The sequence below is a fragment of the Xenopus tropicalis genome, chromosome 6, assembly GCF_000004195.4.
Source record: "Xenopus tropicalis strain Nigerian chromosome 6, UCB_Xtro_10.0, whole genome shotgun sequence".
In the NCBI taxonomy this organism is placed as follows: Eukaryota; Metazoa; Chordata; class Amphibia; order Anura; family Pipidae; genus Xenopus; species Xenopus tropicalis.
In genome coordinates this window covers 78,047,839-78,119,927 of record NC_030682.2, presented here as the reverse complement: position 1 = coordinate 78,119,927, position 72,089 = coordinate 78,047,839, and the positions used below count along the sequence as shown (strand labels likewise).

Below are 72,089 nucleotides of genomic sequence, written 5' to 3'. Positions count from 1 at the left end.
TTGGATAGTGGATCATTCTCCCCAGATCCAGTTATTATTGCTGACCATGAAGAATTCAAGGTTGAATCTATAGTGGATTCAAGGCGCAGAGGAGGTCAGGTTCAGTATCTGATCAAATGGAAGGGGTTTGGTCCAGAAGAAAATTCTTGGGAACCTGCTGTTAATATCCACGCTCCTTAACTTTTATGGACCTTTTAATTAGGAAATCCTGGTAAACCAATTCATATTCGCGTCCAGAGGCCACGCCTAAGGGGGGGGGTAATGTCAGGATTGCATACTTACCAATCATGGTCCCGGTGACGTCATGCCCCACGTTGTGCTCCGACGTGCATGACGTGGAGTTGCACCACGTGTGTCATTACGAGCACTATGCTAACACAGATATCATGACGTTACATACGTCCTGGTGTTGCGTGGCGTGAACCTTACGCTGGGGGCACTATTTTAGTACATTTCTAAGGGCGAATTGTTGCTAAGACATCGTCTCAGCTCCATAGTGTTGCTTGCTTATTCCTATCTACTGTTGTGATTACTGACCTTGACTTGTTCCCTGACTTCACTTCTGGATTCTCCCTTGTACTTAGCTGGATTTCTCTTGCCTACTGGTTAACACATCACCTGTCCTGACTACGCCGATTTCCACGTCCCTTGGCCTGTCTGACCTTTCTACTTGTCTCAACGCTGAGCCACATACCTACTAATAGCAACTTACCGTGGCTCTCATACCTTTCTTTACTAGTCACCTCTCTGTTCATAATTGAGGGTGTGCTGTGTGGGGAACTGTAAGAGCGGCCTTCCACCAGCAATTGGTTCCAAGATTCCGGTGAGTCTTATAGAACCTCTATTAGAAACAATGTCCATAGGAAATCCATGAAAAAAAAGAGTTCAACTGCTGTTGAGAGTTTGCATAGAGAAAGTCCATAGCCAGGTGGGTCCAGGGTCAAGAATAAACAGGTAGAGGTTGTAGGAGACCACAAGGTATGGAGTGACTAGACTTAGAAGAAGCACAAACAGTGCAAGACATGTTTTTGCATAGATGGCTGCCATACAAGATGGTTTAGAAGTTACAAGCTCTCTTAATCCTGGGTGGCTGAATCTGTAAAGTGAATTATGGAAGCAGAGAAGCAATAATTCTGAAAAGAAAAATAATTGAATTATTGTCCTCACTGTCACGATCCTCAAGAATAAAGGCACCTTTTTGTTCTTGGAACATGGACGATAAGTAATAACAAAATGAAACTGTGTAAAGAAGAGTGCACACAAGCCTGTCAAGGATTAAGTCTCCTTAGAGCCTGGAAATATTCCAGATTCTAGAAGATTTTGCCACTCTTCTAATGCTAACTTGATAGAGAGTTATTCTCTGTGACCAATGTTGTAGTTCTGCTCAGAAGAGAAACATTTCTCAGAAAACTAGGCACGTGTATGTTACTTCCCATCTAAAGCTTGCCTCGGGACAGAATAGCTCCTGCTCCAATATTGGATGCATAAACTTCAATAAAGAAGGTTTGAAGAAAGTCAGGATGCTTGAGGGTTGGAGCCCAAAGCAAAAGTCTCTTTCAAGGCTTGCAGGGACCAAACATTAGGTTTCCCACCTTTTTGGATGCGAGCTATGATAGGTGCGATGCAAACGAAAAAAGCCTTAATAGTTGGCAAAGCCAATAAATCTCTATAAGGCCTTGGTACTGGTAGGAAGGAGTCAATCCTGGATTACAAAAACTTGGCAGAGTCCATTTCAAACCCTTCTTTAGAGGTGATATAGCCAAGGAAAGGAATCTTGGGGACTTCAAAAATATTTTTTTTTCAATTTAGCATAAAGAGAAATTTCCCTCAATCAAGAAAGCACTTCTGGCACCTGGGGCTGATAAAGTCCTTAGAAAAATTTAGGATTTTGTCTAAGTAGATGACCATGGATTGTCTCAGAAGATCTCATTTACAAATTCTTGGAAAACAACAAGTGTATTACAGAGTCCAAAGGGCATAACTGGATACGTATAATGCCCATATGGTGTTAAATGCTGTCTTCCACTCTTGTATCTGGATCAAGGTGTAGGCCCCCATGGAGGCCAAGCTTAATAAGCAACCGTCAACTGGTCAAATAGCTCTGAGATAAGAACTAATAGTGGTTTTTAATAGTAATCTTGTGCAGACAATTCTTAGAACTGTAGTAACTACAAAGATCCAGTCTATGGTAGGGTTATGCAAACAAAGCCAGGGTAAACCCAGAACCATGAAGCAGAATTAATAATAAGGAAGGAAAAATGTCTCTTTGTACAATGGCCCACTGTAAGATGTTTTAAGATCTCTACAATAAAGACAAGTTTTAGTGGACCAAGGAGTGCGTGCCATTTCTCTTCAAACTGATGTTCGCTAAATACCTCAAGCTATGGGTTCAGGGCGCTGCACCTGGACCACCACTTGTCTTTGGTGAGTGCATTTCCCAATAACTTTGCCAGGACTGTTTTAAAGTCGTGTGTTGGAGGTGGAGGGTCCGGGGTTTATACACCCGGACCACATAATTTATGGGGTGAGCTTGTTATCACTTCATTTGCATTTAGCTTTGAAAGATAGCCTGGGGGTTGTACTGAGGCTTGTATACATATATTCCCCCTCCTGTTGCCGTAAAGCTGAGCCACTTAGTATTATTGTTAGGATAGGCCAACAGTTTTTCTTATTCGTAAAGAAGAACCCTTCTGATCTGCATAGATTCCTCATCGTTAGTGGAAGGTGACTGAGGAGCAGAGCTCTGGAGAATAGGTCTTTGAACCGTGGTGCCAGGATAGGCTGGAACTTCTTGCTATGTTCCTTGTACACTTGGTATTCTATAAGGCGGGTATCAATTTTAATACTGGGAGCAATCACATCCTCAAGTTGTCCATCTTTTAACTCATCAGACAGCCCCTGCCAATAGGCTACCACGTATGCCTCATTATTCCAGGCAGTCTCTGCAGCCAGAGTACAGAATTCTATACCATAGAAGCTAGCACTGCATATTCCTAGCAACTTTGCAATTGGTTTTCCTAGTTAATTTTGTATAGTTTTTGAATAATTGCCTTTCGCTTCTGCCTCTTTCCAGCTTTCAAATGAGGGTCACTGACCAAAAAGTATTGCTCTGTGAAGCTACAGTTTTATTTTTCCATGCAGGCCCCTTAACTATTCATATTCCCATCTCTTGTTTAAACCACTACCTGGTAAATAAGACCCTAGCAACCAGATAGCTGCTGAAATACCAAATGAAGAGGTGCTGAACAATAAGCTAAATAACCGAAAAACCATTAAAAATAAAAGAGGACCAATTGCAAATTGTCTCAGAATATCAATGTCTACCTTATATTAAAAGTTAATTTAAAGGTGAACTACCCCTTGAAGCTAACTGATCACAAACACAAATGTATAGAGAACCCCTAACAGAAGTGCACGTTTGAATGCTTTTACATCCTAAGCATTTTAGGGTTAAAAAAAGCACCCCCACCCGCACTTTTGCGCAGTATCCCTGGGAGTCAGTGGGAACAGCAAGAGGTAATTGGGAAGTTAATTTTTTACACCAGCAGCGAATCCACTAAGTCTCACATTAGCTTTAGGTCAGTCTATGAATGGCCCATCTTTAGCCTCCCCAAACAAAAAAGTCACCCTCCGCCTATGCTTGTTCTGAAACATAATAAGAAGGCTACAGTTCAAATAAAGCCCCTGCAAGCCTGAGGGTCTGCACTGTAGCGAGGGGGTAGCGGAATGCAGGGTTTTTTGTCCATTTCTGCAGGAAATTGAGGTACCGCTGTTGCAGTAGGAAGAAGCAGTACGCATCCTAGAGAGGCCTCCAAAACATGTCCTATATGAGCCTGCTGAGCTTCAGAGGCCTTTATAAAACCCACAATGCTCTGTAAAGTCTTTTCAAACTCAGAAGGTGCTTCCTTTGAAGCGTCTATGGCCCAAATATACTGTCAAGGCCTGATATCCAAAGTCAGGGTAGAAGTTCAGACCAAGGAGAAAGCTGTTTACAGAGAGTATGATATACGTGGAGTTAAGAAAGCTCAAAGTCGTGTTCAGGCAAAAACGTTGTGACAGGCAGCAAAAAGCGTGATCAGGAAAAAAGCAGGAGGTCAGAAACCAGGAGAACAAGATGAAATAGCAATTTAGATGCATCTAGGAATTCCACAAGGAAAGATATTTATATGTTTATATTTGGGCATTGAACCCGGTTCTTTGGTGTCTTTCTATTTTGAATTTTACGTTAAAGAATGACACAATGATGTCATAAGGCGCAGAATCATTAAGTGGAATGTTGGAGAAACATTGTAACCATGGGTGCTGCCATCTTGCCTGAGAAGTGGAGCACTCCTTTCAGAATTTCACAGTTTCATATACATATATTAATAATTAGAAATATAAAATGTCAGCACAAAATCAGAATTAATTTTACTTATTAATACTGGTGGCTGATGCAGTCTCCAATGGCTGTGCAGTCTTAAATATATATCTTGCATCATTTGGTCATTAATAAATCATTTTAACTAATTAATACAGGAATAATAACTCTGAACTTGTTCTATCACCATAATGTTCCAATTAAAATCACCAGTCTGGGATAAGAGTATTCTTCCTTTTGGCACACTATACATCCTGTAATAATGCTTATCTTGCAACTGACAGGATTTATGGACTTAAGCATTTTTATACAAACCCCACCCCCCCGAAAAAATTGCTATAAGGCTTAAATATGGCTTTTCAAAGAGACCGTACTATTATGATGATTTACAATGTTTGTTATGATCATTTTCCACTAATTTGCACAGCAAGCAATCAAATAATTTCCCAGCAATTTTAGTGACTGATGCTGCAAGAGAATATAAAGCAGAGATATTTCATCCAATGCATCAGTGGTTCTTGATAGAGATAAAAGACACAGTGAGGTTGGATAAAAACAACTTTAAACTTGCAGCAGGCAAGCAAAGTCAAAATCCCAGAAGGCATGTAGCTGACAAGTGAAGGAAACAGGGGAAGCCAAAATCAGAAGTACAAACACAGGGAATGAGGGATTTAGGATCAGGTCACAACACTTTATAACCAAGCACTGAGAGAAAGACAAGATAGGTGCGATTACAAACTGGAACCTGCTTAGAGGTGGAAAGCAGACTTGTGTACAGTAAATAAGATGCAAATACCATATTAAGGCAGAGTACGGAAAATGGTGCAGTCCTAACTCTAGCAAGCTCTAGATGTAATTGCATCTGACTTGCCAACATGTGCATCCTTATTTGCATTCATTCTTTTTGAAGTATGGGACAGAATTGTGGTGAATGCCACATTTTGGCATGCATGACAATGCATGCAGTTGCATCTCGAAAAATGGGCTAAATGTGGCTAGTGTTAAACTAACGTAAAATGTACATCGGTCATCAGATATACCTTATATACTCGAGTATAAGCAGAGTTTTTCAGCACTAAAAATGTGCTCAAAAAGTAACCCTCGGCTTATACTCGAGTATACCTCCCGCCTACCTCCCTCCACTTGTGTCTGTCCTGCCGATTCTTGATCTGAAGATGTAACGTGCTCGCACCCAACCCCCCCGCCCCCGTGGTCGGAGCGTCCGTCCAAGCGCGTTACATCTTCGGATCAAGAGTCGGCAGGACGGCCACAAGTGGAGGGAGGTAGGGGGGAGGTATGGAGACACAAGTGGAGGGAGGGGGGTAGGGGGGAGGTATGAAGACACAAGTGGAGGGAGGTAGGGGGGAGGTATGGAGACACAAGTGGAGGGAGGGAGGTAGGGGGGAGGTATGGAGACACAAGTGGAGGGAGGGGGGTAGGGGGGAGGTATGGAGACACAAGTGGAGGGAGGGAGGTAGGGGGGAGGTATGGAGACACAAGTGGAGGGAGGGAGGTAGGGGGGAGGTATGGAGACACAAGTGGAGGGAGGTAGGGGGGTGGTATGGAGACACAAGTGGAGGGAAGTAGGGGGGAGGTATGGAGACACAAGTGGAGGGAGGGAGGGGGGAGGTATGGAGACACAAGTGGAGGGAGGGGGGAGGTATGGAGACACAAGTGGAGGGAGGTAGGGGGGAGGTATGGAGACACAAGTGGAGGGAGGGAGGGGGGAGGTATGTATGCACGGACACAAGTGGAGGGAGGGAGGTAGGGGGGAGGTATCTATGCACGGACACAAGTGGAGGGAGGGAGGTAGGGGGGAGGTATGTATGCACGGACACAAGTGGAGGGAGGGAGATATGTATGCACGGACACAAGTGGAGGGAGAAAGGGAGGGTGGGTGCGCGCAACGAGCGCGTTACATCTGCACATCCATCTGCAGATGTAACGCTAGAGTAAGTAATTGGTACAATAACTTGTTATTTACAAAAATTAAATTAGGCCAGCATCAAGAATTATTTTGCCCTTGTAACTACTCTTGTAGTACTGTGGTGGGACTTGTACACTGGGGTCCAAGTACTTGATAATTAGTATGGAAGCTTCCTTAGCATTCCCAAACTTGCTTTTGTCTGCTGCTGTAGCATTTATCTTTCCCTAAAGTTATCTATTTATTTATCTGTTATTTATTTGATTATTGAAACTTAGCAGTAGCTTATACTCAAGTCAATAAGTTTTTCCAGTTCTCTTAGGTAAAATTAGGTACCTCGGCTTATACTCGGATCGGCTTATACTTGAGTATATACGGTACATCTCCAATGTGAAAGTAGAATATGTTTCATTAGCAGGAAGTGCTAGACTTTTGTTGTAACAGGAATAGCATTCATAAACTACTTTCCAAGTTAAATTTTATATATCCAACTATGAGATAAGCAATAGAGGTAGAATTTTGCAATGTTCTTGTCAGGGCCTGCTTCCATCAGGTCTGTTGTCGGGACCAAGGAAGCTAGAGTTCAGGCAAACAAACAGTCCAAAAGGTGGTGTCAGAAGGTTCAAGAGTCTCGGTGGATTCCAGGCACAGGTCGCTAAAGACAGCAAAACAGCATCAGAAACAAGCGAAAGGGTCAGGAAACAGAAAAAAAAAAAATAACCACTTTAGAGCCCACCCTAAAAAAAGATCCTATATTTGCCTTGAGCCTGGGTTTCTGATGTCAATTTATTTAAATTTTTTGCATTTTACAATTAACAGTAATTTAACCATAAAGCTTTTTTCCATATGGAGGAGCTATTCAGCCTGAGTTCACTGCTGCAGTGTGAACTATAAATCTGGTGATTTGTGTCTAAAGATTGAACTTTATATATTGTATTGTTTTATGTCTAACTAAAAAGACTGAAAACCGTAATTTGTGGATCACAGATTTTATGATGAATAATTCATCTGATTTACACTGCTGCAATCAATATCAAGTCCACAACTACATTCTAAATATATATATGGTACAGCGTTTCCAAGAGAGACTTAATTGGTCAAATTAATTATGTTTGTCCCTCTAACTTTATTTCGAATTTCAGGTCAGTTATTTTTTCACATACTATTTAGAAAAATGTAATCTGCAGGAAATATAATATTAGATAAAATCACACAAGATCAGAATAATTAGCAGAGACTACCTGGACAGCCATTTCAGTGTAAGTGCGCACATTTTATACAGCAGAAATAAGTCTGTGAAACAATGAGCTTTTCTTCAGTCCTTGATTCTTTAAATCATAACACCCTTGGTCCTTGAGCTGTAATGTAAATGGATAAATGAACAAACATTGTTATGGCATAATTTAGCAGGATAATTACACTTAGGGGGAGATTTATTAAGACACAAACGCTCGGAGCGTTAATTTGAACGATCTGATTTTCGTATGCCCACGCAACTTTTTCGTACACTTGCGCAACAAAATCGGAAAGTTTCTGCCGCTGTTTACAATCGTTCGGTACGAAAATTTTGTGACTTTAGGATCACCAATACGTTATTATCGTGACTAATACGATTTTTTCGTAAGCATTTTCGTGATATTTGCGATCTTCAGAAATTATCGTATCCAATCTGAATTTTTCCCATTCGGGATTCAAACTCGTGTTTTAATGTATTGGCCCCTTAGGGGCAGATTTACAAAAATTCAATAATTTCTCACTTTTTTTTATTTTCAGAATTGACTAAACTCGTTTCCTGAATGTCTATTATTAACTAGAAAAAGTCACATGGAAAAATCACTGACAGAAAAGTCGTAAAAAACTCAACTTTTCTAAATTGTCGCTGTGAAAATCCCGAATTATCACAGCGACAATTCTATAAAGTCAGGATTTTCGCAGCGACAATTTGAAAAAGTCGTTTTTTTACGACATTTCTCAGAGCAACGTTTCTTTGCTACTATTCAAATTTAGTTGAATTTAAAAATAAAGAAAAAAAATATTATTATTATCATTTTAAAGCCTTACAAATCTTTGTCATTTGCAGTCATTTTTAACCCATCTGTACCAGGCTTAGAGTTGTTTTACAAAAAATAATTCAAACATTAAATAAACCAAATAGGTTGTTTTACATTTGAATGTAGCTCACGACTAAAAAAGGTTGGAGACCAGTGATGAGCGAATTTTTTCGGCAGGCCATTGACAGATTGTTTCGCAAAACTTCCACGAAAATTTGCAGCAGTCACGGCAAAATAAGACGCATGTGACAATAAATTTGCACGACAAACACGTTTTGCTGAATTTTCTCTGTATCGCAAATTTTTCTGTCGTTACGCTAATTTTTCAGCGAAGCGAAATGGGCATATTCACTCATCACTATTGGGGACCCCTCACCTAGATGGTGCTTCTTTCTTGCACAGTATTAATTTTTTAGATAAACTTTTTGAATTAAAAAAAGCCTCAAAGCTCACCTTCCCCTCTATTCTATGATAGACCACATATAATTTTGCTATTATAAAATAGCAATATATGTAAATTTATGTACAGAATTTGTCTCCAAGGTCAGCATCTATAGTATGCCAGATGTATCAGTCTGACATGTATCAATAATTGTTGTGTTCTGGTACAGCAGTGATTTCAAGGAAAGTGACATAAACAGTACTGTAAATCTCTTATGAAAGAACTGTCAGAATGGCTTGTGGTAAGAATGTCCTTGCTGCGGGTTTTTTACAACACAACAGCTGCATCTGTTCTGTTATATAATGTAGGGGCAGACGGCACGTAGATGATTGGACCCAGTTCTCTCCTGATTACATCAGGTGCCCCAGATAGTTTAGAGACAGAAATTGTTCTGGATAAGCTGTCTGATCATAAGGTATTGTGAATGTTAGCAGCTTAGGAAACAAGCTATACAGTGCATTCTATGAATTAACTATGCCTATGGAAAAAATGAGTGGCTGACCACATATTCAACTGACCATTCCCTGTTAAAGAGGACCTGTCACCCTAAGAAACAATTCAACATTATTTTCTATTGTGTTTGTCAAGATAATCTTTACTCACCCTATATAAATTAATTAAAACTTGTTTCCTTTAGTCCTGGAATTTACAGTCCTAGCAAGTAGGCACCATTTTGTGGACAGTGTTACTAAGGTAAGCTTTACATCATGCTAAAATTTTGTTTATGTGCCGAAATGGGGGATCTGATGCACATGCCTATACATTGGCTACATAATGAGATGGTTGGGAGGGTGGGGAAAAGTGAGGAGTTCAGTGACATCTAAGAAGCGCTGAATGTAAATGCCTCTATGCCTAAGGCATAGAGGCGGGGCAGGCAATATATGATTGACAGCTGGGATTTTTAAACGTCTTTATAATGGATCTAGAAACAGATGGAATACACCCTCGGGTACTGAGAGAGCTAAGGGCAGAATTGCAGTGGCCCTTGTTTCTGATATTCTCAGACTCTCTTTCATCAGGTATGGTACCTAGTGATTGGAAGAAGGCGAATGTCACTCCCATATTTAAAAAGGGAATAAGATCTCAGCCTGGCAATTATAGGCCTGTAAGTTTGACATCCGTGGTGGGCAAGTTATTTGAAGGCTTGTTAAGGGATCACATTCAAAATTATGTAGTGGAGAATGGCATTATGAGCAGTAATCAGCATGGCTTTATGAAGGACAGGTCATGTCAGACCAATTTAATTGCTTTTTATGATGAGGTAAGTAAGAAGCTGGACAGTGGGGATGCAGTAGATATAATCTATTTGGATTTTGCCAAAGCATTTGATACCGTTCCCCACAAACGACTGCTTTCTAAGCTAAGGTCTATTGGTCTTAGTGAAGCCGTTTGCACATGGATAGAAAACTGGCTACAGGATCGGGTACAGAGGGTGGTTGTTAATGGCACATTCTCTACTTGGAGTAAGGTTCTCAGTGGGGTCCCTCAGGGTTCTGTACTGGGTCCACTTTTGTTTAATTTGTTCATAAATGACTTAGGGGAGGGTATTATGAGTAATGTATCAGTGTTTGCAGATGACACAAAACTCTGCAGACCAGTCAATTCTATCCAGGATGTGACATCCCTGCAGCAGGATCTTGACCAACTGGCAATCTGGGCAGCTAAGTGGCAGATGAGATTTAATGTGGATAAATGTAAGGTCATGCACCTGGGATGTAAAAATATGCAAGCCCCGTATAACCTTAATGGGACTGCACTAGGCAAATCCATAATGGAGAAGGATCTTGGAGTCCTTGTAGATAATAAACTTGGCTGTAGCAAGCAATGCCAGGCAGCAGCTGCAAGGGCAAACAAGGTTCTGAGCTGTATTAAAAGGGGTATAGATTCACGGGAGGAGGGGGTTATTCTTCCCCTTTACAGAGCACTGGTAAGGCCCCATCTAGAATATGCTGTTCAGTTTTGGTCTCCAGTGCTCAAACGGGACATTATTGAGCTAGAGAGGGTCCAGAGAAGGGCAACTAAGCTGGTAAAGGGTATGGAAAGTCTCGGTTATGAAGAAAGACTGGCCAAGTTGGGTCTGTTTACACTGGAGAAGAGGCGCTTAAGAGGTGACATGATAACTATGTATAAATATATAAGGGGATCATATAATAACCTCTCTAATGTTTTATTTACCAGTAGGTCCTTTCAACGGACACGAGGGCACCCACTCCGTTTAGAAGAAGGGAGGTTCCATTTAAATATTCGGAAAAGGATTTTTTACAGTGAGAGCTGTGAAGTTGTGGAATTCCCTCCCCGAATCAGTCGTACTGGCTGATACATTATATAGCTTTAAGAAGGGGCTGGATGGATTCTTAGCAAGTGAGGGAATACACGGTTATGGGAGATAGCTCTTAGTACAAGTTGATACAGGGACTGGTCCGATTGCCATCTTGGAGTCAGGAAGGAATTTTTTCCCCTCTGAGGCAAATTAGAGAGGCTTCAGATGGGGTTTTTTGCCTTCCTCTGGATCAACTTGTAGTTAGGCAGGTTAGGTATAGGCATTATGGTTGAACTTGATGGACGTATGTCTTTTTTCAACCCAACTTACTATGTTACTATGTTACTATGTAGATATGTTAATAAAAAAATTAACTTTTTATATTGAATTAAAAATGACTTTTATTATACAGCTTTTTATGACTGGGTGACAGGGCCCCTTTAACTCAAGAAAACAATCCCTTTGGACGCTAAGAGGTGTCCCCTGGTAGCTTCTAGTAAGGTGATTGTAATACAATAAAATATATGTGAGGTTTAGAAGAAAGAGTGTAGCCATCCACCAGCTTGGACCAAATTAAATAAAAGGAAATATTTTGTTGTGTTGCAACCTTGAAATAAAATGGATTTACAGTAGAAATCCCCATTTTATGTTTTTCAGGGGATCAGAAAATCTGGTGAAAATCAGGGAAATGCATTATATGTTGGTGGGAGCACAAAAAACTAGTGTAAAATGCAGGAAAACTTAAAATCAGGGTATTTTATATGCACAATGACACCAAAATTGTGGGGAAAATATGGTGATTGCATTCGAAATTGCACTTTGCTCATTGCACTTCCAAATGCGGCCTATTACAGTATTTTTTTTTATAAAATAAAAATGCCTGCAATTACAGCTTTTAGGTAAGTCTCTACCACATTTGCACACTGTAATACTAAAGAGCACAGCTCTGTGATTTAAAAACCCCTTACTTTTCCAGAATTCTTTGATGTCTGGCATTGTGCCAAGAGATTGGCCAATTGAAAATGTGGTGCCATCAATCAATAAAGTGATCCTGCTCTTGGCTTGTTAGTTTGATATTGGTGGTAGGATAGAATTTGAAGAGGGTAATAAGGGATAAGATTCTGGAAAACTTGAAATCCACAATACTATGAGTTTGTGCCAGCATGGTTTTATGCAAAATAGATCTTGCTTGACATAGTAACATAGTAAGTTAGGTTGAAAAAAGATGTACGTCCATCAAGTTCAACCATAATGCCTATATATAACCTGCCTAACTTCTAGTTGATCCAGAGGAAGGCCACAAACTCCCTTCTGATGCCACAGAGGGGAAAAAATTCCTTCCTGACTCCAAGATGGCAATCGGACCAGTCCCTGGATCGACTTGTACTAAGAGTTATCTCCCATAACCCTGTATTCCCTCACTTGCTAAAAACCCATCGAGCCCCTTCTTAAAGCTATATAATGTATCAGCCAGTATGACTGATTCGGAGAGGGAATTCCACAACTTCACAGCTCTCACAGTAAAAAATCCTTTCCGAATATTTAAACGGAACCTCCCTTCTTCTAAACGGAGTGGGTGCCCTCATGTCCGTTGGAAGGACCTACTGGTAAATAAAACATTAGAGAGGTTATTATGTTGGGTTGAAAACCCCAACATACTGTTCTTCGACTTTGGCTTATTCTTCCGCTTCTTCTTCTTAGCGCCCCCAATTTCTAAACGCTACTCCTCCTACAGTTTTAGGGGTACAACACCCAAACTCCCCACACTTCTTCTCCCTATAGCGGAGCAGGTTGCTTGTGCTTTTCTAAGCGATTGCGCCCCCCGTCTTTTTGTGGCACCGCTCCGAACACCCCAATTTTCCTATTGACTTTGACAGGGAAGATTTTCAAACTGCTGCCACACTTACAGCTTTGAAGCTACACCCCCCAAACTTGAATAACATAATAATGGGGTCAGCCCAAATGAAACAGCGACATTTGTTGGATGACCCCAAAGTGGGAGGGGCCAACAACAGCCAATCAAATTTTACCCATTGACTTTAATAGGGAAATTGAAACTGCTGCCAATCTTACAGCTTTGATGCTACACTCCCCAAACTTGAATCACATAGTCACGGGGTCAGCCTGAATCAAAATATGATGATTGTTGGATGCCCAAAAGTGGGCGGAGCTGTGAACAGCCAATCAGATTTTACCTATTGATTTGGCAGAAATCCAACCTGCTGCCATTCTCACAGTATTAACCCCAGGGTCCCCAAACTTTTCACAGTTGGTCACTAGGGGACTGCAGTTTTAGTTTTGAAAAGTGGGTGGAGCCACCAACAGCCAATCAGATTTCACCTATTGACTTTTAATGGGGAAATTCAACCTGCTGCCATTCTCACAGAATTAACACCAGGGCCCCCAAACTTTTCACAGTTGGTCACTAGGGGACTGCAGTTTTAATTTTGAAAAGTGGGCGGAGCCACCAACAGCCAATCAGTTTTCACCTATTGATTTTTATTGGTTTGTTGTCAGGGTTCCCAAACTTTGCATAGTCAGTCACTGGGTGACTACGCATTTAAGGTTTTTTGTATTTTTTTAAGTGGGTGGGACCACCAACAGCCAATCGGATTTTACCTATTGACTTTCAATGGGGAAATTCAACCTGCTGCTTTTCTCACAGAATTAACACCAGGGCCCCCAAACTCTTCACAGTTGGTCACTAGGGGACTGCAGTTTTAGTTTTGAAAAAGTGGGCGGAGCCACCAGTCAATCAGATTTCACCTATTGATTTTTATTGGTTTGTTGTCAGGGTTCCCAAACTTTGCATAGTCAGTCACTGGGTGACTATGCATTTAAGGTTTTTTGTATTTTTTTAAGTGGGTGGGGCCACCAACAGCCAATCATATTTTACCTACTTTCAATGGGGAAATTCAACCTGCTGCTTTTCTCACAGAATTAACACCAGGGCCCCCAAACTCTTCACAGTTGGTCACTAGGGGACTGCAGTTTTAGTTTTGAAAAAGTGGGCGGAGCCACCAACAGCCAATCAGATTTCACCTATTGATTTTTATTGGTTATGTGTCAGGGTTCCCAAACTTTGCACAGTCAGTCACTGGGTGACTTCGTACTCAAGGTTAGAAAAAGTGGGCGGAGCCGCAAAAGCCAATCACATATCTTTCATTGTTTTCAGTGGGGAAATTTTAACTGCTGCCATTCTCACATGTTTAATGTCAGGGTCCCCAAACTTTGCACAGTTTGTCACTGGGTGACTATGTTCCAAGTTTAGAAAAGGGAGTGGGGCCAACAACAACCAATCATATTTCACTTATAGACTTCATATGTTTAAATTTAAACTGCTGCCATCCTTTAAATATTAATACTAAGGTCTCCAAACTTTGCAGAGCTAGGTAACTGCGGTTCAGAGTTAGAAAATGTGGGTGGAGCCACTAGCAGCCAATCAGATTTTAACTATTGGTTTTCAACGGGGAACTCTCACAGTATTAACACCAGGGCCACTAGGGGACGGCATTTTTTTTTTTGTTTTAAAAAGTGGGTGGGGCCACCAACAGCCAATCAGACTTCACCTATTTAATTTTTTTGGTTTAAATTTAAAATGCTGCCTTTCTCACACTATTTATGTTAGGGTTCCCAAACTTTGCAAAGTCAGTCACTGGCTGACTACATACTCAGGGTTAGAACAAGTGGGCGGAGCCACCAACAGCCAACCCATTTCCACCCATTAAATTTAATTGGTTTATATTTAACTGATAAACTTTCCAGAGTTGTTATACTTTCCAGAGTTACTCACTGGGTATTTGCCGTTCAAAGTTAGAAAAAAGTGGGAGGAGGCACCAACAGCCAATCACATTTCACCTATTTACTTTCAATGGTGAAGTGTAAAATGCTGTCAGTCTCACAATTTTTATGCCTAAATCCCCAAACTTTGCACAGTTGGTCACCGTGGGACTGCTGTTCAAAAATAGGAAAAGTGGGTTGGGTCACTAACAGCCAATCAGATTCCATCCATTGAATTTTATTGGTTTAAATTTAGAATGCTCTCATTTTCATATTATTTATGCCAGGGTGCCCACTGTTTGTCACTGGGTGACTTTGACTCAAGGTTAGAAAAAGTGGGCACACCCACCAACCACCAATCAAAATGTATCTATTGTCTTTTATTGGTTTAAATTTAAACTGCTGCCGTTCTGTAACTATTAATCCTAGGGCCCCTAAACTTTGCAGAGTTAGTCGCTGGGTAAGTGCAGTTCCAGGTTAGAAAAAGTGGGCGGGGCCACCAGTCAGATGTCACTTGACTTTCAGTGGGGAAATTTAAATTGCTGCCATTCAGACACTATTAAAACCAGGGTCCCCAAACTTTTCCCAGTGGTTTTACTATATAACGGTGGTCCAAGGTTAGAAAAAGTGCGCAGAGCCAACAACAGATCAGATTTCATTCAGTGACTTCACGTTTTTCAACCCAACATGAAGTTTGTTCTCAAACTTCCCTTTCTAGTTATATGATCCTTCTATATATTTATACATAGTTATCATGTCACCTCTTAAGCGCCTCTTCTCCAGTGTAAACAGACCCCCCCACTTGGCCAGACTTTCCATAACTTTACATAACTAAGACTTTCCATACCCTTTACCAGCTTAGTTGCCCTTCTCTGGACCTTCTCTAATTCAATAATGTCCCATTTGAGCAATGGAGAACAAAACTGAATAGCATATTCTAAATAGGGTCTTACCAGCACTCTGTAAAGGGGAAGAATAACACCCTCCTCTCTCTAATCTATAACCCTTTTAATACAGCTCAAACCCTTGTTTGCCCTTGCAGCTGCTGCCTGACATTGCTTGCTACATCCAAGTTTATTATCTACAAGGACTCCAAGGTCCTTCTCCATTATGGATTTGCCTAGTGCAGTCCCATTAAGGGTATAAGTGGCTTGCATATTTTTACATTTTAGGTGCATGCCCTTACATTTATCCACATTAAATCTCAACTGCCACTTAGCCGCTCAGACAGCCAGTTGGTCAAGATCCTGCTGCAAGGATGCCACATTCTGAATAGAATTGACAGGTCTGCAGAGTTTTGTGTCATCTGCAAACCCTGTTACATTGCTTATAATACCCTCCCCTAAATCATTTATGAACATCTACTGCATCCCCACTGTCCAGCTTCTTACTCACCTCATCATAAAAAGCAATTAAATTGATCTGACATGACCTGTCCTTCTTAAAGCTATGCTGATTATTGCTCATTATGCCATTCTCCAGTACAAAATTTGGTATGTGATCCCTTAACAAGCCTTCAAATAACTTGCCCAGCATGGATGTAAAACTTACAGGCCTAGAATTGCCAGGCTGAGAGCTTACTCCCTTCTATCTGGCCCAGGTGCCTTATCCACATTTATCTTGTGTAACCCTTTAAGCACCATATCCTGTGTGAACCACTGCGTAGTTGGAGCGGAGGCAACAGTGCAGCTATTGGGTGGGACTTGGCACTCTGGCTGCTTTACTGTATACACAGAAGAAAAGAACTGGTTTAGACTGGCCACACCCTCAACTTGCATCTTTCTACTATTAATATACTTACGCTTTTTGGGGTTAGTTTTGGCCTCTGCCGCAATGTGCTCCACATTTTCTATCTTAGCCTTCTGGACTGCTGTTTTACAACACTTGTTATAGTGTTTATTTTCATTAAACGCAGCTACTGTCCCCTCTGAGTTATATTTCTTAAAAGCTTTCTTTTTTTCCCCTATTAACTTCTTTAGCTTAGAGTTAAGAGTACCTCACTACTCTTAAGGATCTAAAATTTGCTTTTCTAAAATTCAGTGTCTTTGTTGCTCCAGTGTAAATTTGTTTCCTGCACCAAACATCGAATATTGACTGTTACCCAGCGGTTCAACCACTTGCACATTTGCTATACATTCTGGGTCACAAGAGTACGCTAGATCCAGTATAGCATGTTTCCTGGTTGGCTCCTCAACAGCCTGTGACATAAAGTTGTCATGCAGCAAATTTATTAACTTGTTCCTATTTACTGTCCTGCCATTACTATTGTTCCAGTCAATATCAGGATAATTAAAATCCCCCATTATTATCACTTGCCCAAAACTAGCAGCAATAACATAAGTTAGGTTGAAAAACGACACACGGCCATCAAGTTCAACCTTTTATGCTTTTATGCCAAAATTCTTATTCACTCTCTTATTATATTTTGCCTGGACTACTGTAACTCTCTGCTATTTGGCCTTCCCTTTCAGAGACTGCCCCTCTCCAGTCCATAATGAACACTGCTGCCAGACTCATACACCTCTCCAACCGCTCCTCTTCTGCCATGCCACTCTGCCAATCCCTGCACTGGCTTCTGCTACCATCCAGGATAAAATTCAAACTAATGACTCTCACATTCAAAGCAGTCCACAACTCTGCCCTACCCTACATCTCTGAACTTAACTCTATATACCAACCAACCCGCTTGTAACGCTCCTTTACTGACCTACTTCTCAACTCCTCTATCATTACCTCCTCACACACTCGCATTCAAGATTTTGGAAGGATTGCCCCCCTTCTTTGGAATTCGCTCCCACAATGTCAGACTTTCTCCTAATCTCACTGCCTTCAAAAGATCTCTAAAAACTATTCTCTATTTAGAGAAGTTTACCCTCATTTAGTTTAACATATCCTCAGTGTGCTGCTAAAAGCAATAACCTGTGCCACACTTCTCACATTGCTTAATTCTAATCTTGCCTATTCCCACACCTTGTGTCTCAACCCTTTCTCCTTGTAGATTTTAAGCTCTTTTGGGCAGGGCCCTCTTCACCTCTTGTATCGTTTATTGGTTGCTTTATTTGTTACTCTGTGTGTCCATTGTATGAAACCCACTTATTGTTATTCAACCCCTTCTTGAAGTTATGTAATGTATCAGCTGGAAGGACCTACTGGTAAATAAAGAATTGGAAAGATTGTTATATAGTTGCATATAGTTACATAGGGTTGAAAAAAGACCAGAGGCCATCAAGCTCAACCCTTCCAAGTGAACCCAGCACACACAAACCTGTACTCACCTAAATAAAGTATATATACCAACATCAAAACTAACTGTAGATTTAAGTATCACAATCAGCACACCAGAGGCCACCCCTTTAGATTGGAGAAGCAGCGTAGGTGGTTTTTCATGGTGAGGGCAGTGGTTGGTATGGCAGATTCTATTAATGCCTTTAAGAGGGGCTTGGGAGATTTCTTAAACCTTTCATTTATTGACATTAAATGTCATCTGCCACTCAGATTGCTAGTTTGTCAAGATCCTGGATAGAATAAATTGGGCTGCAGAGTTTTTAATATTCTCCCCTAAGTCATAAACAAGTTAAATAAAAGTGGACCCAATACAGAACCCTGAAGGCCCCACTAAGAACCTTGCTCCCAGTAGAGAATGTACAATTAACAACCACCCTCTGTACCTGATCTTGTAGCCAGTTTCCTATCCATGTAAAAACAACTTCACTAAGAACAACAGAACTTAGTTTATAAAGCAGTTGTTTGTGGGGCACTGTATGAAATGCTTTGGAAAAATCCAAAAAGATTTTAATAATAATAATAAATTGTTCCCTAACACCATTTTTATCACTACAATCACTACATTCTAAAATTATGAGATTTCTTGTGTGTTATTTACCAAAACTTAATAAGCCCAATGGTAAACTAGGCACAAGTTGAAACTGAATATTTATCAGGTACCTCTCTATTTTGTTGGAACTATGGGGGGAAAAAAAACCCCTGTGTGTGTTTTAGACCTTGCACTTCATAATTGAGCACTAGTATGTACCTAACTGCCCAGTGTTTACAGTGTGATTTGCATTTTGATTGCTTTGCATACCTTTTTATGGTCTTGGACTTTGCAGTGGTTAGAGGCATAAACCTGCATAAACTGTATGGAATAACATTGCTGGGTTTTCAACAGAAAGGAAGTTAGAAATTGTTCTGATAAAAGCAAAACAGCTGCTTATGTCAAGAAATAAATAAGCCTTCATTGTACATTTCTTACATAACATGTAAGTAACAAAAGCACTACTGTATTACATTTTCAAATGCCTTAAAGGCAAGCAGGGCACAGAGTTTCTAAAACTGCGTAAGTGCACAGCAGAGCAGGGCTATATGTTTCATTCATTTTAAGATTTTGTCAGTATGCCTCTGCAGGTTACATACTGTGCATATTTACTAAACTTAATTATGCCTAATAAGTAGGCCAAACCAAGAAAAAAAGAAAATCAACAACTTATTAACAAACAGCTATAATAACTATTGAAATGAGCTTCAGGTACCCATCTACATACCCCTTAGTAGCATGATTGCCCATAAGTGCAAATGCAAGTGCCTGTAAAAATGTACATGTGCTAAGGGAGTCCTGTATTTGCTTTAGGTTAATGTGAACATAGCTCCTTTTAACCTGAGTGTGGTTTACTTAATGCACCAACATATGCACAACTATCACGTCACAGTTGCATCTAAGGGGCCCATTCATGAAACCAAAATTTTTTTTCCAAGAAAAAAAAAAAATCGTATTTTTTCTAATTTTTAGAACTTTTCGTAATGACCACGATAATATCGTTAAAATAGCATGACCTTTTCTTGTTTTTTGTTAACTTCCACAAAAAAAGATTACGACCATTTTGGAATTCATTCAAGCTTTGGTATTGTGACTATCTTTTGGCCAGGTTTGAGCTGTAGAGTGCCTTTGAGTCCTATGGAAGGCTTCCAAACTCATGCATTGAAGTTTCAAAGCCAGAAAGGTTTTTGCAACATTTACGATCGTTCGGATCTGAAAATTTTGTGACTTTCGGATCGCAACCATGATATTTTCTTACAACCAATAAAAGAATCTTGGTCGTACAAAAATAACGTGGTTCGCACATCAGAAATTATCATGGTTACTCCGAATTTTTTCCAATCTTGCTTTTAACTAGCGAAAATTCATGCTTTAATGAATGGGTCCTTAATTATTCTCACACTACTGCACTTAGTACCATGTTTTTTTGTAATATATAAGCCCTGGGCTGTGTTAGATTTGAAATGAATTGAGCTTACGTGTGGAATCAAGCAATTGTATAACCTGAAAAATTATGTTGCCAAATCTAAATAAAGTTTCTTTCCACAATTCTGCTATACAGTGGCTTGCAAAAGAATTCGGCCCCCTTGAACTTTTCCACATTTTGTCACATTACAGCCACAAACATGAATCAATTTTATTGGAATTCCACGTGAAAGACCAATACAAAGTGGTGTACACGTGAGAAGTGGAACGAAAATCATACATGATTCCAAACATTTTTTACAAATAAATAACTGCAAAGTGGGGTGTGCATAATTATTCAGCCCCCTTTGGTCTGAGTGCAGTCAGTTGCCCATAGACATTGCCTGATGAGTGCTAATGACTAAATAGAGTGCACCTGTGTGTAATCTAATGTCAGTACAAATACAGCTGCTCTGTGACGGTCTCAGAGGTTGTCTAAGAGAATATTGGGAGCAACAACACCATGAAGTCCAAAGAACACACCAGACAGGTCAGGGATAAAGTTATTGAGAAATTTAAAGCAGGCTTAGGGTACAAAAAGATTTCCAAAGCCTTGAACATCCCACGGAGCACTGTTCAAGCGATCATTCAGAAATGGAAGGAGTATGGCACAACTGTAAACCTACAAAGACAAGGCCGTCCACCTAAACTCACAGGCCGAACAAGGAGAGCGCTGATCAGAAATGCAGCCAAGAGGCCCATGGTGACTCTGGACGAGCTGCAGAGATCTACAGCTCAGGTGGGGGAATCTGTCTATAGGACAACTATTAGTCCTGCACTGCACAAAGTTGGCCTTTATGGAAGAGTGGCAAGAAGAAAGCCATTGTTAACAGAAAACCATAAGAAGTCCCATTTGCAGTTTGCCACAAGCCATGTGGGGGACACAGCAAACATGTGGAAGAAGGTGCTCTAGTCAGATGAGACCAAAATGGAACTTTTTGGCCAAAATGAAAAACGCTATGTGTGGCAGAAAACTAACACTGCACATCACTCTGAACACACCATCCCCACTGTCAAATATAGTGGTGGCAGCATCATGCTCTGGGGGTGCTTCTCTTCAGCAGGGACAGGGAACTGGTCAGAGTTGATGGGAAGATGGATGGAGCCAAATACAGGGCAATCTTGGAAGAAAACCTCTTGGAGTCTGCAAAAGACTTGAGACTGGGGCGGAGGTTCACCTTCCAGCAGGACAATGACCCTAAACATAAAGCCAGGGCAACAATGGAATGATTTAAAACAAAACATATCCATGTGTTAAGGTGGCCATACACGTGGCGATCTGACGATGTTTCGTACGACCATCGGTCGCACGAAACATCGTAAGATCCGCCACACACCATTCAGGGCTGAATCGGCAGGTAAGGAGGTAGAAACAATAGGATTTCTACCTCCTTCTGCCGATTCAGCTCTGAAAGGAGAATTTTGGTCAGGTGCCTTCTATGGCGCCCGATCAAAATTTTCAAACTGGTCCGATCGGCGAGTCGTCCGATATCAGCAGCTTCCTGCGATATCGGTCGACTCGCCGACATGCCATACATGCACCGATTATCGTACGAAACGAGGTTTCGTACGATAATATCGGTGCGTGTATGGCCACCTTTAGAATGGCCCAGTCAAAGTCCAGATCTAAATCCAATTGAGAATCTGTGGCAAGATCTGATAACTGCTGTTCACAATCTAATCTGACTGAGCTGGAGCTGTTTTGCAAAGAAGAATGGGCAAGGATTTCAGTCTCTAGATGTGCAAAGCTGGTAGAGACATACCACTAAAAGACTGGCAGCTGTAATTGCAGCAAAAGGTGGTTCTACAAAGTATTGACTCAGGGGGCTTAATAATTACGCACACCCCACTTTGCAGTTATTTATTTGTAAAAAATGTTTGGAACCATGTATGATTTTCATTCCACTTCTCACGTGTACACCACTTTGTATTGGTCTTTCACGTGGAATTCCAATTAAATTGATTCATGTTTTTGGCTGTAATGTGACAAAATGTTTTTTTGGAAAAGTTCAAGGGGGCCGAATACTTTTGCAAGCCACTGTATATAAAAGGAGGAAGCAAAGGGAGTGTCTCCATTGGTACCAGAGTTTCCCTACATTGTGTCCAGATTTTAAAGGCAAAATTTATGAATAAGAGTGGAGTTGGGCAAATAGGTGCTAATGTAAATTTTTCTTTTCCCATCTATCATGTGTAGGCATTTTTTGAGGTCCAATGTATTATCTGTTACTCCAAGACAACTGTGGGTACTTATTTGCAGGACTTATCTGTTAAGGTTATTTTAGTGTGCAAAGTGCAATATTGGATGCAATTATCCATGGCTTTTACACAGATTTTTTCCCCACAATTCCAGCGTAATTACAGGTGCAAAGGAGAGTTGTAATTGTGACATTTCCACTGCTCAGTGTCAAAATGACTGCATGTGAATCTTTAGGTACAAGTCTGCTGTGCATATTGACTCATGGTACAGGGGGAACCCTGTAATTACCAGCAGCTTAAGGGTGGAGCCTAGCCTCAAGGTTCTCCTGCTTCAAGGCGAACTTGCGCATGATTTAAAAAGGGGTGCAGGACAGCTGGTGTTGAAGGCAACTACACAGTGCAAGGAGCATCTTTGGATGCAAGTACCGTTGCAAAATGTGCAACCGGTAGTTCATTTCTGCTTGCCCGCAACTGTGGCTGCAGTCGTAAACAAACCCTTAGAAGCATTTACAAATACCCCCCAAAAAATGACTGCAAGAGCCCTAAGGGAAACAAAAGCTTATTGAGCGTCCTTGTCTGCACTTGTGTTCCCCCCCCCCCCCAATATACTGTATACTTATTGCAGGCCTTCTAGAATCTAGTAGAGATATATTTGTGGTTTTGCTTCAAAAGCTCTAGTACAGGTATTGGACCCCTTATCCGGAAACCCGTTATCCAGAAAGCTCCAAATTACGGAAAGCCCGTCTCCCATTTTAATCAAATAATTCAGAATTTTAAAAAGGATTTCCTTTTTCTCTGTAATAATAAAACAGTACCTTGTAATTGATCCCAATTAAGATATAATTAATCCTTATTGGATGCAAAACAATCCTGTTGGGTTTAATTAATGTTTTATTGATTTTTTAGTAGACTTAAGGTATGAAGATCCAAGTTACGGAAAGACCCCTTTTCCGGAATACCCTTGGTCCCGAGCATTCTTGATAATAGGTCCTATACCTGCTATCTTAACTGTTTTGTCCCACTGCCTATAAACATTGTCCTGGCAACATAACATTTTAAAATTATTCTATGTGCCATTGTCTTTAAAAGATGAAAATAAAGTCTGTTGCTTTCAAGGAATATTTGGTTTGCAGATAGAAGACAGACAAATATAACCTATAAAAGTGTTATAACCTTATATAAAAATATAACCTATAAAAAAATACTATAGGTTATGCCATGTATGTGTGTGATGTGCACTGAACCAGGGGGTATTAAACATTCACTTGCTGATGTAATCAAACAGAATACTTACCAAAGGTACATGAGGTCCAAAGTTTGCCTTTAGGTTACATATGAATCTGAATAAAAGAGAAGGGGTTGTCTGATGCTCAGACTGTGTATTTCCTGAACTGAAACACCAAATGGTAAATATAATAACAACTTGCAGAGGCTTAACCTAAATTACTTATTAAATATACATCTTAAACCTGGACTACTGATATTTGCTTCATGTTGCTGTTTAACTTTTAGTAGAACTTGCAGCTTTCTTGCAATAACAGGCTATTTTGTATTAAATGTGTACGATAATTGTAGCTTTCCTTTTGTCTAAATTTTATATGCCCATCAACTATATTTAAGGTTTAAACCTTTAACTGCCAGCCAATTTGGTCAAGGTGGAGCTTGTATTGCCAGACCGTTTTTGAGCATTTTGTGCTCCTTCACTTTAGGGGCCTTTCCTAGAAGGTACTTTTAGTTAACCTGGTAAAACAATATATATTTTTTTCGGGACAAACTAAGCTTTCAAAATATGCTAGAATTTCTGTGTAATTCCACTTCTGTAACAAGATATGGGCTTCTAAATGTCTTAAAAATCAATAATAATAATATTTCCATAAGATGAACACAAATATCAGAAGCATGAATTATTTTATTCACGAAAATACAACTGATTTGGTAAGTTAAATATCTGTTGAACCTGCCAATACCAAATATGTATCAGTATTAATTATGCTACCATCACCAGGAAGGGCATTCCACAACCTCACTACCCTCACCATAAAAAACCACCTACGCTGCTTCAAATGGAAACTCCTTTCCTCTAATCTAAAGGGGTGGCCTTTGGTGCGATGATTGTTTTTATGGGAAAAAAGAACACCCCTCTCTGCCTATAATCCCAACCTTGACTGTCTCACCTTATAGTTTAAATCAGTCCTCTTTACCAGTTTAGTTGCACGTCTCTGCACTCTTTCCAACTCATTAATATCCTTCTTAAGGACTAAAGCCCAAAGCTGCACCACATACTCAAGGTGAGGCCTTACCAGGGACCTATAAAGAGGCAAGATTATGTATTCATCCCTTGAGTCAATGCCCTTTTTTTATACAAGACAGCACTTTTTTGCTTTAGTAGCCACCGAATTACATTGCCAGGAATTAGAAAACTTGTTATCTACAAAAACCCCTAGATCCTTCTCCATTAAGGATACCCTCAACAAACTACCATTTACTAGATAGCTCGAGTTTATATTATTTCTACCAAAGTGCAAAACTTTGCACTTGTCCACATTGAACCTCATTTTCCAGTTTGCTGCCCAGTTTTCCAATTTTGTCAAATCGCTCTGCAAAGCAGCAGCATCCTGCATTGAATTATAGTTTGCACAATTAAGTGTCGTCAGCAAAAATAGAAACAGTACTTTCTTTGCCCACCTCCAGGTCATTAATAAACAAGTTAAAAAGCAAAGGACCAAGGACTTAGCCTTGCAGTACTCCACTAACAACACTGGCCCAATTAGAAAATGTTCCATTTACCACCACTCTTTGTAATCTTTCCTTCAGCCTCTTCCCTATCCAATTACAAATATGTTCTAGGGCAATATTTCTCAATATGATCATTAACCTTCTGTTAGGTACTGTATCAAACGCTTTAGCAAAGTCCAAGTAGATGACATCAACTGCCATTCCCGCATCGAGGTTCCTACTCACCTCCTCATAAAAGGCGACTAGATTAGTCTGGCATGATCTGTTACGCATAAAACCATGCTGGCACAAACTTAAAGTATTGTGAACTGCAATGTATTCAAGTACCCTATCCCTTACTAGTCCTTCCAAAAGCTTTCCTAACAGGACAATAATTTTCAGGCTGAGAACGGGATCCCTTTTTAAATAACAGCACATTAGCAATTCACCAGTCTCTCAGCACCATGCCAGACCTCAATGAATCCTAAAAAATTAAGTGAAGAGGCTTGGCAATCACAGCGCTAAGTTCATTTAATACCCTAGGATGAATCTCATCCGGTCCTGGACCATTGTTTACCTTTACATGTTCAAGTCTCTTTTGAATTTCCTCCCAAGTGACCCATGCATCAGTAGCTTTATTACTAATACTGGGCATTTTAAAAGGGAATCCTTCATTAGCTGGCTCCTCAGATGTATAGACTGAGGAGAGATGTAGAGCTGTTGCGATAGGTTGTGTGGAATAAGAAGGTATTAGGTAATGGTATGAGATCTGTTATCCGGAAACCCGTTATCCATAAAGCTCCAAATTACATAGGCTCTATTTTTGCACTGACACTTATACTTGATATCTCTCAGGGTTCACTCTCCTGCATAGATAAAGTGATGCTATAACCAAACACAAGTCTTCTTAGCCAAATCAGGAATGTGATTATGTGGGTTAGAAATGGTAAGCGCCCAGTTCTACTTATTTGACAGGGCCTACCACCCAAAGTACCCATGCAGGCAGTGAGCTAATTACCCAGGCCCCTGTGGTGGAGGGCTCTGATAACTCCGTATGGGTGCCTAATATTATTTAACATGTCAAACAGTTTTACTCAATAAAACCAACTGATACAAAGTCTGACTCAATAATCTGATTGTGATAACTGAATTTTATATAACATTCTACAAAAAATACCCATTATTTATTACGAATAAAACGTTTTACATAGAATTTGTCATTTGCTGTCTGAAACATGCATAACTGCATGCAAGAAAAATATTGAGTATATTTACTGTAATATTCTCTTTACTTTTGAATTCACGCCATTTAAAAATATATAATTAAAACATTAAAAATATAAAACAAACATTAAAAACAATAAGTTAGGATGCATACCGTGACTCCATAAAAACAAATAAGAAGCAAGAAGTACTCTGAAGTGTTAAATAACAGTAGTTTATAAAGAATTTTATCATTAGTGTTCCTTAAATATACTATAATGCAAGCTAGATGGTTACTAATAGTTTTTTCAGTCAACACCAATTTACATTTTCATGGTTGTCAGGCATGTGTTGAAGTGTAAAATGTTCCATTGTCTTCTGGGGACTGAGTAAAAAGCTGTTCATCGTAAATGTTATTATTACAGGTATAGCATAACTATCATTTATACAGAAGATACTGCAAATTTCAAACCTTGGAGATTGTGTTCAAAAACTACTTTTTCTTTAAAATAAGTCAGCAATCCTGAATAGTAAAGTGAACGAATCCAGACCTTGCAGCCACTGCTGCAGTTAGGCTAATGCCACAGGTAACGTAAATAGCATATTCTCGGCAAGCTGAAAAAAAAAAAGATTGGCACTACTCCTACCTTGTGCCTGCACCCGAAAAAATGTACTGGAGTGCAGGCAAATGTAGCCGATATCCGCCTAAAAATGTGAGACTGTGCATTTTTGGCGTATATTGGCTACATGCCTGCACCCAAGCATATTCAGTGCTACTGGGTGCAAGGAGGATTTTGAATCCCTGTATGTAGCTTATTCTCAGCAACCATTTTTTGGCTTTCTGAAAATAAGCTACCTACGCTACATGTGGCATTAGCCTTAAGGTGGTCATACACAAGCTGCCTAATCATACCCTTCAGACCAATTTGGCAGCATATCTGCCAATGGGGCCACTGATGGGCCTTCTTGACTGATATCTGGCTAAAAATCGACCAGATGTTGATTGAGCAGGTTTGATTTTCCTGTCAGATCAAGGGCCACATTGGATCATTCATGTGGTTCATAAGGGCTCATATTTCTGTTGTTTTCGCCCTAGGGCCAAATGATGGTTATTAGCCTGATATTGCCCATCTTAGGTGGGCATATCAAGGGAAATATCCACTTGTTTGTGACCTCACCAAACGAGCAGAGCTTTAGTGTATGGTCAATATTAAGATTAGAAGATATTACATGAAAATCATATGATGTATTTCAATGAGACTGCATTTTTCTTTTTGCTAGTTCAAGCACTAAAATATAAATTAAATACATTTGACATTATTTTCAAAATAGGACTCATTTATATATAATATGCAGAGTGCAAAAAGTGGCACAAACCAACAGGTTTGCAAAACTGTTTCCTAGAATTCCAGTGTACTTTCTACTGTTACAAATATGTGCCCCTGATGCTGGAGACAACAAAAATGATTCCACCCAAAAGATAAAGTTCTAGGGTTCTAACTTTGTGGCAGAGTAAACTAGTTAATGTCTTACATCTGACATGAAAATCTACCTGACTAACCCAAGGGTCTTCTCAGAGACACTGGAACACCACAAGAATACTACTGCTTACTAACACTTCTATTCTTCCTTATTTAGCTATCACATTTAGACTGGCCCCCATGGTTTGCAGCCCATTACACACCTGCCACATTGTCTGCCTTAGGAGTCAATCTTAACCCCAAATTATTCTCTCACACACATCAGAAAGTCACATATTACATTAAATGTCCTGGCAAAACAGAAGGTCAAGAACTTGACCAGTGATGGTCTTACAAATAGGATATCACTGTGAACTATGTTGCTGCTTGTTCACAATACACTGTACATAAGCTAGACCAGTGCTGTCCAACTGGCGGCCCGCGACCCCCCTCTGTGTGGCCCCCCACCTGTCTGGCTGCTTTGATGGCTTACCTTTGAGTAAGCATTAAATGGTATCAGTACTGAGATTAACTGGCCCCCTGCATGGTTCTCACCTCAGATTCAGGCTGTAATCCCTCTGTATTGTTTAAAAATGTAATCCCCTGTGTTTTTCACACCTTTTAATACCTGCATTGTTTACCCCCTGCAGTGTTCACACCTCAGGCTCAGACTGTAATCACTCCCATTGTTCACTTCTTCACACCTCAGACATAGGTACTGTAGGCAGAGTATGGCACATACAGCCAGCATAGGGCAGGTAGAGTATGGCACACACAGGCAGCATAGGTCAGGGAGGGGATGGCACACACAGGAAGGGTAGGGCAGGCAGAGTATGGCACAACCAGGCAGCATAGGGCAGGCAGAGTATGGCACACACAGGAAGGGTAAGGCAGGCAGAGTATGGCACACACAGTCAGGGTAGGGCAGGCAGAGTATGGCACATACAGCCAGCATAGGGCAGGTAGAGTATGGCACACACAGGCAGCATAGGTCAGGGAGGGGATGGCACACACAGGAAGGGTAGGGCAGGCAGAGTATGGCACACACAGTCAAGGTAGGGCAGGCGGAGTATGGCACACACAGGCAGAGTATGGCACACAGAGGCAGCATAGGGAAGGCAGAGTATGGCACACACAGGCAGGGTAGGACAGGCAGAGTATGGCACACACAGACAGCATAGGACAGGCAGAGTGCTGCCTGTGTGTGCCATACTCTGCCTGCCCTATGCTGCTTGTGGGAGGTGAACCTGGTAGGGGTTTGTTGTGGGGGTTTGTTAGCAGTTGGAAATAGCCATTAAATGGTCCCAAAGGTGTGTAATTATGTACTGGGGGTTGCTCTGCTATCCACAGGTGAGGAAGAGGCATATGGAATTTAAGGGTATATCTTAATATAACATAATTCTTTCACATATGAATGATGGTTGATATCCCCACAGTAAGGACCAAGCATTTGGGATTTTGCTGTGCTACCACCATTGTGATAAAATAGGTGTGGTTTGAAGTGGGTGTGGTTTCAAAAAGGGGAGTGGTCAAAACTGGCTTCCAATAGCGGCCCTCCACCATATATGCTAGAGAAATTCCGGCCCTCGGCACCGTAGAAGTTGGACAGCACTGAGCTAGACAGACAAGCAAGGGCAAACAAAACTAGCTGAGAAACTGGTAGCAGCATTAGTAAGTGATAGTAATCTATAATTGCTAATTAATATCCTGGTAGATTCAAAATCTAGTAATTTACTGTTTTACAGTAGATCAGAGGAAAATAAAATATTTTTGCACTCAAAAAGCATTTGATATCTTTTCATCAGTCAAGTTTTAAAACCAAAATGAAAGTATGGTTCATATACACTACTTGTTTAAAAGTATTTGGGCACATGGACACCACACCTACAGTGCCCTCCATAATGTTTGTGACAAAGACTTTTTTTTTTTTTATTTACACCTCTGCTCCTCAGTGTAAAAAGAGAAAAAAGCAAATGCACAAAAAACTATCTCCGTTGGTCTAAAAAATACCTCCAAAAAGGTGTTTCAAGGGCTTCTTGCCCCCTTCGTCAGTGGAAAAAGTGCACACTTGAATATTTGATTCTTATGTGCACTCCGCAATAAACGCCTTTGGAGGTATTATTTTAAACCAGTAGAAATTGTTTAGTGTGCATTTACTTTTTTTCTCTTTATTCACACTTTCTGAGCCAGGTGCCTTCTGAGGATTTGCACCAACAGACAATGGATCTAAGGGGTCTATTCATCAAAGTACGAGTTTGAATCCCGAATTGGGAAAAATTTGGATTAAATACGATAATTTCTGATGATTGCAAATATGCTTATGAAAAAAATCGTATCAGTCACAATAATATTGTATTGGTGATCCGAAAGTCACAAAATTTTCATATCGAACGATCGTAAACAGCAGGAAAACCAGTTCCCAATGGCACTCTGCAGCTCCAACCTGGCCCAAGGAAAGTCACAATACCGAAGCTTGAATGAATCCGAAACTTTCGTAGTCGGCGTGACAATACGATTGTCACACAAATTTTGTTGCAAAGTACGAAAAAGTCCTGCAAAATACGGAAAAGTCGCAGAAAATACGCACAGTACGATCAAACACGAATTTTTTTGTAATTCGTACCTGTCGTACTTTAATAAATAGACCCCTAAGTCTACATTATTACAAGGGTAACAATGAGTGTATGGACTCATTGTTTGTAATAAAATTTGAAATAAAACAATTCAGATGTGATTATAGTGCACATTCCAGAATTTAAAGTTATTTGCATACATTTCAGTTTCACCATGTAAAAATGACAACACTTTTTAAACATAGTCCCCCTCATTTCAGGCACAATGTTTGGACAATTGGCTTAATAGACGTTTGTGATTACTCAGGTGTGCTGCATTGCTTCATTAGTACATGGATAAGATACATAGGCTTGCTTCTACCATTTGGAGTCTGTAGTTGCTAAGTATTGTGTTTGTTGGCAGATATCAGCTGTGTGTGCCTGTACCCAGGTGGACATCAACTAACCGAACGTCACTTGGGTGATAATGATCCTGTCAGGGATTTTTTAATGCTGAAGTTTTGTTTAAATTAAATGACATAAATTAAAGTCAGACTTAAACTCAAACAAACTTTTCACAAGACACTCTATTTTGTCCCCATCATTTGGTTACCTGCATTGGTCTCTTCCACTTCCTATAATTTGCAGTTAAATTAAATGTTAATCACATCCATTTTAAAAGGCCAAAACCTTCCAGATATAGGCAGTGCCGTGAAGAGCTGGATGCATGATTGGGGCATGGCCAACAGCATAACTTGGCTAAAACACTCCCAAAAATGGGCCCACTGAGTCAACCTTGCCATGTGGTTTCAAAAATGCCTGTGGAGTGGATCATTAGTATATTAATTACACTGCATGTTGATAGGAGTAATGGGCATCTTCATTTTGGAGCACAGAGATCTTAATCTACGCCAACGACTAAAACACTGTATGCTTTTGGCAGTTCTGTATTCAAGAGGGACAAGTGGGGGGAAAGATACGTAGGCTTCCCCATCATTAAGATGTGCAAGTTATTAAGTGGCAGCCCACAAATGTCGTTACGCCCTGCACAGGGCTGGCTAATCCCCCACATTGTGGTCTGTGCCTGTTTCCAAAAATGGAAAAAGTGATACCTAAACAAGAACCATGGGACATACACTTTGTCTTTCCCCGGTTGTTAGTATCTCTGCTAGTGTAGAAACTAGTTGGGTTTTTTTGTGTTTTATCTGTACAAGCCCACAGCTTTTTCTATAGCATAAACAATATACATAAAGCTGCTGGGACACTACTTGTATGGTGTCATTTATCAACACAGAGTATCCCATTGCGACCAATGAAATTATTGCATTAATTGTTTTACCTGCAGGCTGAAAAAAAAAAAAGATAATCACTGATTGGTTTCTATGGGCCACAGGCGAATTTGCCCACTTTTGATAAATGACACTTTTTCCCCAAAGCTGCAACGCTTGCCAGCATGAGTGAATCACGCTATCCCACTGGAGCGTCGTGTGTCTCCCCATCTCCATAAGGTGAAATTGGAAATATAACACTGTAAAAATGTCCAGCTTTTGGCCAAGCGCGCAATACAAATATCCTGTCATTAGAGAATCTTCCTTTTTGGAGAAAATCTCCGGAATGCTTTCAATGTAAACCTCGGTGAACGCCAACCATGAGTATCTCCGCTAAAGCCACATCCCCTACCTCCAATTGGCTGCCACTCTACTGCGGCCGCACACGGACTGTACGCTTAGTCAGAAGGCAAAGGAAGGGGAGGGAACTGTACCCGGAAGTGAAAGGAACGAAAGAATAACGACAGTGCTTCCACTGTTCTGGCTCATTATATTATTTTATAGAAAAAGATAGTGATTGAGGGTTGGTAGGAAAGGACAGGAAACGATTGGTGCCAGCAGGAAAGTGTGTGGGCTCAGGAGCCAGAATGGCTGAGAAGTTTGACAACCTGGAGGAACATTTAGAGAAGTTCGTGGAGAACATTCGCCAGCTGGGAATCATTGTTAGCGACTTCCAGCCCAGCAGCCAGGCTGGTCTTAATCAGAAGCTGTGAGTAGCAAAGCCCTTGCACAGTGGGCATTGCATCTGTATTTTAGCACTTACACCAGGGGGCCATTGCATCTTTATATCAGCACTTACACCAGGGCCATTCCATCTGTATATCAGCACTTACACCAGGGCCATTCCATCTGTATATCAGCACTTACACCAGGGCCATTCCATCTGTATATCAGCACTTACACCAGGGCCATTCCATCTGTATATCAGCACTTACACCAGGGCCATTCCATCTGTATATCAGCACTTACACCAGGGCCATTCCATCTGTATATCGGCACTTACACCAGGGCCATTCCATCTGTATATCGGCACTTACACCAGGGCCATTGCATCTGTATATCGGCACTTACACCAGGGCCATTCCATCTGTATATCGGCACTTACACCAGGGCCATTCCATCTGTATATCGGCACTTACACCAGGGCCATTCCATCTGTATATCGGCACTTACACCAGGGCCATTGCATCTTTATATCGGCACTTACACCAGGGCCATTGCATCTTTATATCGGCACTTACACCAGGGCCATTGCATCTTTATATCGGCACTTACACCAGGGCCATTGCATCTTTATATCGGCACTTACACCAGGGCCATTGCATCTGTATATCAGCACTTACACCAGGGGGCCATTGCATCTTTATATTGGCACTTACACCAGGGCCATTGCATCTGTATATTTGCACTTACACCAGGGCCACTGCATCTGTATATCAGCACTTACACCAGGGGGCCATTGCATCTGTATATTGGCACTTACACCAGGGGGCCATTGCATCTGTATATTGGCACTTACACCAGGGGGCTATTGCATCTGTATATTGGCACTTACACCAGGGGGCCATTCCATCTGTATATCAGCACTTACACCTGGGGGCTATTGCATCTTTATATCAGCACTTACACCAGGGCCATTGCATCTGTATATCGGCACTTGCGCTAGGGTGCCATTGCATCTGTATATCGGCACTTACACCAGGGCCATTCCATCTGTATATCAGCACTTACACCAGGGGGCCATTGCATCTGTATATCGGCACTTACACCAGGGGGCCATTCCATCTGTATATCAGCACTTACACCTGGGGGCTATTGCATCTTTATATCAGCACTTACACCAGGGCCATTGCATCTGTATATCGGCACTTGCGCTAGGGTGCCATTGCATCTGTATATCGGCACTTGCGCTAGGGTGCCATTGCATCTGTATATCGGCACTTGCGCTAGGGTGCCATTGCATCTGTATATCGGCACTTGCGCTAGGGTGCCATTGCATCTGTATATCGGCACTTGCGCTAGGGTGCCATTGCATCTGTATATCGGCACTTGCGCTAGGGTGCCATTGCATCTGTATATCGGCACTTACACCAGGGCCATTGCATCTGTATATCGGCACTTACACCAGGGGGCCATTGCATCTTTATATCAGCACTTACACCAGGGCCATTCCATCTGTATATCAGCACTTACACCAGGGGGCCATTGCATCTGTATATCGGCACTTACACCAGGGGGCCATTTCATCTTTATATCGGCACTTACACCAGGGGGCCATTGCATCTGTATATCGGCACTTACACCAGGGGGCCATTGCATCTTTATATCAGCACTTACACCAGGAGGCCATTGCATCTGTATATCGGCACTTACACCAGGGCCATTGAATCTGTATATCGGCACTTGCGCTAGGGTGCCATTGCATCTATATATTGGCACTTGCGCTAGGGTGCCATTGCATCTGTATATTGGCATTTGCGCTAGGGGGCCATTGTATCTGTATTTCAGCAGTTACAACAAGGGGCCATTGCATCTGTATATTGGCACTTACACGAGGGTGCCATTGAATCTTTATATCAGCACTTAAGGAGTGCCATTGCATCTGTATAGTGGCACTTGCGCTAAGGGGCCATTGCATCTGTATATCAGCACTTACACCAGGGGGCCATTGCATCTGTATATCAGCACTTACACCAGGGTGCCATTGCATCTGTATATCGGCACTTGCGCTAAGGGGCCATCGCATCTGTATATCGGCACTTACACCAGGGCCATTGCATCTGTATATCGGCACTTACACCAGGGGGCCATTGCATCTGTATATCGGCACTTACACCAGGGGGCCATTGCATCTGTATATCAGCACTTACACCAGGGGGCCATTGCATCTGTATATCGGCACTTGCGCTAAGGGGCCATCGCATCTGTATATCGGCACTTACACCAGGGCCATTGCATCTGTATATCGGCACTTGCGATAGGGTGCCATTGCATCTGTATATCGGCACTTACACCAGGGCCATTGCATCTGTATATCGGCAATCTGTATATCGGCACTTATACCAGGGGGCCATTGCATCTTTATATCAGCACTTAGAGAGTGCCATTGCATCTGTATAGTTTCATTTGCGCTAGGGGGCCATTGCATCCGTATATCTGCACTTGCGCTAGGGGGCCATTGCATCTGTATATCGGCACTTGCGCTAGGGGGCCATTGCATCTGTATATTTTCATTTGCGCTAGGGAGCCATTGCATCTGTATATCGGCACTTTCAATTGGGTTGTCATGGCATCTGTCTAACGGCACTTGCACCAGGGTGCCATTGCATCTTTATACCAGCACTTAGAGGGGGCCCATTGCATCTGTATATCGGCACTTACACTAGGGTACTTGTTTGTTAAATTGTTTTACTTTTAAGATGATAAAATAGTATAATGTCTAATGAATCTGTTAACCCATAGTAATAGAATGTCTCTTTCCTCCAGAAATTTTTTGGTAACCGGCTTGCAAGATATTGACAAATGTCGACAACAACTTCATGATATCACTGTACCCTTGGAAGTTTTTGAGTGAGTACCAACATGTTCATTCCTGCTAAATAAATAGTTTTATTTGTAGATTAGTTGCTCCCAAAGGAAAATTTGCGTGACTGGAAAACGAAGTGCCCCATATGTTTTCCCATTGGCAATACCCTTTATTGTTGGAAAGCATTCAGGGGAGATTTGTGAGAGTTTAAGCCTCTGATAATTAGTTTTAAGCAGTGCCATATGTGTAGCATGAGGCACGTGAATACATTCTGTTTTAAAAAGGGTTTCACTTAATGTCTTGCATGGTGAAGGGTTCTTACCCAAAGGGCAAGGGCACAAAAAATTGTCTGCTTTCCGCCGCCTGCAATTTGTACACACATGCAGGAAAGCGGATCTGGATCTGCTTTCCTGTGCTCACCCGGCTGTGTGGGCTAAATATAATTTAGCCGGAATAATGTGAAAGCATGCATTTTCGGCCCGATATGCCGAAAAGGAGCAAGAAGATAGATGTTTACAATGAGAAGTGTAAGGAGCAAGAAGATAGAGTGAAAACATAGTAGCTTTGAGAGGAGGAGACATTCAGGAACATACAGGCAGTCTAGGAGACCAGCTAGTGAAAGGTTTCTAATCAGGGTAGGATAAGAGCATGGGTTAGTGTAGTTGCAGTTGTTTGCCATGTTACTTAGTGCACATGTGCATAATGGGCAAGGTTCCCTGCTGACTCATTCTGTGCATGCGTGTGACGTAGGAGTGGTGGATGCGACTCACCCCCCTACATCACACACATGCGTATAATGAGTCGTGGCATCCTTATACGCATGTATGAGCCACAACATGTCTGCCCGTCCCCAGAGCTCCTTCCCAGTGTGGCAACCTAGCTTTGTAGGGGGCTGTTTTTTTTAAAACAAAAAAAAACAAAACACTATTGTTTCCCCCAACCGAAGTGTAGGTTCTATTAGCCTGCACCTCTGGTGGGGGAAGTTATTTCAGGGTGATGCAGTATGTGCCCTTTAAGACCCAATGAAGAGGTAAGGCCTCCTAAAGATGTGTACAGGGAACAACAGGGAGGCCGAGTTTACTAGGCTGGATTGGGGAAGATTATTTGTTAGCAAAAGCAACAGTTGAAAACGAGGATGCAGCTTGATTCAGAATTCAGAAAGTTATATAGTGTATAGGAGCAGGAGTGTAGCGGTGAGGAGATATGACAGAACAAGGACAGTCAGTTAGAGGGTTAAATGGAAAACTACCTTTGGAAAGACTGAGAGGACAGACAGGATTAAGAGGGTTAAAAAGGACAGTTGTTGAGTCATTTCTTGTAGTCCAGATGAAAGTTGTTTGTAGTCTTCAGTGGCTCAGTCCTTGATAGTTAGTTATCTTTTGTGTTCCTCCTGTTTAACTAATTTATAACTCATTTATAGATTTTTCTTTTTTGCTTCACTTGTGAAGGGAGTCCAAGCCTTTGAGAAGCAGAGGCACAAGCTATGTGTCTAAAACAAATTGCAAACTACAAAAAGTTGTAAATAGCAGGAGAACTACAAATTCTTTAAAATGTATGCAATTTAAATTGTCCGGCTACCAAATATATGAAGAAGGAGCAGTGTAAGCGTGCAGTTTTAACAAACCGTATACTTTAAAAGAGCAGTTCAGTGTAAAAATGAACATGGGCAAAATAGACTTTGCAAAATCAAAAAAAAATTCAATATTTAGGCAAAAATCTATGAAGGCCGGAGTGAAAGAATGTCTAACATAATAGCCAGAACACTACTTCCTCCTTTACAGCTCTCTAAGCTCTTAGCAGTCAGTAACCAATCAGTGGCTTGGGGGGGGTATATGGGACATAACTGTTCAGTTAGTTTGCATTTGAATCTGACCTGCATGCTCGCAAACTAACTTAACAGTTATGTCCCATTTGGCCCTTACTAAAGTCACTGACTAACTAAGAGGTTAGAGAGCTGAAAGCAGGAAGCAGGAGTTCTGGCTATTATGTTAGACATCAGCTCACTCCAGTCTTTATAGATTACATTTTTGCCTAACTAACTATATTACAAATATTTTTTTATTTTGCGCAGTCTATCCATTTTACCCAGTTTCATTGTTACACTGCACTGTTCCTTTAAGGAGAGATAAAGGAAACTGCAGTTAGTGAGACTGCATGAGATAGAGATAAAGCAGTCGAGGCACACAGGCTAGGCACTACAGAATATTTCAGTGCTATATAAATAAAAGTTTAAACGCTCATTCACTGTTGCTCCAGATTCAGTCTTTGTTAAGGATCTAAGAAACTGCCCTATCTTGTATCTACTCCTCTCTTCTTTATATATCCTTTTGTGTCTCCCATACCACTTCTACTTAAAGGAGAAGGAAAGGCTAATAAAGAGTTAATCTCAAGCTGCAGGCATACCTTCAGTTGTCTCAATAGTGCCCTTAAGTCTCCCCATACTTCACCTGTTCAGAAGATCAGAAGCCAAACAGGAAAAAAAACTGCTGAGCAGTGTAGAGAAGATTCCCATAATGCATCGCTCCTTCCAGACTTGGCGACAGCAGGAGCGTCCGGTTGCCATGGCGACACAGCCTTGGAGAACTCTGTGACATGCAGGTGGGGGGAGCGGGGGGCAGGTGCGGCGAGCGGCTGAGAGTTTGTGGCAGGAACGGGGAGCTTGGGGGGGTTTGTGGCAGGAGCGGGGAGCTTGGGGGGGGGTTTGTGGCAGGAGCGGGGAGCGGGCTGGCTTGTGCTTTTCAACCCATACAGACATGCTGGACAAGATGGCGGCGCCGTGCACTGAAACAAGTATGTAGGTTCTAGTATGTGTATCTCTGTAAATCTTTCTCTAGGCAAGCCAGAAATATAGCGTTTTTACACAGCAATAGTAGTACTATTTAATAGTGTGGTTAATAGGTTTTGACTTTCCTTCTCCTTTAATCACCTTGCCCTCTCTAAGTTCAACTTCTTCTCGTCTTTAATCTATACTACTATTTTGGGTCATCTAATTAACTAATTTGGGGTTTAGAAGCATTTATAGGCAAAAACAGACTCACATTTTTTACTTTAGACCTGTCACCTCATATCGTCCTCTTGTTGCCTAAAAAAAATGGGCAAAAAGAGTTAACTGGTCATCTTCCCACCTTCAACTTCTGTTTCCCTGATATAATTCTTATAACAACCATAAACCTCCATTCCCTGATTCTGCTGCTTTCAAGTCACTTTTGATTTTTCTCTCTCAATCATTCCCTATATCCAAATGCTCAAAAATCTTGCAATCTCCTCCTTATTGACTGGACTGGAGCCTGGACTGGATGTGCTGCCAACATACTGTGATAGGCAGTTACTATATTTGCCGCATGACAATTTTGGGGCACATTACAGTGTCATTTAGTTGTGGTGACAAATTACAGGAAAAGCAATTTTCCATTTTAATAAACAAGTTGCTAATGCCCAAATCCTGCTTAATTGATGGGGAAAAAAAGCAATTACCAACTTGCATGAATGGTGAAGATGCCCTTCGAATTCTGTGGCATTTCAACAGAATTTAGGTGGCATAATTGTTATTTTTGCAGCAAAATACTGAACTGCGTTTAGTGTTACACTGGCCCCTCCATTTCACAGATGTTGAAGGATTCAGCCTACATTTCTTATTATTTTTTATTTTCTGTCTTTGTAACATTTTTAAATGGCCAGTTGTAGGCCTGTGATCATTTGAAGGTTTTTTGAAGAGATCTTTTTGAAGGTGGGTTATGTAAAAAAAATTACTTGTTTATTTATGATAAAGAAAGTGGGTGTGGATTTTTTTTAAAGTTTTTAAACGTTGTAGTGATACAGGATCTATGGCTGTATTAACACATTTCAAGCAAGTATCTGCCACATGTGCCTGCACCCCAGTCGAGACAATGCTTCCAGATGCAGGCATGGTTGGGAGACTGATGTCAGCGGAGGGGCTGATTCTCATAGAGCATTTACACAGGCCAAGAATCAGCTCTGTGTGGCATCAGCCTTATGTTTTAGCTTATAACACAATACCAATGGAGGATAGACACACAATTAATGGCATGTTTATCATTAATACATTCAATTCACTCTTTCAGTTACATTGATCAAGGGCGCAATCCACAACTTTACACCAAGGAGTGCTTGGAAAGAGCTTTGGCTAAAAACGAGCAAGTCAAAGGGAAAATTGATACCCTAAAGGTAAGCTTTATCAATTAATTATATTATGTAAAATGTGTTATTACCTATATTAATTCTTTTACTGCCAACGACGTATGGGATACCTCGTGGCAGTAAAATGGCTTGAATGCCAACGACGTGTCCCATACGTCGTTGGCATTTCAGCGCTGCTCTCTGCATCGCGTCTGCTGCTTCCTATCTCCCCGAGGAGCGCCGGCCCACTGAGGAGGAAGCGATCGGGTCTTCAGGACAGGTAAGGAGTTTTTTTATTTTTTTAATTTACACACTTACACTTACACACATTTACATACATTTATACACACTTACAGCACACATTTTAGCAGTTTTTTTTTTTTTTCACACTAATATACACTTATTTACACTCATATACACACTTACACACTATCACACAACTTTTACACATGTACACACATGTATACACAAACACTTTGTTTTTTTTTTTTTGTTTTGGTTTTTTTTTTTTTTTCATTTTACCACTTTGTTTTTAGTTTCTTTTACCTAAAAACTGTTTATGTTATGTTATGACAGCGTGACTATTGGATCAGATATTCTGACCACTAATTACGCTGTTATGTTATGACAGCGTGACTATTGGATCAGATATTCTGACCACTAATTACGCTGTCGTGTGACTTATTTTGTTGTTTCACAGATTTGCACAATTTTTGTGGTTTTATCGCATTTTATCCCTGTATAAGTGTTCCTAATCTGTTTTTAGCGTAGCTTTGCCAGGTGTAACTTTGGTGTACAAAAATAACTTTACCTATTTTGAATTCATCAGAATGTGTACTTTCCAAAAATATATGGTTTTCTGGGGGTCTCTGTATAGTTAGGGGGGGTTACTGCACATAATACGCTGTCAGGGGGCTCTGTGTGCAAAAGCTGAGCTTGCAGGCGAGAAATCCTTATGCGCTATTTTCATTTTGGGGTCAGTACATACCGCAGACTTTGGTATATCTATGCATATTGGGCATCAAACTGTTCAGTAGACCATAGGTGTTCCTATTTGGGGTGATTTGCCTTTATCTGATCTTTATCAAGAAATTGTGAGAGATAAATGCGGCAAATTGCAACATTTTTATGCGATTTTCGAAATGTCCTATAAATCTGCAAACTTAGGAAAGCTTTACAGCTTGGTACTTTGAAGCAAGAAGAAATGTTTACCCATCATAGATTCGGGGGAATGTGTACTTTCCAAAAATATATGACTTTCTGGGGTGAGTGTACTTTTTACTAGCTTTATCCCACATATAATGATGTAAATGTGTTGATTTATGCAGTACATATGGGGGTATGTTCACATTGGGGCCCCTACATGCCACATACTTAAGTAAACCTATACATATTGGGCATCAAACTGTTCAGTGGACCCCTGGCATTCATATTTAGGGTGTTTTATTTTTACTTTATGACCTGTAGGAGATAAGATACTATAGACTGGAAGCTTTGAAGCGATTTTTTAAAAAAAAATCCCAAATTTTGATAAAAAACAATAACTTTAGGAAAGCATTGCGACTTGATAGTTTGGAGTAGACAGACAGTTGTGCCTATTCTGTAAAATGTACAATTTTCTGGGATAAACCTTCTGTTAGTGGAATTTTTGGCCTTGAAATCTAAAGTATGCAGCTTTCTGGAGCAGTGCTTTGGAAATTTGTTAGTGTACTGCTGTGAGTTTTTGACCTATACAAGTGAGAAATCTCCATAAAACTATATATATTTGGTTTTGGCACGTTCAGGAGACATGGGACTTTCCAAATCATTTGTATATTCGTGCATAAAATAATTTTTGTTTCTAGTATTGTTTCTATTTTTTTGCATTTTTAGACATTTAGAAGCCTATATCTTGCTACAGAATTGGAATTACACAAAAATTCTACCATATTTTGAAAGCTTAGGTTGTTCTGAAAAAAACAATATATTGTTTTCCTGGGTAAACTAAAAGTCCCCCCGAGGAAAGGCCCCTAAAGTGAAACAGTGCAAAATGTTCAAAAACTGTCTGGCAATACAAGTTCCGCTTTGACCAAAACAGCTGGCAGTAAAAGGGTTAATATATTCAGTAGAGTGTTGCAGTCTTCACCACGAGTAAGTTGTTTTAAGATTTAGGAATCTGCTGCAATTTCAGTGATGTTCCCTTTCTTGATGTTAATGTACAGATGCTATCAGGTAAGCATCAGTGGGGCTCACTTAATAACAGTGGGCAAATTTTCACCCAGTCAATAACTTATGGCAACTTTGCTGCAATATTTTAATTGCTGTTGGCTGATGAAATGATTTACTGCTGGTTTACATAGGTTACTAACCAGGTACTAATTTAATAGTGATTGCAAATAGGCCAGACAAGGAACACAGGGACTTTCTAGATGACTTCTGATTGGCAGCCAGTGAGTGGATCTGTTGATCTGTGGATCTGCTCAAAGCTTCCACTTTCAAGCATCTTCTCTCCCACATAGAATTAAGTACTAAGAAAAAATATCCTAAATAAGGGTCCACCGAACAGTTTGATGCCAATTATGCATAGGATTACCAAAGTATCTGGCATTTAGAGACCCCAAAAGGAAGTTAGTGCATCCGAATTGCAACCAGAGGTCACTTCTGCTATTGAAAATTTAAAGGAGAAGGAAAGGCTAGTAAAGAGTTATTCTCAAGCTACAGGCATACCTTCAGTTGTCTCAATAGTGCCCTTAAGCCTCCCCATATTTCACCTGTTCAGAAGATCAGAAGCCAAACAGAAAGAAAAAACGCTGAGCTGTGTAAAGAAAGTTCCCATAATGCCTCACTCCTGCACACCCAGACCAAGTGAACATTCTCAGTTAGTAAGACTATGAGTCAGCTTCTTGCTGATTGGCTCAAATCCACATTCCTAAGGGGGGGAGTGAGTTCTTAGCATTCTTGAGGGGTGAGAGCAGCAGAGAGCTGCGTGTCTGTGGCACATGAATTACAGACTTAGTGCAGCATTTCTGTGAGTGCTTATGGCAGTATTTACATAGACCTTTCTGATAAAGCTTACTTAGTTTTTACCTTTCTTTCTCCTTTAACACATTTGCTGCATTTTTTGTGTGGTAAAAACACAAATAAATAAATTGACCCCCCCAAAATCATATATTTTTTTGAAAGTACACATTTGGGTGAAGTACCCATATCTTTATACTCCAAAGTATGGAGTCACTATGATTTCCCACAATTGGCGGTTTTGATGGAATACCTAAAAATCGCCTCAAAGCTTCCACTTTCAAGCACCTTATCTCCCACATAGCATTAGGTACCAGGGAAAAACATCCTAAATATGAAAGCCAAGGGTCCACTGAACAGTTTGATGCCTATTGTGCATAGGATTACCAAAGTATCTGGCATTTAGAGACCCCAAAATGAAGTTAGTGCATACATATTTCATGGCATATGGCGGTGTATTTTTTGGTAGTAAAAATATATGTGGTAAAAGTGGGAAATAAGTAAGTTGACCCCAGAAAACCTCATGTTTTCCGAAAATACACATTCTGCCAAATGTAAAATGGGTAAATATGTTTTTGTATGGAAAAGCACCAAACCGCTAAGCTAAATGTAGCATAATTTCTGAAAGTTGTTTCAAAGTTTGTATTTTACCACATGCTATACCCAACATTTCATAATGTACCATAAACATTGCAAACTACCAAACTACAAAGCTATGCTAAACATAGCGGGTTTTACAGAATTTCTAAAAATCATCAAAGCTTGCTTTTACCCCATAATATACCCCATATTTCATAATGTATCAACATGAAACACCCTAAATATGAACGCCAGGGGTCTACTGAACTTTTGATGCCCAATATGTATAGATTTACCAAACTATGTGGTGTACTGAGGCACCCAAATGGCAATAGTGCATATGAATGTCTGACGCTCTGGCCACTGCAATATAAGCACCTGGTGTGTATTATGTGCCGCAAGACCCCTAACAGTATGGAGACCCTAAAAAACCATATATTTTCTGACGAAACAAAAATGGATAAATACATCTTTCTACTGCAAACCTACAAAGCTATGCTAAACATAACAGTTTTTATGACATTTCTGAAAATCGTCACAAAGCTTGCATTTTACCCCATTATACATCCAACTTTTCATAACATATCAACATAAAACATTCTAAATATGAATGCCAGGGGACTACTGTACAGTTTGATGCCCAATATGCATAGAGTTACCAAACTATGTGGCATGTACAGTAGAGGCACACAAATCGATATATAGCAGACAAAATTTCCATGGGCAAAAACAAGTAACAAAGAACAATGCGAAATGCAATAAAATCGCTAAAATCCAATAAAACTACTAAAATCATTTTTTTTTTCATCTAGTGTAATCTGCAGTCAGAATCACAGTTCGAATCATAGTTCGGACAAAATCAAGTGAACAACACCTAGGCAGAATTGAAAATTGCTATAAAATTACTAAAAATGCACCAAAACCCCAAAAATTTAATATAAGGACCAAAATAACATACCAAAGGTATTGCACAGTGCAGTTAGGGCAGTGTTTTTCAACCTTTTTTGGGCAAAGGCACACTTGTTTCATGAAAAAAATCACGAGGCACACCACCATTAGAAAATGTTAAAAAATTTAACTCTGTGCCTATATTGACTATATATAAAGTAATTCTCTTGAATAGGAATCAAATAAACACAAAGAAAGTATTTTCCGGGACATTTTCTCCACAAACCCACCCCCCCACTGATTTGGTGCCCAGCAGCAGTGCCCCCCTAGTACATTGGTGCCAAGAGCAGTGCCCCCCTAGTACATTGGTGCCCAGCAGCAGTGCCCCCCTAGTACATTGGTGCCCAGCAGCAGTGCCCCCCTAGTACATTGGTGCCAAGAGCAGTGCCCCCCTAGTACATTGGTGCCAAGAGCAGTGCCCCCCTAGTACATTGGTGCCAAGAGCAGTGCCCCCTAGTACATTGGTGCCAAGAGCAGTGCCCCCCTAGTACATTGGTGCCAAGAGCAGTGCCCCCCTAGTATATTGGTGCCCAGCAGCAGTGCCCCCCTAGTACATTGGTGCCCAGCAGCAGTGCCCCCCTAGTACATTGGTGCCCAGCAGCAGTGCCCCCCTAGTACATTGGTGCCCAGCAGCAGTGCCCCCATAAGTCAGTGTGCCCCGTGGCCCCCCCTAATACATTGGTTCCCAGCAGCATTTTACTTCTGCTCTTCGGCGGCTTCAGCAGCATCTTCCCCTCACGCGCGCCGCCTCTGCACTTCTGCCTACACGCGACCGCACACAGGCCCTTTTATAACGTTGCGCCCCGTGCGTACTGACGTCACCCGTACACACGGGGCGCAACCAATGACAGGGCCCGGATTTTATTAAAGGGGGCCCGAGCTACTAAGAAAAACTGTAGAATCGCCGGGCCCCCTTTGAAAGTAAAAATTGCCCGGGCCCGGGACAGTTGTACCCGCTGTGCCCCCCTGATGGCGGCCCTGCCTACGGCACACCAGGCAACTAGTGTGCCGCGGAATAGCGGTTGAAAAACACTGTGGTAAACGATCCGCTGGTCTGGCAATCTTAAGGGTCAGCTTTAGACTTTCCATCCTACTTGGTGTCCACATAGGATAATGTCTGATTGCTGTCACTACATGTTAAAGGGGTTGTTCACCTTATTAATTTTTAGTATGGCGGACAATTTGCAATTAGTTTTTTTATTTATTTAGCTTTTTGTTCAGCAGCTTGGAAAGATAAGAAATAAACAGTAACAATAATATTACAATTGTAAGCCCAGAGAGCAGTACTATTTTGCATGCTGGGGTCAGTGACCCCAATTGAAAGCTGGAAATATGCAGAAAAGGAGGGATAATAATAATAAAAAAAAAACTATAAAAAAAATTATGGAGACCAACTGTAAAGTTGCTAGAAATAGGGCTATACTAAAAGGAAATTTAAAAGGATAACTAGGCAGATGGATTTTAACTGCAAGTCATTGCCTTTTTATGGAGCACCAACGTATTTCAAGGTGCTTTACAGAGTTTTCCCATGATCACTTTGAGAGTATTTTTTGTGTATGCTGTGAGATGTCATCTTTTCATATTTCCACCTACATGCACCCCCATTATTAAATGTATCTTTAGTCAGTGGTTGCTGCTATTGTTAAATATACTATTTGATTTTCCTGATACAACTATTATATAACTAATATTTACTTAAAATGAAAGATTCAAATCAATTTTGTATTTGAAAAAAGCAAACCTACTGTTTAATTCTTTGTTTTTATGAATGATACTGACACCATGCCAAGTTGTTTGCTTGATAAACTAATGGCAAAAACATTGGAAGGTCTCCAGTAAATATTTTAACATAAATCTATGTAATATAATTTTTGTATGCAGCACCATGGCTACTGAAACGCTACTGTGATTGTTTAATTGGAATTTGCCTGGTATAACTCAGGTAATTGGTTTTGAATGCTTTTTGTATTTTGTATAGTTCAGTCTCTTGGATCTGGCAGCTTCACACATTTGTAGCGTTACTAATATGCAAATAGACAGCAGGTTTTCTGGCTTCTGTACATTCTGTGTTCCTTCAGGGTTTCATTCAGATAGCGTTGGTTCTATACGCTCCATTCATGCTGTGTTTATTATGTGACTGGTTCCTGGCTCAAAGCTTTGTTAGGTTTTATTCTGCCTTTCTGTCATTTACATTGTTATTTCTTGGGTCATTCTATTGTGCTGGCTGCACTTTTATGCCCACTGCTTATGTGTAAGTTATGAATGTATTTTTGTTTGTAGCAAGAATAAAAAGCCATAAGCACTGGTACCCCATGCACACATTCATATAAAAGCAGCCCTGGAACCTTTTGAATTAATTCACTTTTAGAAAAGTGCAGGTAGATATGGAATCTCTTCTGCACAATGCTTGACTGCTGGGTTTTCTTGATAAATGATATTCTAGTAATGTGAAGCCCTTTACTTTATATTGTACTATATATTGTGCATCAGTCTCTAAGATCAGGTCTTTAAGAGGGGGGCAGATATTTATCTCTAAACACATGTATTTAGCTTTAATCAAAATCCACTTTCTCAAGTTAAATATATAGTTATTATTTGGGCTGTAGATCCTGGTTATTATATGGCTTTCTAAAACAATTATACCAGTTATTTAATAAAAGTTCAGTGACATATGATCTAGGCGGTCTTAGCATTTTATCTTAAAGGTCTACGTTGCTGTCATGGAATACGTTTGTTTTAGAAGCGTAAGCTGGATTATTTGGGTCAAGACCACATGAAAAGCATCTTGAGTTGTGAGACTCTCTCCTCATTTGTATGCAAAGCAGAAGGAATCCCAGCATTTGTCCTACTTTGGACTAAAACCACTAGGGAAGGAATGCAAGCTGCTATTTATGATGTTTTTATTAACTTGTGGTTTCATGTGTTTTTGTGCCACATAGAAGCCCTATAGCTCAGCTGTTTTAGAATTAAAAAAAAAGGGTGTAGGTATAGACATTCTTGATTTCCTGTGTTGCAGTTACACTGGCAGTGGTTGTATTAGTAACCTCTCTACCAAGTGCCTCTTGGTACATATATTTTTCATATTATATTTATCTGCTGTGCTTGTATGGTCTTTGTTTCATCTCTCCTCTTGCTGGTGCATATATATCTGGTCACACAGGTCAGTTGTTATTCATGCTTCTATACTTAAATGTACCTCTCAGCATTCTTATTAAACAGTGTGCAGTTTACAGTGACAGAATTACCTTCTAATTGTCATGCAAATGATAAATAAAAAAAAATATTTTACCTACTTGCCCTCCATAATATAAACTAAATGTTAAGCAGGTACCTGCTTATAAAATATAATGGTGAGAAAGCAGCTTTGCATGTATTTTCTTATATTAATGCCTAAATAATTCATTTTATTCTTTCTTCTACAGAAATTTAAGAGTCTGTTAATTCAAGAATTAAGCAAGGTTTTTCCAGAAGACATGGCAAAGTACAAAGCAATAAGAGGGGAAGATCATCCTCCTTCATAAAAATATTCCCCACTCTAAGGAGATGGAGAATTCTCCATTAAAAAAAAACCCAGAAGGATTTGCCCTCAGACAGGAGTAGAATATTATCATGGAAATTTTAATGGCAGTTCATTTTAATGGAAACTCCTCCTCTGCAATGAATGGAATGAGTGTATGATTACAAAAACTGACAGGCCAATATGGAACATGTCTACACCAAGCACACAAAAATCACAATTACATGCAACTGTGAATACATCTGTAATAAACTGAGCAAACAGAGAAGGATCAAAAACAGATACAGATGTTTTTTCTGCCAGAGGAGAGGATGCATAAAGCAGGATGCCCTTTAAATTCATACTATGTTGCTGAATCAGGTCTCTTGGCTTCATCAAACATATCCATGGAGAAACTTAACATCCACTGGAAGAATTATGTTGGATATTTAACTACATAAAGCATTGCGTAGCAAGGAAATATTGACCAATAGGTTCCAGTTAATGGGACGATGTATATTTGCGTTGCAATTGTCAGAACTTCTTTGTCAATTTGGATCATTTACTTTGTCTCACTATTCGTATGCAACGGTATCATTGGGATGGCAACATTTTATAAAGCCTAATGTATTAATCTCTGTATTGGTTGATGTGGTATTAATAAATTCTATTTTGGCTATGAACTGCTTCAACAGATGTTATAGATATACTCAGAATAGTCTGCTACTTCTGTAAGGTAGTGAAAATACTGAACTGCTGCTTTTATCCATGGTGCAAACATCTTATAGTACTAAGCACTGAATAATAAGCTTAGTTTAAATAAAAAATTTGTCACTTAAAGTCCTCAGAGAAAAACAATATATGCAGCTTATGGAAAGGGTTGGTAGACATTTATCTTCTGTCAAATATGTTTGTGTGCTTAAGGGTAGTGGCACTCAGGGAGATTAGTCGCCCCGCAGCAAATCTTTATTACCGCGGGCGACCAATCTCCCTGCAATGCCATCCCACCGGCAAAAATTTGAATTGCCGGTAGGATGGCATACGCGTCGCTACGATTTTCCAAAGTTGCTTCCCAAAGGAAACTTCATGCAACTTTGGGAAATCGTAGTAACGCGTATGCCATCCAACCAGCAATGGTCTTGGGTGAGGAAAAAATAATAAAATATGTGCCTCTGAAACCCCACCTGTGCTAGAATAACTGGAATTGATACACACAAAATTCACAATTTAGGACATGCATATAAAGTGTCAGAATTTTTTTTTTTTGAGGGGGGGGCGGGGATAGAGGTGGATATTGTCTGCATGGCAAACACCTTGTTTATATATGTAGGCAGCTACCTTCCACCCCCCCCTAGCTCAGGTTTGAGAGCAAAATAAAAAAAATACTTATATTGTACAGTTTATTTGCGTTAACCTGACAAACTGTGGTATTTACAGTGGATCTTTTTCTGTAAGGGGTAGTTTATCTTAAATTTTAGCATGATGCAGACTGATATTCTGAGACAGTTTGCAATTGTATGTAGTCACATTATCTAAAGTCGCAAAATATTAAGGGTTTGAACTCGGCCATTTGAATTCAGCCAAATCCGAGTCCTGCCAAAACAGACACAAATACGACTGAATCCCAACCCCAATTTTGTTTAGAACAGTCCTGCACTATTTCCTGCATAATGTAGAGGGCAGATTAGTACTTCTATGAGTCCTTAATACTGCTGCTTGGTTCTTAATTATGCCTACCACATTTTCTCGCTTGGAGGGCAACAATGTTCAAAATGCCCATGCGCCATCAACTTGTTGGTTGTACCCGGAAAAAAAGGTTCGGCTCAGGAACCACTCAAATTATTAAGCATATAAACCGCTTTAATCAAAAAAATAAAATCAATATGAAAACTGCAGTTTAGTGTTTTTTCTTAATAGTGACAGTTTTAAAGGAGAGAAGGAAAGGAATTTTGGCATTTTATTGCCAATGAATTAGTCACAATAGTGCAAACTAGAATGCTATATTTATTATAAGTCTGATACCGAAGAACATGTGTACACAAAAGAAGACAAGAAATCCTGTATTTCTTTTGATAGAGGACACAGTGCAGCTTTTCTGTGAGTGCTTATGGCTGTATTTACATAGACCTTACTGATAAAGCTTACTTCGTTTTTATGTTTCTTTCTCCTTCAAGGGCCGTCATCACGCAAGGTGTAATTTGTAGGGGTATTGTGTTCTCTTTTTTTATAAAAGCAATCATCTTGTAGCTCTGACACTATATATTTATTTGCAAAACCATGGTTGCTGTTGTACATCAAATTAGTTTTATTTTTTCCATTGTCATTTCTCCACATGGCTACAATGCCTCTTTTTCTTTTATAATCTTGTTGCCAAGCAATGCATAATGGAGTTTTAATTGTTTCTATTCATATTGAAAAATGGATAAAAGCATAAAATGTTTTAAGTCTGCAAAGAATGCAAATGTTTAAAAAACATTCCTGATGTTTCAGAGACAATAACAAAATACAAGACTAGAGTACATAGATTTGCAAGCACACATAATAAGGATGAACATTTTCAACCTTGCCAGACAACAAATTTATTGAACAGAAGCATCATACTGTTTTAATAGCCCTTCATACCATACGTATTTATGATGTGTGCACGCTTATAGCTACATCTGCATACCTTCCGTGTCAGTGTTAATGTTTGTTCAGGTAGTGTCTCAAGCTTTCACCAAATTCACCCAAGTGAACAAGTAGCAATATACTGGCAAGTTTGCCATTAAAATGCTAGCAGGAGGCTAATATCACAGAAGGTGATTTCTCTGCCAAGAGAGAATGGATTGTTATGGTCATATCCGGATTTAAATATTCCTGATATGACAGCCTTGGTCTCTCATACTGATTCTGAAGAAAAACAACCTGAATTTGCAGAGGAACCCAAGAACTGTGAACAGATGCTGAAAATTATAGTTAAACAATAGCTTCAGGGTTTAATAGCTGTTGTATACCTTTAGCTCTTACCTGTAATCTCAATTTAACCCATTTGTAGGCACAAGTCTTTATTGTGAATGCATGTAAATCTAGAAAGAGCAGCACTTCTCGGATCTAGCAATGCAATGTATTAAGGTGGCTTGCAGTCCTGTAAGTATAAAAAGATGTATTGCAAAATCCCAATAAGAATGTTGATTTTGGACAGCCTTTGCTAAACTTTTCTATGGTAGAAATCAAATAGGATAGTGAATAGAAATTAAGCTGCAGTAATTCTCCAACACTGACAAAAGATAAGATCTGGTGCTGAGCAAATTGTTCAAATTCTCTGTAATTTTGCAAGACAGACACTCATTAGTGCGTTTAATACTATATCAATCTCTATGTCTCAGCAGGCTTCAAATAAAGGAAGATTTATTCCTGGTAAAAAGGGATCATAGCTTGTATGTAGGACCTATATCTGTAATGTCACCTGGAGCAAGGACTAATGTGAATTATGTATATTGGTGAGGTGCAGGTCAAATAAACAGTGACCAAGGTAATGCACAGGGGCTCAAGGTCTGGCAATAAAACATTCACCCGCCCACACCACTGTTTTGTTACCCAAACTTGCCCGACCCCCGATATCAGATATATTCGCACATTACTGCTATATATTCTGTAAAGTATTGCAGAATATGTCAGCCCTATCTAAATAAAGGATGTTAATAATAGCAGTAATACTTGTTCAGGGCATTTCTGAGTGACCGTATTAAAAACAAAATCATCATTCTTATTATTTATGAGCACTAATCATATTTATTAGACTAATCATATTGGTTTGTGTGATCGTTACTCATGGGTTACTCAAGGATCAGCAGTCAGTTTAGTAAGAAATGACCACATTATATGATACGGCAAAGGAAGCAGCTGCATCCACTATGCGACGATTGATTGATCGAGGCTAGTCTGACTCCTTCCTATACAGAAAGAAGACTAGGCTAGACCAATCGATCGTCGCATAGTGATTGCTGCTCCTTCCTTCGCCGTATCGCTGCACTTCAATTGACAGGAAGCCAAGTTTTAGCAGGTATTTTCTATTAAAGTATTTAAAATACTAAGTGATTTGCAGGATAGGGCAGTTATTGGTGCAGGGTAGAATAGCTTTTTTACTTAAAAAAATTTACATTTCCTTTAAGGGCTCTGGCACACGGGGAGATTAGTCACCTGCGACAAGGCAACTCCTCTCCAGGCAACTTCCGCGATTTCAGGGAAATTTACATTTTTGCCAGTGGGATGGCATTTCGGGGAGATAAGTCGCCCGCAAACAGGGAGATTTGTCGATGCCGACTAATCTCCCCATGTGCCGGAGCCCTGATCGGAAGTGAATAAACATGCCTGTATATTTTTAGAGTGTGAAAGAAACTTACACAATCTAAAGCTGGAATCAAATTCAGGACCTCAGTGGTACAAGGCAGAAGTGCTACGCAATGTTTTTACTTGTAATTAAAAAAAAATAATTTTCAGCTTCCCTAATAAAAATATATTGCAGCATCTCTAAGTTTGTGTCTGGAGACACAGAAATAATGTGAGCAGACACTATGCAGGAAAATGGCTTAATACTAAAAAAAAAATAGTTCTAAAATAGTTTTAAAATATTTATTGTACACACGATTACAAATGTTTTATTTGCTCTCAGTTAACACAATTATCAGTATAACAAATGTTCCTGCCTTATATTTTGGGCCCCTAAACTTATAACATAGCACAGACTATAGTACTACCAATTTCCTTATTAATTTTTAGCTGTTTAATAGATACCACCTGTGTATCTTGATTAATTACATTTATCTTTTCCTATCCTGTTGCTGAGAGCATCTCTAAGGACTGTTATTTACTATAGATAAGCCAGATCTGGCTGGTACGAGCAACATATAATTATCAACAAAACTCCAGTAATCAGTGACTTCTCTGTAGAGATTTTATGGACAACAGAACCGTGTAGAACTATTGGAACAAAAACTTCTTGTCCCAGTGTATGTGCTTTATATACAGTATATTTCAAAGGCATCTGCACAGCAATCATGCTAGAAGCAAGCCATTTGCTGTAATTACCCCTTCTCAGATGCTAGTAGTTACAGATTAATATCACTGATAAAAGAAGAAATTAAGGAATTCTGGGAGATACTGGACAAGAAGAATTCATCCTACCAAGAAGCAAGAGGGAAACGCCAACCAGCTAATTGCTTAATTAACCCAGCTCTGGGTTGTGCTTCCTATGTTGCTCACAACAGACACAGAGGATTTAGTTTTGGATTGTTTAGCTATTTGCTGAAGTCCAGTTTCAGGCAGAAGGTCAAATGGGGAGCTGATTATGGACCCCGCAGTCAAAGTAAGTTAAAAAGTTATATTTATGGGGTATTCGTCAATCAGTCAGGCTGTGTGGGACTGATTTAGGAATAACTCACAGGTTAGAAGGTACTCATTTCTGCTATTGCCAGAGTTCAGTAATTTAAGCAGAACATTTACAGTTTCTTAAACATATGCTTGAAATACCTTCTAAACATACTTTATCATACTTATATAACAATACATACCCTTCCACCAATTAGACAGTCCTGGGACTGGGTAAGCAAAAAAATCCCATCAAGGTTAGGGGTGACAATGAAAACTAGAAAGGGAAGTTTAAGAACAAACTTCATGTTGGGTTGTAAAACGTGAAGTCAATGAAATCTGATCTGTTGTTGGCTCCGCCCACTTTTTCTAACCTTGGACCACAGTTATATAGTAAAACCACTGTGCAAAGTTTGGGGACCCTGGTTTTAATAGTGTCTGAATGGCAGCAATTTAAATTTCCCCACTGAAAGTCAACGAGTGACATCTGATTGGTGGCTCTGCCCACTTTTTCTAACCTGGAACTGCAGTTACCAAGTGACTAACTCTCCAAAGTTTAGGGACCCTAGGATTAATAGTTACAGAATGGCAGCAGTTTAAATTTAAAATTCAATAGATAAATTGTGATTGGTGGTTGGTGGGTGTGCTTACTTTTTCTAACCTTAAGTCGAAGTCACCCAGTGACAAACAGTGGGCACCCTGGCATAAATAGTGTGAGAATGGCAGCATTTTAAATTTAAATCCATAAAATTTAATGGATGGAATCTGATTGGCTGTTAGTGGCCCAACCCACTTTTCCTATTTTTGAACTGCAGTCCCCCAGTGACCAACTGTGCAACGTTTGGGGACTTAGGCATAAAAATTGTGAGACTGACAGCATTTTACACTTCACCATTGAAAGTAAATAGATGAAATGTGATTGGCTGTTTTGGCACTTTTTTCTAACTTTGAACGGCAAATACCCAGTGAGTAACTCTGGAAAGTTTAACAACTCTGGAATTAATACTTAAATAATGGCACCAGTTAAATATAAACCAATGAAATTAAATGGGTTGGCTGTTGGTGGCTCCGCCCACTTGTTCTAACCCTGAATATGTAGTCATCCAGTGACTGACTGTGCAAAGTTTGGTAACCCTGACATAAAAGAGAGAAAGGCAGCATTTTAAATTTAAATAAAAAAAATTCAATAGGTGAAGTCTGATTGGCTGTTGGTGGCTCCACCCACTTTTTAAAACCTAAAAATGCAGTCCTCTAGTGGCCCTGGTGTTAAATCTGTGAGAATGGCATCAGGTTGAATTTCCCCATTGAAAACCAATAGTTAAAATATGATTGGCTGCTGGTGGCTCCACCCACTTTTCCCAACTGAACTGCAGTTACCTGGTGACTAGCTCTGTAAAGTTTGGGGACCTTAGTATTAATATTTAATGGCAGCAGTTTAAATTTAAACATATGAAGTCTATAGGTGAAATCTGATTGGCTGTTGTTGACCTCACCCACTTTTCTAAACTTGGAACATAGTCACCCAGTGACTGACTGTGCAAAGTTTGGCGACCCTGACATTACATAGTTACATAGTTACATAGTTACATAGGGTTGAAAAAAGACCATTGTCCATCAAGTTCAACCCATCCGAGTAAACCCAGCACACAACCTATACTAACCAATCTATACACTCACATACATAAACTATATATATACAACCAGTAATACTAACTGTAGATATTAGTATCACAATAGCCTTGGATATTCTGCTTGTTCAAAAACTCATCCAGGCCCCTCTTAAAGGCATTAACAGAGTCTGCCATTACCACATCACTAGGAAGGGCATTCCACAGCCTCACTGCCCTCACCGTGAAAAACCACCTACGCTGCTTCAAATGGAAGCTCTGTTCCTCTAATCTATAGGGGTGACCTCTGGTGCGCTGATTGTTTTTATGGGAAAAAAGAACATCCCCCAACTGCCTATAATCCCCTCTAATGTACTTGTACAGAGTAATCATGTCCCCTCGCAAGCGCCTCTTTTCCAGAGAAAACAACCCCAACCTCGACAGTCTAACCTCATAGCTTAAATCTTCCATCCCCTTTACCAGTTTAGTTGCACGTCTCTGCACTCTCTCCAGCTCATTAATATCCTTCTTAAGGACTGGAGCCCAAAACTGCACTGCATACTCAAGGTGAGGCCTTACCAGGGACCTATAAAGCGGCAAAAATATGTTCTCATCCCTTGAGTCAATGCCCTTTTTTATACAAGACAGCACTTTATTTGCTGTAGTAGCCACAGAATGACACTGCCTGGAATTAGACAACTTGTGATCTACAAAAACCCCTAGATCCTTCTCCATTAAGGATGCCCCCAACACACTACCATTCAGTAGATAGTTTGCGTTTATATTATTCCTACCAAAGTGCATAACTTTGCACTTGTCAACATTGAACCTCATTTTCCAGTTTGCTGCCCAGTTTTCCAATTTTGTCAAATCGCTCTGCAAAGCGGCAGCATCCTGCATGGAACTTATAGTTTTGCACAATTTAGTGTCATCAGCAAAAATAGAAACAGTACTCTCTATGCCCACCTCCAGGTCATTAATAAACAAGTTAAAAAGCAAAGGACCAAGGACTGACCCCTGCGGTACTCCACTAACCACACTGGCCCAATTAGAAAATGTTCCATTTACCACCACTCTTTGTACTCTATCCTTCAGCCAGTTTTCTATCCAATTACAAATATTATGTTCTAGGCCAATATTCCTCAATTTGATCATTAACCTTCTGTGCGGTACTGTATCAAACGCTTTAGCAAAATCTAAGTAGATGACATCAACTGCCATTCCAGCATCAAGGTTCCTGCTCACCTCCTCATAAAAGGCAACTAAATTAGTCTGGCAAGATCTGTTACGCATAAAACCATGCTGGCACAAACTAATAGTATTGTGAACTGCAATGTATTCAACTATCCTATCCCTTATTACCCCTTCCAGAAGCTTTCCTACTACTGATGTCAGACTAACAGGCCTATAGTTTTCAGGCTGAGAACGAGATCCCTTTTTAAATAACGGCACCACATTAGCAATCCGCCAGTCTCTCGGCACCATGCCAAACCTCAACGAATCCTGAAAAATTATGTGAAGAGGCTTGGCAATCACAGCGCTCAGCTCATTTAATACCCTGGGATGAATCCCATCCGGTCCTGGACCTTTGTTTACCTTTACATGTTCAAGTCTCTTTTGAATTTCCTCCTGAGTGACCCATGCGCCAGTAGCTAAATTACTAGCACTGGGTATATTAAAAGGGAAGCCTTCATTATCTGGCTCCTCAGATGTATAGACAGATGAAAAATAAGAGTTCAAAATTTCAGCTTTTTCCCCGTTCTCATCAACCAACGTACCTCCCCGTGATAATAAAGTTCCCACCCCTTCTTGCTTCATTTTTTTACTATTCACATAATTAAAAAATAATTTTGGATTCTTTTTACTCCTAGCTGCAATATCCCTTTCCATCTCTATTTTAGCTTGCCTGATAGCTTTTTTGCATGCTTTATTTGCTTCCTTGTACCTGATGAAAGTTTCCGCTGTCCCAGCTAACTTGAATGCTTTAAAAGCACGTTTTTTCTTACCAACCTCGACCTTAACTCTTTTATTCAGCCATAAGGGTTTTGCTTTGCGATGCCTCTCCTTGCTTACAAGGGGAATATACTGTTGTGTATATTAAACATGTAAGAATGTCAACAGTTAAAATTTCCCCACTGAAAACAATGAAAGATATGTGATTGGCTCTTGGCGGCCCCACCCACATTTTCTAACCTTGAGTACGAAGTCACCCAGTGACTGAACGTGCAAAGTTTGGGAACCCTGGCACCTAACCAATAAAATTCAATAGGTGAAATCTGATTGGCTGTTGGTGGCTCCGCCCACTTTTTCAAAACTAAAACTGCAGTCCTCTAGTGACCAACTATGAAAAGTTTGGGGACCCTGGTGTTAATTCTGTGAGAATGGCAGCAGGTTGAATTTCCCCATTAAAAGTCAATAGGTAAAATTTGATTGGCTGTTGGTGGCTCCGCCCACTTTTTCTTAACTGGTGCCTAGCTCTGCAAAGTTTGGGGACCCCTGTGTTATTACTGTGAGAATGGCAGCAGGTTGGATTTCCACCAAGTCAATAGGTAAAATCTGATTGGCTGTTTTGGGCATCCAACAATCATATTTTCATTCAGGCTGACCCCATGACCACGTGATTCAAGTTTGGGGAGTGTAGCCTCAAAGCTGTAAGATTAGCAGCAGTTTCAATTTCCCCATAAAAGTCAATGGGTAAAATTTGATTGGCTGTTGTCAGCCCCTCCCACTTTGCATTTTTTTTAAAAAAAAAACTTGAATGCGTAGTCATCCAGTGACTGACTGTGCAAAGTTTGGGAACTCTGGCATCAAACCAATACAAATCAATAAGTGAAAATTGATTGGCTGTTGGTGGCTCCGCCCACTTTTCAAAACTAAAACTGCAGTCCCCTAGTGACCAAGTGTAAAAAGTTTGGGGGCTCTGGTATTATTATTGTGAGAATAGCGACAGGTTGAATTTCCGCCAAATCAATAGGTAAAATCTGATTGGCTGTTAACAGCTCCGCCCACTTTTGGGCATCCAGCAATCATCATATTTTCATTAAGGCTGACCCCATGACTATGTAACATAGTAACATAGTAACATAGTAAGTTGGGTTGAAAAAAGACATACGTCCATCAAGTTCAACCATAATGCCTATATATAACCTGCCTAACTACTAGTTTATCCAGAGGAAGGCAAAAAACCCCATCTGAAGCCTCTCTAATTTGCCGCAGAGGGGAAAAAATTCCTTCCTGACTCCAAGATGGCAATCGGACCAGTCCCTGGATCAACTAGTACTAAGAGCTATCTCCCATAACCCTGTATTCCCTCACTTGCTAAGAATCCATCCAGCCCCTTCTTAAAGCTATATAATGTATCAGCCAGCACGACTGATACGGGGAGGGAATTCCACAACTTCACAGCTCTCACTGTAAAAAATCCTTTCCGAATATTTAAATGGAACCTCCCTTCTTCTAAACGGAGTGGGTGCCCTCGTGTTCGTTGGAAGGACCTACTGGTAAATAAAACATTAGAAAGGTTATTATATGATCCCCTTATATATTTATACATAGTTATCATTTCACCTCTTAAGCGCCTCTTCTCCAGTATAAACAGACCCAACTTGGCCGGTCTTTCTTCATAACTGAGACTTTCCATACCCTTTACCAGCTTAGTTGCCCTTCTCTGGACCCTCTCTAACTCAATAATGTCCCGTTTGAGCACTGGAGACCAAAACTGAACAGCATATTCTAGATGGGGCCTTACCAGCGCTCTGTAAAGGGGAAGAATAACCCCCTCCTCCCGTGAATCTATACCCCTTTTAATACAGCTCAAAACCTTGTTTGCCCTTGCAGCTGCTGCCTGGCATTGCTTGCTACAGCCAAGTTTATTATCTACAAGGACTCCAATGTCCTTTTCCATTATGGATTTGCCTAGTGCAGTCCCATTAAGGGTATACGGGGCTTGCATATTTTTACATCCCAGGTGCATGACCTTACATTTTACATTACATGTGATTCAAGTTTGGGGAGTGTAGCCTCAAAGCTGTAAGATTGGCAGCAGTTTCAATTTCCCTATTAAAGTCAATGGGTGAAATTTGATTGGCTGTTGTTAGCCCCTCCCACTTTGGGGTCATCCAACAAATGTTGCTGTTTCATTCGGGGTGACCCCATGATTATGTTATTCACGTTTGAGGGCTGTAGCATCAAAGCTGTAAGTGTGGCAGCAGTTTGAAAATCTTCCCTGTCAAAGTCAATGGAAAAATTGGGGTGTTTGGAGCGGCGCCACAAAAAGATGGGGGATGGGATCGCTTAGAAAAGCACAAGCAACCTGCTCCGCTATAGGGTGAAGAAGTGTGGAGAGCTTGGGAGAGTACCCCTAAAACTGTAGGAGGAGTAGCGTTTAGAAAATGGGGGGCGCTAAGAATAACAAGAAGAAGCGAAAGAATAAGCCAAAGTCAAAGAACAGTATGTTGGGGTTTTCCACCCAACACAATTAGCCACAGAGCCTACACAACAGAAGACATACAATGTAAAACCTTCTTAAAAGAGAAGATACTTACTTGTCTAATGCTACACACATAGCCATGCTTGAAAACTAAAAATTAGAGGCTTTAACTCTCACTTAAAGAAACATTAAACCCTGCTGCACAGCGCTGCTCAACCAAACTTTGCTCAGCTGTTGCTGGACTACAAATTCCAGAATAATGTAACATATAATGAAGGGTGAGGCATGCTGGGAGCTGTAGTCCAGCCACATCAGGGTTGTATTCTTAAAGCAATATTGCACAATAAAACTTTTCAGGTTTTCCAGTGCTCACGGCAGCATTTGCAAACAAATCTTCCAGTGAGATTCCCAGCTGATGTGTGTAAATCTGGCTCCATATTCTCAGTTCCTGCTGTTGGAGTTGGGGAGCAATAAGCACAGTTTCCCAGAACTAAACATGTCTGTCCTTTATCCCCATGTCTGATTCTTATTCATATAATGAAGTGAAAAAATTACATATTCTTCTCTATATGTAAGGTAACAGCAAGATGCCTGGCCACAGTGCTGGGAATCAGCATTCTCATTGGTCAATTCTCTTGCATCTTTAATTAAGTTTTCAGTCAGTAGAATTCTTATTGGTGAATTGGTTTCTATGTGTAATTATATTTTTCATCAATATTGGACCATGGTTTCTACGGGGTAGTACACCATCACAATTACGATGGATAATAAACATATCCTAACTAAGAAAAAAAAGCTGTGGTACTACTCTTGTTTTGTGTCAAACATCCAAGCAGGTCAGACGCAACTGTGCTGTGCGGCTCCCTTGTTTAACAACACAATGATATATGCAAGTGTTCAATAGCTCGACATAATGATGGAATAATTTTGCATCTATGATCTAGGTGGTCAGCTTGTCCTCCTTCAACTGTTAAAGACTAAGGGGCTTCTTTATCAAAATTTGAGTTTGCATTTTATCTTATTTCGTGAAAAACCATGATAAAAAATAATTTGCACAGAAAAGTTTCCGCCATTGGAAAGGAATGGAACAACATGCGACTGTAACTAATATGTCATGTTTTTTCCTTATATAACCTAGTGCTTACAGTAAAAACCTTGTGGAAAAAAGTTGCACCTGTTTGGTCGCAGGTATTTTTTTCCCTCATCCTCAAAAATCGATAAATCAGCATCTTTTCTTGCAGCTGAATTTGTACTTCTTTGTTTGATGTGTGTATAGGTTAAATTGACTCCTTATTCAAATGTTAGTGCAGGTGCCAAGAGGAAATGTATTGAAATGGAAGGAAAGAAGTTTCAAGATCGGCATATTATATTCATGTTTCACAGTAGCTACAGATTTTCCATCAACTTTGTGCCTGTATTCTGTTACTCTGAATTTTAGATCAGCAGCCACTTACTAGGCAGAAATAAAGTGCTGCTTTGCATTCTGAAAGGCTAAAGCAGGAGGCAAAATGTCAAATTTGCCTCTGGAGGCTACCTCAGGCTAATTAGTGTCAGTTTCTGGCTTTGTGCAGGGCTTTCCCTTATAAAATACAATTTCTGTAACGTTACAGGCACTACACATTTCTTTTCTCATATAAAAATTGTACATCATTCTCAGTAATCTGCTTTTTTGTTTAGTCTTGTGCTTATCTGGATAAGAGTGCTACTTCTGCAAAGGTAAACTTCAGAATAAAAACATTAAACTTATTGCACTCAAAGGAATCACTAGGTGTCATGCCAGAGCAGTATTTCTCTGGCATGTCTAGGGTTAAACCTGGCAACATTTGGCCTTATTTGCCTCATTGCGACATAAAATTTTGTCTCAAAGTACGAAAAAGTTGCGCAAATTAACTAAAAATTTCAGAAAATACGCACAGTTGTATTCGGAATCAATTGTACTTTGATAAATGTGCCCCTAACTGTTAAGTGGATCTATACTGCATGCATGCATTACAAAACAGTTCAGCCTGCAGCACACATATAGATAATTGTCAATAAGTCATGCAGTGTGGACCTCTCCCCACTGCTCTGTATGGGAGTTTTAATGTGAGCGCATACGCGCTTAATGTGAGCGCATACACGCTTGCGGAGGGGGTTCATGTGTTTGCGCATGCAGGCAGGTGGGGGGGGGGGCGCAGAATGGGGGCGGCTTTGGGGAACCCTTATTAAATCTGGTGCTGAAAGCACGTGCTTATATTTGAATTTTTGGTAAGGAGGCCAGTCTACATAGAGGCTATTAAGTAGCCAATTAAAGCTTTTATTTATACCCCCAGGAACCTTTTCCATGCTTATGTTGCTCCCCAACCCTTTTTCAATTAAAATGTGTCTCAGGGGTATAAAAGGTTGGGGATTCATGCTGTATACATTCTAACTAAATTGATTTGGACTGGTCCACAGGTAGGAGTGTATCAGTAAAATATCAGTAAACTGCAGCCACACATAGTCCCATTAACCAGGATAATCCAAAATGAGATAATGTAATTTCTCTAAGGGGTATATTTATCATGCTGTGTAAAAAGTGGAGTAAAACATTACCGGTGATGTTGCTCAGAGCAGCCAACATGAATTCAAACTGATCCCGAGGAACATGAAATAACCCCAAGGCTATTTACAGCGCCAGTGGGTCCAAGGCAAAGATCTCACTGGTGGACTCCCTACAGCCGTACCAATACATTAGTGTTACCATCAAGTAGTGCTGGGCGGTATGACCAAAAATTTATATCACTGTATTTTTTTTATTATGTCGGTATCACGGTATTTGACGGTATTTTTTTTTCCCCATGCATGATTAGGTGACCACCCCAAACACCCCCCCCAACCCCAAACACACCCCCCCAACCCCAAACACCCCCCCATCCCCTTCACATAAATATAACTTACTGGCCAGGCAGCCGCAGGCACCCCCGACAGCTCACAGAGCCTCCTGGCAATTTTTCTTACTATTTCCGGGTTGCGTGCGTGACGTCAGCACACACGTAACGTCAGCGCGCACGTAACGTCAGCGCGCACAACCCGGAAATAGTAAGAAAAATTGCCAGGAGGCGCCCACACCAGTATGCCGGTAAGTTAAAATTTTTTATCATTTTTTTTAAAAAAACCGGTGTTCGGTATATACCGGTATACCGCCCAGCACTACCATCAAGCAGATTAAACTAGAATATAATAAGGAAGGCAATAAAGGGATGGCATGAGATTACCAAAGCATAATTGAGGTCCAGGTGATCCTCCCTGAATTAACAGCTATTGGAGTGTGTACCATAATTACACAATGTTAGGATAATATAAAGAATTATAAAGAATTCAGTCTTTTATTGTATTAGTTGCTTTTCTTGCGACTATAGTTTCAGTAATGACCTTCTATACCCCGTTATATTACAAAACAATATCTTGTTGACCATTGCCGTTGCTAATTGGCATTGTTTGCTACACTTTATTATCCTCAAGTACTCCTAGATCATTCAGTAGCAGACGTAGACACCCATGGGCCTGGAGGCAAAATTTGCAACAGTGTCTCCATGACGCCTACCTCCACTACCTGCTGTCCACTATGATAGCTCTGTCTATTTGTTGCCACCCATGCTGCCGCTGAGCCCCATGGGGGTAGTACAGGTCCTGGTGCACTTGCATCCTATGATTCCCCTAGTGTAGTCATTCTCCAAGCTATGTAAAATTTTATAATGTTAATTTATGTTATTGTTTTTCTGATGGTTTTAATCAACATTGATACAGCACTGATCCTGATCAAATCCTATTTCCAGAAAAATTTAGTACAATTCCAGCCAATCGAAATTAATTATCCCATAGAAATTATTAATAAACCAGCCTCTGAATCTCATCTGCCATAAAACTGCCTAGATTGACAGTTTCTCCAGATTACCCTGCAGGGATAAAACATCCTGAATGGATTTAATTGTGCTCCATAGTTGTATTTTGTTGACAAACACATAAACATTACTTATAACTACTTCCTCATTAATGGACATGTATACCCTGAATTGTCCTACTATGTATATAAGTTGGGCACATCCCCCCAACCAAAAGGCATAATTTGTACTGCATATCTCCCCTCTGTTTGCTAGCACCATCACATCACCCCCAACACCAGCTTTTACCTGGTGGCCATTTTTTCCTCTGACTTCATCAGTGACAAAAATAGGAGCAGACAGCTAGACTAGAGTTTCTATGGGAACCAGCAATGCCATCTGTTCATTGGTGGCTAGACTGGAGTGGGCATATTTAGTAATTTGAGCTGAAAAGATTCACTGCCATAGCTTAAAGTAAGCATGCCCAGTAGCCAACAGCCAAAGTAAATTCCCAAGGGGGGGTTCAAGTGGATTAAAGGAGGAGAAGAAATCTTGAGTTATTATAGAGATGCTGCAGTAGTGATGAGTGAATCTGTCCCGTTTTGCTGAAAAGTTTGAGAAACTATGGAAAAATTTGTGAAACGGCAAAAAATTAGAGAAACGTGTGCACCGCACATCTTATTTGATGCGACCATGTCTTTGTTGATGCGACCGCACCTATTTTGACACGGCCGTGCCTATTTTTTACGCAACCACACCTTTTTTTGTATGACCATGAATTATTACAGCACTATTTCATGGAAGTTTTTCAAAACAATTCGCCAATGGCAAAATGCAGAATTCGCTTTAAATCCATGCTCCATCAAAGTGGCATTTGTTTATAGATTTCAAAGAGGCTGTTCGCAAATTAAATTTTTTTGTGGGGAGTTTACCTGTCCTTTAATGAACAAATTGGATTTACATATTGACTTGGTTTTAATGTTTATATGTTTTGACTTGCCTTAAAGGACATGTAAACCCCACACACAAAAATATAACCAGTGAACAGCCTCTTTGAAATCTTTCAATACCTGCCACACTGGTTGTCCAGAGGTTAATAGTAAGGCTGCAGTGTCTCCTTGATCACTTAGATTTCCTTCTCCTCAGGAATTTGCTTTGGCTGTTGGCTTGTGAGCATGCTCAGTTGTTCTAAGCTCAGATTACTAAACACGCCTCCCAGTCTAGCAGCCAGTAAAGAGATGGCATTGCTGGTTCCCATAGAAACTCCGCTCTAGCTGTCTGCTTCAGTTTTTTCTCCCAACCAACTCTCCTGAGCTCAGACAAAGCAGAACTTTTATCAGAGACAGTTGTGCCTGTGTGAGCCTGTATTCTTGATGAGATGTATGCTGAATAAGGGTCTGTGTGTGTGTATGCTGTTTGCAGATTTAAATGTATCAGAGGAAAAATGGCCACCCAGTGAAAGCTGCTGTTTGCTTTAGAAAAATGTGATGGTGCTCGCAAGCGGAGGGGATATATGCCGTACAAATTATGCCATTTGGGTGGGGGGAGACGTGCCCAACTGATATATATTGTAGTCAAATGTAGGCTTTACATGTACTTTAAGGCAGGGTGCTCAAAATTAGGAAAAACACATCCTAGTCTTTTCTCAGTAGAACGTACTTCCAGACATGCAGATCTTTTCTGTGACACAAAATTGATCAATGGGAGACTTTCAGCAATTAGAAAAAAAAAATATATATATATATTAGAAATAGAAAAGTACATTTAAGTAAGGGGAGTAAAATAAAGCAAATTCCTGTATGCTTACTGGGACATTTTCTTTTCTTGGTCTTCATGTTTTTGCAATTTACCAAATGTATCCCACACTTTACAAAAACATCAAAAAGAAAAAAAGAAGAATCATATTTTATTTGAAAACCATATTAAAAACATACAAACCCCAAAAAGCCTTACGTGTTACGTACTTCAACGGTACTTGTCATAGTCATAGGCAGTTCTAACCCCATGGGTTCCAAAGCATATATTTAAACACAAAATAACCCCGGCCCTCATTAAAAACATAATTACTTAAAGGGACACCACTCTCTTTATCCCAGAAAGAATTCCTTACAAATACATTAACAGGGTTCATGTTTTTGCAGCCTTAATATCACCCTTCTGGATCTGACCAACATTCAAATATTCCTAAGCTAAATATCCACCCTAACAACTTTATTAGCACAATGAATTTAAAACAGTATGAGCTAAGACATAACAAAGAAAATAACAAGAAATCCAGTCAGTGACAAGCAGATGAACTCACTTAAGACCATGAGCAATTTATCCGTCTACCTGATACAGCTATTGGTCATCATATTATTTTGGTGCCAACCCTTCTTCCTATTATAGTTTGGGTGTAAATGTCAGCAAAAAAATAATTTATTAAGGTAGGATCTGGAAAACATCTTAAAAAGTTTCTCTGCTTTCCACAGAATCTGAGCACTACCCACTATGGAAAGCATTTTGATTCCAACAGTTAGAGAACCAAAGCAAAGCATCTGATTTACTGCTATGAGCAACATCACCGTTAATGGTTCACTCCACTTTTTACACATCATAAATATACCCATAAGTCTCATAATTTATCACTTCACACTGGTACAAGTTAAAGGAGAGGTTGAATGACTCTGCCAGCCTAAGAGGGAATGGGGTTAGGGGTTGAGAAATGGTTCTAAGACTCCCGGTTTTCTTTCAGTCCATTGAATTAGGTAAGTCATATAGTTTATATGTTTATAATTTTTTATATAAACCCAAATAAATAAGCTTATGTCAAAAAAGGGGGGTGCATATTCCTCTTTAACAGAGGCATAATATATACATAGTTACATCTTAATTGGCCAGCCAATCTTTCACTGTGCAATAATATTTTGTAACTTTCCAATCCAATTATTATGCAGAGAGTGCTTATAAGCATTATGTTACATATTGCCAGCATGGTCACTGTTATATTAATGGAACTGATTACAAATGTAATTGGCAGTAACCTTGTCAGTGTTGTCTCTGTAAGAGATGCTCTCATTGCCAGAGAATATACATCTGTTAATTTTGTTTTCTCGTGAGTGATTCACACTGGGACCAGTGTGACTTTCAGGCTCTGATGAGAATGTCAGTGTTAGCCATTGAAGCCAAATAATTTGGCTCACACCATTTTCTTTGCCCAGAAAATGCCCCCAAAGGATCTTTCAGTGAAAGTGTTATGTTTACTTCAGATAAGCCCTTCCCAGCACTACTGTATGGTTCATAAATGTTAATTGATTCTTGTATAAGGGAGGCAAATCAGCAGCCTATAAAATACAATGTTGTTCATTATAATTAATTAAAAGGCCATGAACAGCAAATGTTCCATGACAAAATTCAAAACCTTACCCAAATAACCTTATAATGAAGACGGTTACTGCCAAAGGGTTGCAAATCAAATAACAAATACTCTTTTTAGCTACTTCTAGCGGATCATCGTGAAAACACAGAATCTCAAGGTTAATTAAGAGCACACACATTTGCTGTTGTTACGCTTAAAAAAAGAAGCATACTGTAAATTAAATAGGGAAGAATTCTGGGCGATATACCAGTTAAAGGTCTATGCACCTTTTTTCCACATATTCTGACAACATGTACTGTACCTTAATTGCAATATAGGTAAGTCATGATCTTTTCTGAGAACACTATTATGGTAGAATAAATGGACAGGTTATCTAGTTTGACCAGTGTAATACTGTATACTGCTTCAATGACTTTACCTGCCCAATGCTTCCACTCTGGTGCACACACACTGCAGAAGAACGGCACACGCCTGCTTTGTACGCAGTGCTTCACAAGGCGTAGACACACATACAGGGGTTATAGTTATAATTATTTTACAGCGAAAATAGATAAATATATAATTAAGTGCAGGGTGGTTTCAGTACACAGTTGGAATGAGGTCCCTGCCACAAAAGAGCTTATTAGGAAAAGGAAAAAACAGAAACAAAAGGGGTGGGGTATAAGTATATATGTGTGTTGCTGCAGAGGAAGACTACCAAAGTGATCTGTGAGATGATTTTTTTTTTTGTCAATTCTTTATTTTTTAATTTTGCATGTATGGGGAAGGGTACAGAAAGGAAGAGGGGGAGGCATAGGGAACATTTTCTTATACATTTTATCACATTTTAACAGTTTAAGTATCAGGCATTAGCTATCAGCAAGTCGTTGCTAGGTTTTAACATGAATTCAAAGAGAACATATAAACTGTAGTAGGGTGGGTTGCTAACATGAATGACTGGGATTTAATCAAGTGTTATAGAGATTTTGTGTAGTTTAGCCATGGGGTCCATATTTTCCAGTAGTGTGAACTTTTGTTATGGATCATGAGTGATATTTCTTCTAATTGTCTTATTTTGTTTATATTGTTTAGCCATTCCATGAAAGTAGGGGCTTCCGTGGATTTCCACTTTCTGGGTATAAGGGCCTTTGCTGATTGGAGAAGGTGAAGGGTAAGAGGATCTGTTACTGAAACATTTTTTTTGGGATAGATATTTAATAGTAGTGGAGCTGCATCCTCAATGGTAAATTAAAATTTGTAACTTGATTAATTGCTCCCAGTACCTCTGTCCAGTATTGTTTAAGTTCGGGGCATTTAAGCCAAATATGAGTATGAGTGCCTATGTGGCTATTGCATCTCCAGCAAGTATCGGGGCTATTGGGAAACATTTTTTTTAATTTTGCTGGTGTGTAATGCCACCTTGTAACCAATTTGTATACGGCTTTGTTGGTTCTGGAAGCTCTCGAAGTTTTGTACATAGTTTTAAATATTCTTGCCCAAATGAGATGATTTTTAAGGAGCTTAAAGAAAAGTGATAGTGTGGGAGCTTTCCTGAAGAAAGGTAGAAGAGCAATTTAGAGGCAGAGTGCAATCAGTGAAAAGGTTTTTATGCGCAACTCTCTTTTGGTGAACTGTATGGTCAGTAGATTGTCCTGAGCTGAGCACAAGGCCTGGAAGGGAGTGTCTGGGGAGAAGAGAGCTAATTTATAGAGTAAAACAAAAGAATAAAAGGCTCTTAAAGACAGGAAAAGAATATTATATCTAATGTGCCACTTGACGCCAGGAGGCAGATTTTAGGAGTGGGGAGTGATTTCGATGCAGGTGAGATTATCTGAACAGCAGCAGTGTGGATTGAAAGGGTAGAGATGTGAGTCAGGAAGACCACCTAGGTATAATTTTGGTCCACACCCTTAAAAAATTAGGATGTAGTATAAATAAATATAATTAAGCAAGCACAAACAACTCTTTTTTTGCCTTACAAGTTGCAAAGCAAAATACACTATAAAAGGCTCATCAATGGCTGACTAGATCTTCCAAAACATTATACAGGTATGGGATCTGTTATCTGGTTATGTTGGTGGTTACCAATATAGGATTTTTCTTTAATATGGATAACATGTTGTGAAGTCTGCTTCACAACATTTAAGCAATTCATAAACTCAATAGGATTGTTTTAGCCCCAATATGGATTGTTTTATTATTACAAAGAAAAATAAAATCATTTAAAAAAAAAAAAAAAAATTAAGCTTAAATTGACTCTATGGGAGAATTCTGAGCTGTTTGGCTATTGGGTTCCCAAAGATCTCATACTCACTTTTTCACTTCAGGCTTTCAAGATTCAAGTGAAAATTTGTCAGACTTACAAAAAAGTATAAATAAGATGTGTTTTTACTGTGTTTAAGTTGTTTTTTCATGTTTTTATGCACAGAAGTTTTTAGAATTCAAGTGTTTTAATAAATAGGCACACATTCAGCATTTTTAAGTTTTTGAGGTTTTTTGATTAAAAAAAGTGATAATTACTTTTTTGATAAATTGGTCACCCTGTGTTGATTAGCCCTGTGGTTTTTCTTAAGGTCTTGTGAATTTAAGGATTAAAGTGTATAATATGTTTTGTACTAACAGATATTGCTTTGTGTTTATTTAACCATGAAAACATTTGTTATGGAAGGTTGTAAATCAGCTTAATTAGTTACTAGCCTGAAACAAACGATTGTTTGTATAAGTGTTGAGAATTTGCTCTAACACAAATTGGCACTAAGCACAGAAGACTCCAGTAGAACCAGAATACTGTACACCAGACCTTCATATATAAATTGTGGTTTACAAGTCTGTACTTTGGTCCTTAGTCATTTTTATTACCTCTGTTTTAGTGATGAGTGAATCTGACCCGTTTTGCTTTGTTGAAAAATGTGCAAAACTTTGGAAAAATGCTCAAAACGGCAAAAAATTCACGAAACACAAATTTTTTGAATCACCTGCTACTTTTTTGACACGTGTGCAAATTTTCTGCAGCAAAATTTTGTGGCCTTTCGCTAAAAACTTCTGCAATGGTGAAATACGGAATTTTGCTGCGCATCCATGCCTGGTTAAGAAATTCACTCATTACTAGTCTCCTTCCCTTTTCATTTCATAGAATAGCATGCCATTTAAAGCTCACCAACTGGCTTATAAAGCACAGCCAGGACATTTGCCACTGGTTTTGCCCTAAATGATGCTTTTTAGGTTAGTGCAGGGTTTTCTGATCAGCATATGTAGAACGAAAAACAATTTGAGTGCAAAGCAGAAGAATGTACATATGCTGATCAAAAAAACTTGCACTACACCAATGACCTCCAATAAGTGTGAAATGGTCTGCCTTGCCATTACCCAGTATTAGCTGACTTGGTATACTACCTGTATAAAAGTGAAAATTTTATGGGGGAAATTGGGGTTTCTTCCTACAATTCCTTCTGCTTGACTTGCAAATGAGAAGATGGTTCCCTACTCAAAATGTTTTTCTCATGGACCCACTTCCAATGCTATCCCTATAATACACACAGTAATTAGCATGTAAACTTTCTTGTCATTACATATTGTTGCAGGTATCATTATGCCAGTGCTGACTATAATCAGATCACAGGCTAGAAAACATAAACATCTAAAATAATATGCAGTTTAGGATGAAAGGATGTATACATGTCTTTTTTAGGTATTTTATTATAATGATTTGCATTGGATATAAAGACAAAACATTTAAAGGAGAAGTAAAACTTAACAAAGAAGTAGGCTAGACATGTTGTACATTATGTTTTGGGGTTCTTAGGGTCAGATTTCTTTTGAGGGTGCCTTGAAGCCTGTGTCCTCTGCCACCCCTCCTCCACCATTTTCATCCGTTGTTCCTACATCTAGAAGACAGGGCGTGTGCAGATTCAAATAACGGGCAAAACCTTGCGTACCTAGTCCCCAGTGCTCTGGATGTAAGCAAACTTCAGGTTCGTCATCATGCCATCCCTAAATTTGTGCCACTCTAGCCCTGGGCCTTTAAGACCTTGCCACAAATCTAGGCCTAGGGGTTTTGTACCAGCCCAATGCAACCACAGCCCTTTAGCAATGGATATCTGTGTTTTTTTCCATAGTTTTAATCAGAAAATTAATTGAATCATAATTAAAGTTGTCCTCTTTTCTGTTGATGAATCAGAAATTTCTCCATCAGAGATTTCTGACAAATCTCTGATAGGGGATACAATGGGGCAGATTCACTGTGTAGTAAAACAAGCGCTATTTATAGCATTTTCTTGTGCATGCGATATGCGTTTTAACGCATGCGAAATGACCTTGAAGGTACTTATTTATCGCATGCTTTTTAACGCAAAAAAGCATGCGATAAGCATTATCGCACTTTAGTGAATCGGCCCCAATATCTCTCTTTCTCTCAGCCTGTTCTTTAACACATTATTGTGACCTGAGCCACCATATTAGCCATTTGATCAGAAGCAGTAGATGAATTCCCTCCACAGGCATCCCCTTCATCCATGTCCATCATCGTGTCTCCCTGGTGAACTCCTGAAATGAAAAAAAATACTGCCTTGAGAAGATCCAGATTTACTAGTCCTCACATATCACAGTACTCTCCAGATCCAACTCACCCCCTGGAGTCCGAATAAGACCTTCTGGAGCTCATGACAATCAGTCTGCAAAATAATAATAATAATAGTAATAAATATGGTCAAACCTTTTCTTTTTGTCCCTCTTTACATTTTTCAAATGTTGGGAGGTATATAGGTACTGTATTCAAATTGAATGGACAAACATAATTAAGAATTGGGGGAAAGAAAGGTTTTTGGGCAGAAAACTGGCCAAGTGAAGAAGCTGCTTGTTAAAGGAACAGTAACATCAAAATATGAAAGTGTATTAAAGTAATTACAATATGATGCACTGTTACCCTGCACTTGTATAACTGATGTGTTTGCCTCAGAAAGACTATTATAGTTTAGATAAGCAAGCTGCTGTGTAGCCATGGGGGCAGCCATTCAAATGAGAAAAGGCACAGGTTACTTAGCAGATAGATAAAATGCCATTGTATTCTACAGAGTTGATTTGTTATCTGCTATGTAACCTGTGCCTTTTCTCCTTTTTCCAGCTTGAATGGCTGCCCCCATGGCTACACAGCAGCTTATTTATATAGACTTTAGGAGCGTTCTGTAGCAAATACACCAGTTTTACCAGTGCAGGGCAACAGTACATTACATTTTAATTACTTTAAAACACTTTCATATTTTGGTGTTACTGTTCTTTAATGTATTGGTGAAGACCACAGTAACATGAAAAGTAATTATATTCAAAATCTATGCAGAAAAGTTAAGCACTGCTCTATGATGCATATATTTCTGATTATTGCAAAAAAATGTTTATTGGTGAAGCTCTTTCTCATTGTGACAAACTGAAGGATCTCATTTGACATGAATATATGCACAGACCAATAGTATATTTCTCTATTCACATTTGAGTGTCATCTATTTTGATTTACATATAAAGGAAATAGTAGGCTGCATCTTTCTGACCTTTTGTGTCTTTCTATTGCTAAGCTATTTATATATAATCTGTAAAGTACAATGAGGCTGTAAGATTCAATAAAATGTAGAGAAAGGTCATGATAAAAGATGTGGTTGACTCACAGCACTCACAGCGAATGACAAGCACAAGTCACAAATGAATGTGTATTATTTTAAGAGTGGATACAATTTATGAGGAAACTCTGAGACTGTAGGGGTAATATACTTACCAGGGGCGATTCTACACCCCCCCCCCCCGCCCTGAGGCAAGCCTTCTGATGCCTTGTTCCCTGCATCTGCCGATCGGAGCTTCAGTGCAAGTCAAGGGGGGGGGGGGGGTTGTATTGCATGTGCAAAGACTGCAATTGAAAATTTTGGCTCTTACAAGTTACCAGGAGTGACTATTTGCCTCCCCCTGTTAACTTGTGTAGCACCGCCACCTAAGGTGAGTTTCTCAGTTTACCTCTTGGCAGCAGCACCCCCTCCTAAACACAATGCACATCCGAATACAATCACCATGGTCTTTCCCCACAATGCAGTGATACCTCCAGAATTACAGGAGCAAGTGTTGAGGCAGTTCAACTCACACTTGGAAATCTATACCCCCAAACAATGTAAGCCTCTATAAAAATATATTTAATAAACCAGCTCATATATAATACCCTGCTTCATCTAAATCAACCATTTTCATAAAAATAAACTTTTTTAGAAGTATGTGCCATTGGGTCATCCTAAATAGGAAATTGGCATTTTAAAAAATTAGAG

The 72,089-nt window shown here is 39.9% G+C and overlaps 1 protein-coding gene and 1 long non-coding RNA gene across 2 annotated transcripts; one reads left to right on the top strand and one right to left on the bottom strand.

The window, feature by feature from the left end:
* Positions 1 to 6,745: 6,745 nt before the first annotated feature.
* Positions 6,746 to 7,636, bottom strand: LOC116411459. The gene is made up of 2 exons (XR_004223107.1): positions 7,526 to 7,636; positions 6,746 to 6,939 (listed from the first exon to the last, which is right to left on the bottom strand). It is a non-coding gene; the product is annotated as an uncharacterized LOC116411459 (long non-coding RNA).
* A 24,375-nt stretch (positions 7,637 to 32,011) lies between these two features.
* med10 (mediator complex subunit 10) lies at positions 32,012 to 47,911 on the top strand. The gene is made up of 4 exons (NM_001004914.1): positions 32,012 to 32,258; positions 35,036 to 35,119; positions 39,158 to 39,260; positions 47,159 to 47,911. The coding sequence occupies exons 1-4, from the start codon at positions 32,137 to 32,139 to the stop codon at positions 47,255 to 47,257; spliced, it is 408 nt and encodes a 135-aa protein (NP_001004914.1). The 5' UTR covers positions 32,012 to 32,136; the 3' UTR covers positions 47,258 to 47,911.
* The last annotated feature ends 24,178 nt before the right edge of the window (positions 47,912 to 72,089 follow it).

What these genes read in the sequence shown, in the direction of transcription:
- med10 (NM_001004914.1), top strand. Translation starts at nt 32,137, where the DNA reads ATGGCTGAGAAGTTTGACAACCTGGAGGAACATTTAGAGAAGTTCGTG. An exon ending in GTACCCTTGGAAGTTTTTGA is followed by an intron (nt 35,120 to 39,157) that starts GTGAGTACCAAC and finishes TCACTCTTTCAG; the next exon opens with TTACATTGATCAAGGGCGCA. An exon ending in GGAAAATTGATACCCTAAAG is followed by an intron (nt 39,261 to 47,158) that starts GTAAGCTTTATC and finishes TTTCTTCTACAG; the next exon opens with AAATTTAAGAGTCTGTTAAT.